The 65,303-nt window shown below is 35.8% G+C and overlaps 1 pseudogene; it reads right to left on the bottom strand.

Moving 5' to 3' along the window:
• Nucleotides 1–10,956: 10,956 nt before the first annotated feature.
• On the bottom strand, nucleotides 10,957–18,830 carry LOC142185247 (cytochrome P450 2G1-like; annotated as a pseudogene).
• Between the last annotated feature and the right edge of the window lie 46,473 nt (nucleotides 18,831–65,303).

Here is a 65,303-nt window from a genome sequence, read left to right as displayed (position 1 = left end):
AAGGAATGCGCCGAGGACAGATATAGTGTCGTCTACACAATTTGCCTCTCGAAATCGAGTAGGGGCCCTGAGAAGAGCAACCTGTCCACCACTTCAATGCACCGTCATTTGGAATCCAAGCAATGGAATCAGTGGCAGGCAGCAACGGCAGGACAAACGTCGCCCGCCGTTCATGCCACTGCCTCTGCTCACAGTGCTGGCGATGCACTCCAGAGGACGAGCCAGGACATCACTTCATCTGCCTCAGCCACTTTGTTGACTTCTCCCTCATCCTCCCCTGTTTCTGTCTTATCTCCTTCTCCTGCACCATCAAAGGCACCATCAGGCGCTTCTTTACAACAACCCACCATCTCTCAGACATTGGAGCGCCGGCAGAAATACACCGCTAACCACCCACCCACGCAAGCCTAGAACGCCAACATCGCTAAACTGCTGGCCCAGGAGAGGTTGGCGTTCCGGCTTGTTGAAACTCCCGCCTTCCCGGACCTGATGGCAACTGTGGCACCTCACTATGCCGTCCCTAGCCGTCTCAACTTCTCCCGGTGTGGCGTCCCCGCCTTGCACCAGCACGTGTCACTCAACATCAGGTGGGCCCTTAGTTCCGCGCTTTGCTGCAAGGTCCACTTGACCACCGACACTTGGACAAGCGCCTGTGGTCAGGGATGCTGCAGTGCTTATCTTTAATGACAGGCAGGGTGAATGTGGTGGAGTCTGTTCCCCGGGTGCAAACTGGGGTGGCCTATCTCCTCTCCCAGGCCAAAATTCATGGCAGGAGTAGACTGAAACCCTACGACGCTGCAACCTCCACCACAGCTACTAGCGGCAAACGCTAAAACACTGGTGTGGGGAGACGTCAGCAGGCCGTGCTGAAGCTCATCAGCTTGGGGGACAGACAGCACAGTGCCTCCGAGGTCAGGGATGCCATCCTGGCTGAGATGGCATTTTTTTTTCCCTGCTACACCTGGGGCCTGGCATTTTTACGCCTGTGATAATGGCTGGAACCTGGTAGCGGCTCTGGAGCTTGCCAGCCTCCAACACGTTCCATGTTTGGCCCACGTCTAACCTAGTGGTGCAAAGTTTTTTAAAAACATACCCAAATGTACCGAAGCTACTGTTGAAAATGCGGCGCTTGTGCGCCCACTTTTGCAAGTGCACAGGAGTCGCTGCTAGCCTAAAAACACTCTAGCAAGGCCTACATCTGTCCAAACACAGGCTGTTGTCCGTCATTCACACACGCTGAAACCCTACAATACCATATCTTGAGCAGGGTGTGTGAGCTGCACAGACCTTTGATGGAGTTCCATCTACAAAACCCAAGGGTTCCTCAAAGTCAGCAACCAAAGTTTCTGCACCATGAGTTTCCAGGGGTGGCAGAGTTATGGCTAGGGGAAGAGGCATGGATAGGGATGATGTCTAGGGGCAAAAGCAGTGTGGATGTGGAGGCAAGCTAAGCAGGAAAAACTGGGGGTACAAGCTAAGGCATGGACTGGGGTGATGTCTAGGGGCAAAAGCAGTGTGGATGTGGAGGCAAGCTAAGCAGGAAAAACTGGGGGTACAAGCTAAGGCATGGACTGGGGTGATGTCTAGGGGCAAAAGCAGTGTGGATGTGGAGGCAAGCTAAGCAGGAAAAACTGGGGGTACAAGCTAAGGCATGGACTGGGGTGATGTCTAGGGGCAAAAGCAGTGTGGATGTGGAGGCAAGCAAAGCAGGGAAAATGGTGGCTAGAGGCAAAGGGATGTCCATAGGCAGCAAGGGCAAAGATGCAAAACTCTCCCGTTTCAAGAATTTTCCTGACTTGTTTCCCCACAAAACATTCCTGGGAGGAGGGCTGAAACACCACCCTCCTCCTCCTCCGCTGTTAGATTGACCCCAGCTACGAGCTGAAAACGCTGCAACACTGGTGTGGGGAGACGTCAGCAGGCTGGGCTGAAGCTCATCAGCTTGGGAGACGGACAGCACACTGCCTCTGAGGTCAGGGATGCCATCCTGGATGAGATGGCAATTTGTTTATCCCCGCTGCCCCTGGGGCCAGGTTTTTTAGCTTGTTGGAGGGCTCTGGAGCTTGCCAGCCTCCAACACGTTCCATGCCTGGCCCACATGTTCAATGTAGTGGTGCAATGATTTTTAAAAACATACCCCAAATTAGCTGAGCTAAGGGTGAAAGTGCGGCACTTGGACACCCACTTTCCCAAGTCTACAGTACCTGGAGCTAGCCGCAATACACTCCAGCAAGGCCTACATCTGCCTGAAGCACCTACTGTTGTGCGAGGTCACCACACGCTCTAACCCTAGATACCGTATGTTCAGCAGGGTGTGTGAGCAGCAGAGACCTTTGATGGAGTACCAGCTACAAAACCCAAGGGTTCCTCAGAGTCAGCTCCCTCACTTTCTGCACCATGAGTTTCCATGGGTGGCAGACTTATGGCTAGAGGCACAGGCATGGATAGGGGTGATGTGTAGGGGCAAAAGCAGTGTGGATGTGGAGGCAAGCTAAGCAGCAAAAACTGGGGGTACAAGCAGCCGGTGACATCATCACTGACAAGCACAGCTGTCTGTCAGCTGACAGGCTGACTTTCACCAAAATGAACAGACAATGGATAGACTCATCATATACATGTCAGTTACATGACAAATTTAGTGCAATTTGCAAGTCCAAGATGGTTTGGAGATCTGCGGAGAGGAATCTCACCACCTCTTGTGGGTGCCATCATTTGGAAGGCAAGCCCTGGGCTCAGTGGGTGAGAGCAAGCGCAGGATAATCGTCGTTTGGCCTGGCGGCCACTGCCTCTTCCACTGTTGACAGGGCTGGCGCTGCAGTCCAGACCAGGAGCCAGGACACCTCCACATCTGCCTCTGACACTTTGGGGAGTTCACCCTTATCCTCACCTTTTCCTGCCATTTCTCCTTTTGCCCGCGCCATCATGCGCCTCTTCCCAGCAACTCCCCATCTCCCAAGCCTTTCATTTCATGCTAAAGTACAGCGCAACCCACCCACATGCCCAAGGCTTCAACGGCCTCATCTCAAGAAATCTGGCCCAGGAGATGTTGGAATCCCGGCTGGGGGACACTCTGCCCTTTTTGGGCAGAGTGTCTACTGCGCCACCGCACTGTGCCGTCCACACCAGCACTTTCCCCCAAACATGAGGCGGTCCCTAAATTCAGCGCTTAGCCCTAAAGTTCCATGTGACCAGTTACGAATGGACAAGTGCATGCGGACAGGGACGCTACCTTTCAATTTGGGCACAGTGGTTGAATGTAGTTGAGGCGTGGACCGGGTCGCAAAATGTGGTGGCCTGACTTGTCTCCCCACACAACATTCCTGGGAGGAGGGCTGAAACACCACCCTCCTCCGCTGTTAAATTGACCCCAGCTACGAGCTGGAAACGCTGCAACACTGGTGTGGGGAGACGTCAGCGGGCCGTGCTGAAGCTCATCAGCTTGGGGGCCAGACAGCACACTGCCTACAAAGTGAGTCATGCCATCCTCGATGAGACGGCAATGTGGTTTTTGCCACTGCACCTGGGCCCAGGCATGTTGTCATGTGTGATAATGGCCGTAACCTGGGATTGGCTCTGTAGCTTGGCAGCCTGCAACATATTCCATGCATGGGCAACGTTTTTAACTCATTGCTGCTAATCTTTTGAAAAAGGTACCCCAATGTTCCTGAGCTACTGGTGAAAGTGTGGCGCTTGTGCGGATAGTTTTTAAAGTGTATAGTTGCCGCTGCTAGCCTCTATGCACTCCTACAACGCCTGTACCTGCTGGAACAACGGCTGTTGTGCGACGTCTCCACACTGCTGGCACTAAACATATCATGTGTTGAGCAGAGTGTGTGAGCAGCACAGACCTTTGATGTAGTTCCAACTCCAAAACCCTCGGGTTCGTCAAAGTCAACTCCCTCAGTTGCTCAACCATGAGTGGCCATGGGTGGCAGACTTATGTGAAATCCCATCCCATCCATTGCACTGGACACGAAACATTAGCATGCGCTCAGCACAACTTCGGATATGGCAGATGCGTTAAGCAGGGTGCAGGGTACAACACAGACCAGGCCCGAGCACCAGGAACAGGTGTTAGAAATACTGCAGCATCTGCCATTTCCTTCCAATTTTGGGGTTTTGGACCCGCCACCGACTTGTCTGGACCTAAGTGGGGATCATGAGACACAGTTGCCATCAAGGCAAGCTGTGGTCATGTGCGGTTTGCAGTAAGGGGGCAGTGCGCAATTGGAAGAGGAGTTGGTGGATGACGAGGCCACCGACCCCACATGGACAGGGGTGATGTCTAGGGGCTAAAGCAGTGTAGATGTAGAGGGAAGCTAAATCAACAAAAAACCTGGGTAGAAGCAAAGGCATAAACTGGGGTGATGTTTAGGGGTGAAAGCAGAGTAGATGTGGAGGGAAGCTAAGCAGCAAAAACAGTGGGTAGAAGCAAAGGCATGCAAAACTCTACCCTGTTGGAAGACTTATTCCTAGGTCTGGAACACGTTAATGGCCCCCCTGGACAAATTACTGCCACTCAGGGGCCTAGTGTCACCAGGAGGGACAAGTATAGGCGCATGTTGTGGGAATACCTGGCCGACACCAGCTCTGTCCTCTCCGATCCCTCTGTGCTCTACAGCCTAAACTTATTTTCTCATCTTTTTTTCTGAACTGCACATCTCTTGCCTGCTTCCTTTGGGATCTTAGAAATGGTGGTCCACTTCCACAGATGGTAACTTCAATAGACAGTGTAACGGGAGTAGCTGAGGGATCGCTGTCTTAACCACTTTTTGGCACAAAATTAACTTCCAAAGCCAAATATGGTGCAAGTATATGATGCAAGGACACCTACACACCTATCTCTGACACATTGGGGAGTTCACCCTCATGCGCCCTTTTGGCCTGCACCATCATGCGCCTCTTCCCAGCCACTCCACATTTCCCAAGCTTTTCATTGCAGGCAGAAGTACAATACAACCCACCCCCATGCCCAAGCCTGTAACAGCCTCATCGATAAACTGCTGGCCCTGGAGATGTTGGTGTTTGTTTATGCTTCTGGAGACCCAGGCCTTCCGTCAGCAGATGGCAGCTGGGGCACCTCCCTATGCTGGGCCTAGCCGTTACTACTTCTCTTGGTGTGCTGTCTCTGCCTTGCGCCTGCATGTGTCCCATAACATCAGTCGGGCCCAGAGCTCTGCGCTTTGCTGCAAGGTCCACTTGACCACCGACACATGGACAAGCGCCTGTGGTCAGGGATGCTGCAGTGCTTATCTTTAATGACAGGCAGGGTGAATGTGGTGGAGTCTGTTCCCCGGGTGCAAACTGGGGTGGCCTATCTCCTCTCCCAGGCCAAAATTCATGGCAGGAGTAGACTGAAACCCTACGAAGCTGCAACCTCCACCCCAGCTACTAGCGGAAAACACTGTAACACTGGCATGGGGAGATGTCAGCAGGCCGTGCTGAAACTGATCAGCTTGGGGGACAGACAGCACAGTGCCTCCGAGGTCAGGGATGCCATCCTGGCTGAGATGGCATTTTTTTTTCCCTGCTACACCTGGGGCCTGGCATTTTTGCGCCTGTGATAATGGCTGGAACCTGGTAGCAGATCTGGAGCTTGCCAGACTCAAACACGGTCCACGCATGGCCCACGTTTTCCAACTTGTTGGTGCCATGTTTCTTTGAAACCTACACCATTGTGCCTGATATACAGGTCAAAGTGGGGCCATTTTCGTAAGTGAGAACTAGCCTCTGCTAGGCAGAAAACATTCAGAGCACACTCCTCTCATCTTCGCACCGTTGGCTGGCGGAGGAAGACGAGGGGGTTGGAGTGGCATCTGATGTCCCTATCCCACACGAGGCTAGAGGGTGCACTTCAGTGCATCCCATTGCTTCACCACAAATGGTGTGAAGGGGAGTGGAAAATGGAGGAAATGGAGAGTGACCCTTACAGTTGGGGCCAGCAAAGGCATGCCAAGTAACACACTGGCACACATGGCTGACTTCATCTTGGGTTGCTTTTCAACACATATTTCACATCATGAAGAACAAATAATACTGGATTTTTTCAAGCCTCGAACCCCGGTCTAGGTCTAATGTCTGTTCCTTTCTTATATTAGGGGAGAGGGAAAAAAAATTACTTCAGTGATACGTTTAGCGTACATAGACTGACTATTAATGTGTGTCCCACTTAGTGTTGTTAGGGTTACACACCGTCACAACCTGGCTAAAGCTTCTATAGCTGTTAATAAAGTCAACATAACTTTACGGTATCCAAAAAGACAGCTGGTACCGACAGAGAGCAAGACAAATGTCACCCAAAGCTGTGAGCTCTGAACACCCACAGTGACTTTGGCGTCATCATCATTATAAGGGAGCGGGTGGTAATAAATAACTTGGCAGTGCCTAAAACCCAAAAAGCTTATACAACTATATTTACATTAAGATACACAAATTAAACTTTTCAGTAGCATGTCATGAGACAAGCTGATAAGCTCTTCCTTTGTGCAGTGCTATTTGAAAGTTAAACGCTGCCTTTATTTTAATTCTGGAGAAGGTGCAGACATTAGATTTAGAACATGTTGTCTTCATTGTCCAAATCCTCTATATAGGTAACGTGTTTTTCGGGACGAGCTGTCTGGGAACGAGCTGGTGCAGCACTGACAACCTGGGTGAATATGGCAAGAGCCTGAGATGTAGGGTGAATGAATCCCCAAATTATTCTTTGAATTCCCAGTGAGACAATGGCACTGTATACCAGTATTAAAAATTGTGGGTGCACATAACCCCCATATATTCTTTGAATTCCCAGTCAGACAATGGCACTGTATACCAGTAGTAAAAATTGTGGGTGCACATAACCCCAATATATTCTTTGAATTCCCAGTCAGACAATGGCACTGTATACCAGTATTAAAAATTGTGGGTGCACATAACCCCCATATATTCTTTGAATTCCCAGTCAGACAATGGCACTAAATACCAGTAGTAAAAATTGTGGGTGCACATAACCCCCATATATTCTTTGAATTCCCAGTCAGACAATGGCACTGTATACCAGTATTAAAAATTGTGGGTGCACGTAACCCCCATATATTCTTTGAATTCCCAGTGAGACAATGGAACTGTATAGCAGTAGCAAAAATTGTGGGTGCACGTAACCCCCATATATTCTTTGAATTCCCAGTCAGGCAATGGCACTGTATACCAGTAGTAAAAATTGTGGGTGCACATAACCCCAATATATTCTTTGAATTCCCAGTCAGACAATGGCACTGTATACCAGTATTAAAAATTGTGGGTGCACATAACCCCCATATATTCTTTGAATTCCCAGTCAGACAATGGCACTGTATACCAGTAGTAAAAATTGTGGGTGCACATAACCCCAATATATTCTTTGAATTCCCAGTGAGACAATGGCACTGTATACCAGTAGTAAAAATTGTGGGTGCACATAACCCCAATATATTCTTTGAATTCCCAGTCAGACAATGGCACTGTATACCAGTATTAAAAATTGTGGGTGCACATAACCTCCATATATTCTTTGAATTCCCAGTGAGACAATGGAACTGTATAGCAGTAGCAAAAATTGTGGGTGCACGTAACCCCCATATATTCTTTGAATTCCCAGTCAAACAATGGCACTGTATACCAGTAGTAAAAATTGTGGGTGCACATAACCCCAATATATTCTTTGAATTCCCAGTCAGACAATGGCACTATATACCAGTAGCAAAAATTGTGGGTGTATATAGCCCCAATTCTATTGCTAGGGGACTTGCAGGGTATTTCTGAGGTGAAGGTGGGGGGGCACACCGTTGGAACGGGGATTTGGGGTGTATATATGGGGTATACGGGAATACACTGTCAGTGTGTTCCATTCAGGATCCTGGGAAAGCTGGGTTGCGGCGATTGAGCCCGTCAGTGCCACGTTACACTGACAAGCTTCTCCCTGGAATTGAAGTTATATGTAAGCCCAATATATTCTTTGAATTCCCAGTCAGACAATGGCACTATATGGCAGTAGCAAAAATAGTGGGTGTATATAGCCCCAATCCTATTGCTAGGGGACTTGCAGGGTATTTCTGGGGTGAAGGTGGGGGGGCACACCGTTGGAACGGGTATCGGGGGTATATATCGGGTATACGGGAATACACTGACAGTGTATTCCATTCAGGATCCTGGGAAAGCTGGGTTGCGGCGATTGAGCCCGTCAGTGCCACGTTACACTGACAAGCTTCTCCCTGGAATTTAGCTCTTATAAGAGCTGTTGGTTGTCTTCTCCTTCCTATCCTAGCCTGTCCCTGCCTACCCAGAATCTAAGCCCTAGCTAGCTGGACGGAAACCTCCGTCCTCGGTGAATTGCAAGCTCAGAATGACGCGAAGCTGGGCGTCGCTGTTCTTTTAAATTAGAGGTCACATGTTTTCGGCAGCCAATGGGTTTTGCCTACTTTTTTCAACGTCACCGGTGTCGTAGTTCCTGTCCCACCTACCCTGCGCTGTTATTGGAGCAAAAAAGGCGCCAGGGAAGGTGGGAGGGGAATCGAGTAATGGCGCACTTTACCACGCGGTGTTCGATTCGATTCGAACATGCCGAACAGCCTAATATCCGATCGAACATGAGTTCGATAGAACACTGTTCGCTCATCTCTAGTTATTATGTATGTAACATATCTACCATTATACATTATATGTTATTATATATGTGATATATCTACCATTATACATTATATGTTATTATATATGTAACATATTATCTACCATTATACATTATATGTTATTATTAGAGATGAGCGAACAGTGTTCTATCGAACACATGTTCGATCGGATATCAGGGTGTTCGCCATGTTCGAATCGAATCGAACACCGCGTGGTAAAGTGCGCCAAAATTCGATTCCCCTCCCACCTTCCCTGGCGCCTTTTTTGCACCAATAACAGCGCAGGGGAGGTGGGACAGGAACTACGACACCGGGGGCATTGAAAAAAATTGGAAAAAGTCATTGGCTGCCGAAATCAGGTGACCTCCATTTTAGACGAATAGTGGATTTCAAATCCGGGTCATATGAGAATGTGAACTTTGTGACTATGAGACAGGGATAGCTGTACAGGCAGGGATAGCTAGGGAGAACCTTTATTTAGGGGGGAATGTTATTAAAAATAACTTTTTGGGGCTCTATCGGGTGTGTAATTGTGATTTTTGTGAGATAAACTTTTTCCCATAGGGATGCATTGGCCAGCGCTGATTGGCCGAATTCCGTACTCTGGCCAATCAGCGCTGGCCAATGCATTCTATTAGCTTGATGAAGCAGAGTGTGCACAAGGGTTCAAGCGCACCCTCGGCTCTGATGTAGGAGAGCCGAGGGTGCACTTGAACCCTTGTGCACCCTCGGCTCTGCTACATCAGAGCCGAGGGTGCACTTGAACCCTTGTGCACACTCTGCTTCATCAAGCTAATAGAATGCATTGGCCAGCGCTGATTGGCCAATGCATTCTATTAGCCCGATGAAGTAGAGCTGAATGTGTGTGCTAAGCACACACATTCAGCACTGCTTCATCACGCCAATACAATGCATTAGCCAGTGCTGATTGGCCAGAGTACGGAATTCGGCCAATCAGCGCTGGCTCTGCTGGAGGAGGCGGAGTCTAAGGTCGGACCTGAATGGAGACTGGTGTGGAGCGATCTTAGACTCCGCCTCCTCCAGCAGAGCCAGCGCTGATTGGCCGAATTCCGTACTCTGGCCAATCAGCACTGGCTAATGCATTGTATTGGCGTGATGAAGCAGTGCTGAATGAGTGTGCTTAGCACACACATTCAGCTCTACTTCATCGGGCTAATAGAATGCATTGGCCAGCGCTGATTGGCCGAATTCCGTACTCTGGCCAATCAGCACTGGCTAATGCATTCTATTAGCGTGAACTGAGTTTGCACAGGGGTTCTAGTGCACCCTCGGCTCTGCTACATCAGATTGCTACATCTGATGTAGCAGTGCCGAGTGTGCATCAGATGTGTAGTTGAGCAAAACTGACTCAGCACTGCTAAGTCTCTGCATTCGCATAGGAATGCATTGGCCAGCCTTCGGCCAATCAGCGCTGGCTCTGCCGGAGGAGGCGGAGTCTAAGGTCGGACCTGAATGGAGACTGGTGTGGAGCGATCTTAGACTCCACCTCCTCCAGCAGAGCCAGCGCTGATTGGTCGAGTTCCGTACTCTGGCCAATCAGCACTGGCCAATGCATTTCTATGGGGAAAAGTTAGCTTGCGAAAATCGCAAACTGACAGGGATTTCCATGAAATAAAGTGACTTTTATGCCCCCAGACATGCTTCCCCTGCTGTCCCAGTGTCATTCCAGGGTGTTGGTATCATTTCCTGGGGTGTCATAGTGGACTTGGTGACCCTCCAGACACGAATTTGGGTTTCCCCCTTAACGAGTTTATGTTCCCCATAGACTATAATGGGGTTCGAAACCCATTCGAACACTCGAACAGTGAGCGGCTGTTCGAATCGAATTTCGAACCTTTTAGTGTTCGCTCATCTCTAGTTATTATATATGTAACATATTATCTACCATTATACATTATATGTTATTATATATGTAACATATCTACCATTACACATTATATGTTATTATATATGTGACATATCTACCATTATACATTATATGTTATTATATATGTAACATATCTACCATTATACATTATATGTTATTATATATGTAACATATCTACCATTATACATTATATGTTATTATATATGTGACATATCTACCATTATACATTATATGTTATTATATATGTAACATATCTACCATTATACATTATATGTTCTCCACAGGATATTACACATGTGATACACTGAACAATCTGTGACTTTTGGTTATTCCATTACTCCATCCATGTGACCCATCTCTCTACTCCACAGATCACATGACTGAAGCTTATTCGCTGCATCTGACGCACATCCTCTCCATCCAACATCACATTCGGGGGATGAAGGACATTCAGTAAAATTTAGGAACATTTGCAAAGCCAGTCATAAAGGGTTTAATGTCGTTGTCTGTGAACTCTCTCTCTGGACGTAATCTGAAGCGCTGTAAGATGGTTGTTAGGAAAAGAAACAGCTCCATCTTGGCCAAACCTTCTCCAAGACATACCCGCTTCCCTAATGAGAGAGAAACCCATTAGCTACAAATTACATTGGGCTGATTTAATATCACCAAAATTGTGTATACTGTCTCCACGTACCCCATGATATTACCCAGCATGCTTTTCTTTCTCCTAGTCCTTGCTACAATGATCAAACACCCATTTAGATATATATAAATATAAAGACCCCAGCGTATAATAAGTGGAGGCCCAGGGGAGGTGAGAATGTATGACAGACACTTATGGCTGCATTACCTCAACTCTCCTGGACATCTGGCACTTCCTTGGCCTCCTCTTCTAGCCTTTTCCTGCCTCCGACTGACATCAAATGCCCTGAGGTCACATCTGAGACTTGTGATTGGGCCTCATTGGTCACATAGGGTGTGCCAACATCTTGTTGCTTTGCCCCGGTCCCATGTGTTGCCATGCCCCACTGGTGATCCATGGAAGTTTGATGTCAGCCTGAGCCCAGAAGAGGATGCTGAAAGTGAGCATGTCATGTGTGAGCATCCATCTTGGGCAGGGTGACCTCCATGTAATAGAGACCATTGGTTTTTACCCCTGGATCTGCATAATGTTCCACCTGGGGTTCACCTACTGCAAGCTGAGAAATGTTGATATCAAATGAATGTGGCTTCTCCTGGAGGCTGCACCTTCAATATAATGGCTTGTTGAAGCCTGGGAGAAGTTCAACAAGGGAAGGACTCTATACAGTAACTCTGGTCCGCGGTGTAAACTTTCAGATGAACTCATATAAAACTGTGACAAGATGGTAGAGAACAAACAACATGTTCATCCCCCTACTAGGAATCAGTGGCAAGGAATCGCCAAGTGTATAGAATGGAGGAACTGGTATAATGGGGCACTAAGAACAGAGCCCAGCTTCTCCACACATGGGAACCAGGGTTATCCATCCATAAGACCACAGACCTTAAATCTGCCCTCAGAATCTAGTGGATGCAGTTCCCCCCTCCCGATACACACTCATATTTATTACCCCCCCCCCCCTGACCTTTCCTACACTCATGTTCTATCTTAGACTTCTTGACCTCTTTGCTCATTCTCACATATTTGGCTATTCAGATGACGCTCTCCATACCCACCACCCGGTGCCTTTCGGATCTCATGTTGTATATGTTACTTTATAGACTGCAAAGCTCTTTTCTTACTTTACCTTCTAGCTTCAGACTTCATTATACCCTATGTCACTATATCTAGGGCCTTGCAATATGTTACCAGTTTAGGTGGACCATAAGTTTGGTCCAACAAGCCCCTGAGGACTTTACCTCAATTATACAAGATTTCCCTCTTCTCTCCCTTTCCTATATCACGGCCTCTTTTACTTGGATTGTTTGATGCAATACTCCCATCCTAGGGTTGTGGAATAAGCTGGAGATCTGTGAGATTCCTGTCTACGTCTCAAGGTCCACAGGTTGGTGTGTACGTTCTCACCCCTATTTTATGAGGCTGTTCACACACCATACTTTTTGTTTCTTCCTACATTTTATATTCTATATTTTCATTGTTTGGATTTTACTATTTTTTTTAGTAAGAGAAAAATACATAAAAATTATCAGGAGTGAACAAATCCACCTTAACTAGACTGCAGAAGATTAAAAAGACATGGCTACTTTCTTTATGAAATAATCACATTCAAGCCAATGGGTTGTGTCTCATATTGCAGCATAGCCCACTTGTACCCTATCCATAGTGTTCAATGTCAAGTCCCCCATGATCAGAAGGATGGCAGAGGCCAAAATTCCCTTTAAACCCTCCTTGATACCGCAGCCACTGTATTAGTTTGGCCTTTGTTACCTTTCTTCCTTTGGTCCATTCAATATCCTTGAACTTCCTCCCAATCTCCCAGAACTCCATTAGCCGTCAGTGTCTTAGAAACCATCCATTGGCTTATGTAGACAAAGTGATTTACATTCTGTTAATACCTGCAGAAAACGGCATGTAGGACTCGTTCTTCTTAAAACATCCCTTGTTGTCTAAGAAATTGTTGGGGTCAAACTTGTCAGGGTGGGAAAGCTTTGTGGGGTCTTGATGAACCGTACACAGCAATGGATAGATGTCTGTACCCTAGACACATGAGGGATGGAAAATACTCTTATGGTAAAATGACTTCTATTGTATCATCTGTAACCCAGGTTAGTGCAGATGATGGATTCCCCAGGTCACCGACTAAGGGGCTGCTCAATGGATGACCCACCACAATATGAGGACACATCATATCTAATAAACTAAAGGTGCTCATACACATTACACTGATCATAATGACAATTTATCCAAGAGTCAGGCAAAAAGATTTCTCATCATTGTCAAAAAAGAAAATTCCAAAAAAGATAATTTGTTCTTTCCAGTGACACTGGAAAAGTATGGCCATTCTGCATGACTATAAATGCCAATATTCAGTGGTTGTTGTCCAATAATCCACCACTGCTACCTAATGTGTTGGCCGCCATTATAAGCATACACATGTAGGGGGTGTCCAGGAGTTTTTAGTTTATGGTTTATCCTTAGTGAAGGCTATAAATATCTGATGGGTGTAGTGCACAGATGCTGGTGACCATGTTCTGAGGCTTATACTATACACAGTAACGGGCACAGAGCCAGAAACAGATGGCCAGACCCCAATACTTCAGCTTAGCCTCCACTGAAGTCATTACCTTCAACCAGCCACTATACAGGGACCGGCCATTAGCTTCTAGCCCCGGGGTGCGTATAGTGCTGGCATTGGAAGTGGCCTCATACAACTGATCTGCCCTTCCCCCTAATGATCAGATATTTATGGCCTAAGATGCGCTATAAATAAAAAATTCCTGGAGAACCCTGTTAAAGAGGTTGTAAGAAATAAGAAATGGTCTCCATTTATACAGAAGCAGGGCCAGTTGTTCATGGTTTGTATCTGGCTTTGCAGGTTGGCCGCCTTTATATGAAAGAGACAGCTCTGCGACACCAGACACATCTCTTGTGCAAGGGAGTTGTGAGTTTATAGAGCGGTTTCCCTGGTTTTCCAGTTTTTCCTTCTCCTACCTTAGGAATAGTGTATCCCTTGAAGGTAACATCTCTGGTGGTTGTGTGAGGAACATTCATGGGGAGCAGATCAGCAAATCTCTGGATCTCATGGATTACAGCATCTGTATATGGCATTTGGCTGCGGTCCTCGATGTTTGGGATGCGGCCGTCACCAATCACACGGTCTATTTCCTCATGCACTTTAGCTGGGAAAGAAATATTGGGGGAAATAATAAACAATTATTAAACTCTAATTAGAGGGCAGTTCCAGTTCCTTTTTTCACCCCAGAGCAAGACTTAAAATAATAAACACTGTATACTCACCTCTCCGTTCAGCCCGAGCTCCAGTGCAGTCTCCATTTAGGTTCTTTATTTACCTTGTACTTGCCCACAAGTGCGTCAGCCAATCAGATTTTAACAACATAAGTTTTATAAGAAGTAAAATGGAGGAATGTGGAGGGGAAGAGAAGTGGGGAGGGTAGGAGACTGTCATCATTCCAGCTCTTTCCACTGTCCCAATTTGAAAAACTATATTATTAGGTCAAAAGTAACTTACTGTAGGGGCCACACGGTGGCTCAGTGGTTAGCACTGCAGCCTTGCAGCTCTGGAGTCCTGGTGTTCAAATCCCACCAAGGGCAGAAAACCATCTGCAAGGAGTTTGTATGTTCTCCCCGTGTTTGCATGGATTTCCATCCCATATTCCAAAAAAAAAAAAAAAAAAACATACTGATAGGGAAAATGTACATTGTGAGCTCTATGTGGGGCTCACAATCTACATTAAAAAAAAAAAATAAATAACTTACTGTATCTGACAAGATAGAAGCAAATTGTTACATGGACAGGCTGATAAAATGAATACAATCTATGTAACACGTCATGTTATTTGTGCTCGTGCGGCAGATAAAGTCATCTCTTACTGACTAGACCCTTCTAACAAGAGGTTATTACCAGGGGTGCATTTCTGGTTTCTTACTGACCTTGTATATCGGGGTATTTCATAAGTAACATAAATCCATGTCTTAGAGTGCTGCTGACTGTTTCCGTCCCGGCAAAAAATATATTGAGTATAGTCATTATCATGTTTCTCTTGTTAAAGTTAGTATTGTCTTGTTCCTGTAGACACAATGTATAGGATTATGATTTAAAGGGATGTTCCATTTGGGGGTGAAAGTTTTAAGATGTATCTGACCAAGTTAAAGACACGAGTAAATAATAAATTTCTAAAGTAGCTCCCAAATATCCCACCCCTATAATGACTTACAACAATAGGACATGGACACAATTTCTTTTATGGACTTGGCTTTAGATTTAACAAATTGTATCCTGGTAATAACACCAACTACTGGACCACAAGTATTTTATTTTGCATTACCCAATAATATGTTGACCCGCATTGGCAAAAACCCTTCTGTACCACTTTGTACCCATTGGATTTGTGAATCAGATGGACTTTAAGAAGGCCGAGCCTACAGCCAGCTATTGTATTGGGATAGGCCATTGGATTCTAACTAGAGATGAGCGAACACTGTTCGGAACAGCCGTTCCGAACAGCACACTCCCATAGAAATGAATGGACGTAGCCGGCACGCGGGGGGTTAAGCGACCGGCCGCCGGCAAAGTGTACGTGCCAGCTGCTTCCATTCATTTCTATGGGAGCGTGCTGTTCGGAATGGCTGATCTGAACAGTGTTCGCTTATCTCTAATTCTAACCCAACCATATACAGGTGGCCCCCGACCACTTACATTTATTACCCCTCTCCTAATCCTCATTCACTTACCTGCTGCTGTTTTATAAGAAAGCAGTCAATGTAATCTCTGGGTGAGTTTGGATCAAATGACTCCTCATTCATCTTGATTCGCGTCTCAATGAAATCTGTGACTTTACGCAAGTTTTTGTTGATTCTCTGGTGGGGTCCTGGTACATAGTGCATGACTGAGGGCAGCATATCCTTCATCTGGAATAAGAGATACACATTACTCATTGTAAGTAATAGTAGTAATACTAACCTAGTAACTAATATACTGGGAAAGCAAAAGATCCATGTCTGACATATGGGCAGGACCGAAGGACCAATCACTCAGGTGTTGTCACTGCCAAACTACCTCCAATGTCTTCCAGACACTTACAGGACCAAGACATGGGAGATATAAAGAGGCAAAGTACCTTATAAACCAATAGGAAAGCTTTATTAGTGCGTGTCAGAGGTCATAACGTGACTCTTAGCCGGAGGCTTATAAAATATTTTGTGACTAGGGAGTTTGTGACCCTTCTTACTTATTAATTACATTTGAAGTGGACACAATAATGAACATATACAGTCATGGGCGTTTTGGCACTTCTGAAATTTTTCCAAAAAATAAACTTTTTCTCCTGGAAAATTATTCCAATAACACATGTTTACGCATTAAAAAAATATGTATAAAAAACCCCAAAGAAATTAAAGCCAAAAAGTATATAATTTCATGCAGAACTCCAAAAATGGTTCAGGGAAAATGACTGGAGCCATCAGCTTAATATTTTGTTGCTCATCCTTTGGAAATAAAAATAACTGAAATCAATGGCTTCCTAGAGCCCCCAAGAAGCTCCTTACACCTCTGAACTGGAGTTTTGGACCCCTCTTCTTTAGCAGACCGCTCCAGGTCTCTCATATTTCGGAGTTGCCTTCTCATCTCCCAATAGAAATATCAAGATCTCTCCCCAGGTGTTCAATGGGATTTAGCCACTTGTGGCCACTTCAGAACTCCCCATCGCTCTGTTTCCATTCAATTCCGGGGGCTTTTTGAAGAATGTTTGGGGTCATTGTCCTGCTGGAAGACCCATGACTTAGGAAGCAAACCCAGCTTTCTGACCCTGAGTCCTACATTGCTATCCAAAATCCTTTGCTAATCTTCAGTTTTCATGAATCCTTGCACACAGTCTAGGCACACAGTGCAGCAAAACAACCCAAAACATCGTTGACCCTCCCTCATCTATCACTGTTGGTCCTGTGCTGTTTTCTGAACAGGTCTTATTCTGTTTTCGGTAAACAGTAAAGTGATGGGCTTTTCTAAAAAAAACTCTGTCTTGGTCTCATCTATACACAAGACATTTTCTCAGTAGGATTTTGGCTTACTCATGTACATTTTGGCTGTAAACTGCAGTCTAGCTTTTTTATGTCTATGTGTCAGTGGGGTCTCCTGGCATATAGTTGGCGCTGACACTGATGCCCACTGAGCCTGCAGGACATGGAACATGAGTGGGGCTGTTTATCCACCATGCAGACTATCCTGCGTTACAACCTTTCAGCAATTTCTCTCTTCCGTCCACATAGATTAGCTACAATGCCATGGGGTGTAAACTTCTGGATTATGTTGTGCACTGTGGACAAAGACTGGAACCATGGAAAAAGCTCTTCTCTCCACTCCCTTCCTCTCCCCCTTCTGCCCTCCTCTGTCTTCCTCTGCCCTCCTTTCTCCTCTTCTCCCCTCCTCTGCCCTCCTCTCGCCTGCTCTGTGCCACTCTTCCCTCCTCTTCCTTCGTCTCCCCTCCTCTGCATCATTAAATGTGACCCCGTCAAACACATTAGTATGACTGATACCTTGGCATCTGCTATTGTTACTCATGCCCTATTCTCATTTAGTGGGTGCTAAATCTGATGCAGGTGATTTGCAACTCCCTGCACTAAAAATTTGGTTGGGTCAAAGAATTGTTCTGTAGAAACAACATAGAAAAAAAATCATTGTTAACTGGAGAAGATTTTATTTTTTCCAATAAGCAAAAAGGGGTGAAAGGACAGAAGAGATATAAAGGGAAGGAGGTGTAAGTAGGAGAGGTGATCTTAGGAGGGTGACTTAGAGGACCATATACAGTGTCCCAAGACAGATTAGTATCCCCCGAGACACGGAGTTCATTCATCAGTTACATTGTAGCTGCCAGCAGACAGTCTGTATAACAGATGGTGATGGACATTGTATAGTGTTGTATTTCCTCTGCAGGTAGTGTGTGACGGTAGAAGGTCGGTCACATCCAGCTGTAGTACCATGGATGGTTGAGTTCGGCATGTCCTATGGAATGATTCCATACTAGCTATGATGTGACCTTTGGGTAACAAGAGGGTGAAGGTGCGCTGTATAAGGGCAGATTTCACGCCATCCTGGGTGAGCCAATATGAAGAGTTTGTCCATATGCTGAGTCCATTGGGTTGGTCGGTCCATGTCATTCCGAAAAACAACTACCACGTCATGAGAAGCCGGAGGAGACCTAGTCTATGAGTGTGTCAGGGAGAGTCTACTGTGGGAAAAGGATTGATGGCCACCAACTCATGTGTGTAACTCTGGAGGTCGGAAGTCATTTACTAAGTGCATATACTTGTGTGTATTGGTCGGCCATCAAGACTGGAAGATTCTGGTCCTGGGATTAAAGAGCATTTGGTGATTTTCCTTCTGACCTGACTACACTGTACAACCAGGACTGAGGAAGGAAGGGAAGGGAAGGAAAGAAGGAAGGGAAGGAAGGGAAGGAAGGGGAGGGAGGAAGGAAGGGGATCAGTATATAATTAATATACTTGAGCATACAGTAATGCTGTATAATATATACCATGTAATGTAGTAATACAATGACCTCTACACTCTGTAATTTGTGTTGGTAAATGGTTTTGTACCTTTGTGTGATCTTATCTCTTCTATAAGAAATTGCGCCTCTTCTTGGATTCTTTCTTCAATGGTTTTCTTTCCCATGCCAAAATTCCTTAGAATTGTAAGGGAAAATCTGCGAAGATCCCTCCATCTTTCTCCGTTGCTAAAACTTGCCCCTGAAACAAAAATCATGATATATTGTGTATTGTACTCCAGTGTGAACCTCTCCATACATCGCTGTACATGTACAGAATACTGACAAACTTACCATATCCTTTAAAAAAATCATCAAAAGTAGGAATCCTCCCCCGACCACCAAATTCTTCTGCTCGATCAAGTAACGCTTCTTTGACAGTGTCGTAACCACACAGGACAACTACTGGATAGTGTCCAAAATACACAGTGTACACTGAGCCATATTTCTTACTGAACTGAAAGACCAAAATATTCCTTAGTATATATTACAGCATAGAGGATACATTATCATACATCTTATACATGAAGCATTGCAGTATAAGGGATTCCTTTGGTGATATAATACAATGGTCAGACCAGGTTTCCTCCTCCATCCAACAAATACCGAACTTTTTTTGTTTATTGGACCTGCCACCGATCACCAGATACATAACTCAGATTTAATTGCCTCCCATGACCTCTGAGAAGTCCCATTGACTTGGATGCACAGATATCTGGAAAACCAGTACAAGGTGCAAGAAACATCAAAACATCCATTTTATATCCCCATTTATGCACCAAGGCAGCCGGTCTACATGGTCCAGACTTGTATCTGTAATAGTCATCTGTGCAGTGTATATACAGTCTGATGAAACATAATTTCACTTTGCTTAGTAACTGCTGATCTTTCCCAGATGTGCAATTGTATAAGGTCTAAGACAAATGTCCTGTGTGTATGTAGATTAAAGGGGTTGTCCCGTCACAAGGATCCTATCTATACTGCTTGATATTGTGCATGTAAGACTTTTCCTAAATACATTGCTTCAGCAAAACTGCTTTGTTTCTCCACTATCTTACTTTATTCATCTCTCTGTTGACACAGTCCTGGACTTATCTGGTCAAAAGTCAAGTGATGTATCTGCTGCTCTGAGGGGGGAGGGAGGATGGGCTAAGTGCACGGGAGCGAGCCTGGGGAGGGGGGGGAGGGCCACCAATACAGACCCGGCATCCGCTGTAATAGAGAGGCGGATGCTGGGGAGTGTTAGACGCCGGCACAGATGCCTGCAACATCGCTACGCTCCAGCCCTGCATGAAGCCAGCAGCGGCAGGAGCGATGCTGCTATTCCGGAGGGGAGGGGAGGGCAGAGGAGCGGAATAGCAGCATCGCTCCTGCCGCTGCTGGCTTCATGCAGGGCTGGAGCGTAGCGATGTTGCAGGCATCTGTGCCGGCGTCTAACCCTCCCCAGCATCCGCCTCTCTATTACAGCGGATGCCGGGTCTGTATTGCATTGTGAAGGCTGTACATTCGATGCCTAGCTGCATCAGGTGAGCACACGCAGGGCCAGCGGCATAGAAGCGGCGTCTTATCGCCACAGGCTTTTCATATGTAACCCTGCCCACCAATGACACAACAAAGCCGGAAGAAAGAAGAATTTACAGCATTGAAGACTGGTGAGTATGCGACGTGAGAATACCCCTTTAAGATAATTCTTTGTATGAAATGTTCTGTTTGGGTATAAATACATAATAAACTGTTAGCGGTTCTGGTTGGAAGTGAAGCCCGAAAGGCACCATTCTCATTGGATGAAATATGTAAGAGATTTGTTCCCTTTTTGAGTATTAAAATAATCATGTTAGAAAAGGCTAACCCTGCACTTTTATGGTATGTAGAAATATCACCATCCTCAGCATTAGACATAACTACTGCTCTGTGCAAAAGTTATAGGCATGTGTGGAAAATACTGCCAAATAAGAATACTCAGACATAGAAGGGTTAATAATATGGGTTTGTTGCACCAGAATATGGTAGACATCGGCTGAATTAGGGATCAGGTCATATCTCAGCTTCTTTATGTGTAGGATTAAGTATATGCTGAGATTATACTGGCCACTGTGTGTATAGCTTACAGAGATGCCGCTAGTAATGTACAGGGGGATCAGATGGATTCCTGTTGTGTAAACCTACAATAAATAAGGATCACTGAAATAAAGCGCCCAATGCCAGTCTTCTGCTCCAAAAGCTAACAAGTCACTGCAAGCCGTACAGTAATGTAGAAAACACATTCTTCTAAAGACAAACATAAACCTCTGATGTGACTGAGCCTGGAAGATATTGTCCAGTTTATGGCGCCATCCCTTAAAAAAGAGCTGGAGAACCTTCGAAGAAGGGAAACCAAAGTGATAAGAGGCAAAGAATAGAAGATCTAATGTCTCAAAGATGGTTCTACATAATATTAGCAATGAATCTATACTTTAGAGGTTTCCCTTCAGAACTGATTCAGAAATGCCAACGTGTTGGGGTGTGTTGACGAGAAGTGTTTTGGCAGCTAAGGGACAGGGCTTTAACAAGGGGGCATGGTATCTGTCACTTGACGAAAAGTGTAGATGCTTTACTACTATCCAAAGCTGCAGTTGGCATCACACAGCCAGAGAACAGACTGCCCAGCAAGACCCTGTAGATATTTCAACTTTTCATGACAACTCAGATCCCCTTTAGTGTTTGCTTTATTCTCCTCACTTGCCTTGGGAATGGTGAATCCGCTGAATGTGGAGTTTCTGATGACAGAATAAGGGTGCATTCACAAGGAGTAACGTGCCACGTGATGTGGCACGTATAAGGCGTGTGAGTGTTTGCGCGCCGTAAACGCTCCCATTGATTTCAATGAGAGTTAGCATCTTATACACCGCGTTATTTTGCGGCCGATATTTTGCGGCTGCAAAATCACGGCCGCAAAATAACGCGGCGTATACAATCCAGGCTCCCATTGAAATCAATGGCAGCATATATATTGCGCTCAAAATCTCACACGGCATATACGTGCCAGGTCACACGGCATGTTACTCTGTGTGAATGCACCCTAATAGAAGTTCAATGGGATAAAATAGAATAATTTCTCATGAAAGCCTTACCCAGCCAAGCACTCCACCCCAGTGTTATGGTGATTCTCTTACGTACCCATCACTATATATATTTATGTTGTTTGTGTTATAGTTATGGTAATGAAATTATTTTATTACTGGTTTTTGGTCATAATTTGATTCTTTTGGATATTTTCACATGACTAACTGTTTGTTAGTTGCTTTGTTAGCCCAATTTTTTTTTTTTTTTACATCTGATCTAAGGTAAAGATGATCTGTATGTGCAGTGTGAGGGGATCAACTGCTGGAAGAACCTGCCGAGTATTGTATGAACAGCTTGTACGGAATCAGAGTAACCACTGGACACGTGATAGCGCCATCTAGAAGGATTTACTTAGCTTTACAGGGAAATGTTTTTGGATAATGAAAACCAGACCATTATACATTATATGTTATTATATATGTGACATATCTACCATTATACATTATATGTTATTATATATGTGACATATCTACCATTATACATTATATGTTATTATATATGTAACATATCTACCATTATACATTATATGTTATTATATATGTGACATATCTACCATTATACATTATATGTTATTATATATGTGACATATCTACTAGAGATGAGCGAACACTAAAATGTTCGAGGTTCGAAATTCGATTCGAACAGCCGCTCACTGTTCGTGTGTTCGAACGGGTTTCGAACCCCATTATAGTCTATGGGGAACATATACTTGTTAAGGGGGAAACCCAAATCCGTGTCTGGAGGGTCACCAAGTCCACTATGACACCCCAGGAAATGATGCCAACACCTCTGGAATGACACTGGGACAGAAGGGGGCGCATGTCTGGGGGCATCTAACACACCAAAGACCCTCCATTACCCCAACATCACAGCCTAACAACTACACACTTTACACACTCAATACCACCTCTCAGACAGTAGGAAAACACCTTGAAACATGTGTATTTGGCACTTGGAGTGAGGAGAGCTTGTCACCAGCAGTGAATTTGGCCCTTGTAGTAAGTTGAGGTTGGCACCAACATTTGTTTTGAAAATCAGGGTGGATTGAGCCTCTAACCAGCAGAGTTTGGGCAAATTCATGGTGGAGGGAGCCTCTAAACACCCCAGTTTGGGAAAATTCATGGTGGAGGGAGCCTCTAAAAACCCCAGTTTGGACCAATTCATGGTGGAGGGAGCCTCTAATCAGCCAAGCTATGGGAAGTTCATGGTGGAGGGAGCCTCTAACCAGCCCAGTTTGGACCAATTCATGGTGGAGGGAGCCTCTAAAAACCCCAGTTTGGCCAAATTCATGGTGGAGGGAGCCTCTAACCAGCCCAGTTTGGACCAATTCATGGTGGAGGGAGCCTCTAAAAACCCCAGTTTGGACCAATTCATGGTGGAGGGAGCCTCTAACCAGCCCAGTTTGGACCAATTCATGGTGGAGGGAGCCTCTAACCAGCCCAGTTTGGACCAATTCATGGTGGAGGGAGCCTCTAACCAGCCCAGTTTGGACCAATTCATGGTGGAGGGAGCCTTTAAACAGCCAAGTTTTGGGAAATTCATGGTGGAGGGAGCCTCTAACCAGCCCAGTTTGGACCAATTCATGGTGGAGGGAGCCTCTAAACAGCCAAGTTTTGGGAAATTCATGGTGGAGGGAGCCTCTAACCAGCCCAGTTTGGACCAATTCATGGTGGAGGGAGCCTCTAACCAGCCCAGTTTGGACCAATTCATGGTGGAGGGAGCCTCTAAAAACCCCAGTTTGGACCAATTCATGGTGGAGGGAGCCTCTAACCAGCCCAGTTTGGACCAATTCATGGTGGAGGGAGCCTCTAACCAGCCCAGTTTGGACCAATTCATGGTGGAGGGAGCCTCTAAAAACCCCAGTTTGGACCAATTCATGGTGGAGGGAGCCTCTAACGAGCCCAGTTTAGACCAATTCATGGTGGAGGGAGCCTCTAAACAGCCAAGCTATGGGAAGTTCATGGTGGAGGGAGCCTCTAACCAGCCCAGTTTGGACCAATTCATGGTGGAGGGAGCCTCTAACCAGCCCAGTTTGGACCAATTCATGGTGGAGGGAGCCTCTAAACAACCAAGCTATGGGAAGTTCATGGTGGAGGGAGCCTCTAACCAGCCCAGTTTGGACCAATTCATGGTGGAGGGAGCCTCTAACCAGCCCAGTTTGGACCAATTCATGGTGGAGGGAGCCTCTAAAAACCCCAGTTTGGCCAAATTCATGGTGGAGGGAGCCTCTAACCAGCAGAGTTGTGGGAAATCAGGGTGGAGGGAGCCTCTAACCAGCAGAGTTGTGGGAAATCAGGGTGGAGGGAGCCTCTAACCAGCAGAGTTGGGGGAAATCAGGGTGGAGGGAGCCTCTAACCAGCAGAGTTGTGGGAAATCAGGGTGGAGGGAGCCTAGTATTAGCAGAATTGTGCAACGCTTATGATGGATGAGTATGAGGATGCGGAGGAATTGGAGAGGTTGAGCACAGACATGGAGTTTCATGTTGGGGTGCTTTACACAGGTGGGCACGATAATGAAGGCTCTATCCAGTGGTGGTTCATTTTTATCAAAGTGAGCCGGTCGGCACTCTCAGCTGACAGACGGGTGCGCTTGTCAGTGATAATGCCACCGGCTGCACTGAACACCCTCTCAGATAGGACGCTGGCGGCAGGACAGGACAGCACCTCCAAGGCATATAGGGCAAGTTCAAGCCACAGGTCCAACTTCGACACCCAATACGTGTAGGGCGCAGAGGGGTCGGAGAGGACAGGGCTGTGGTCGGAAAGGTATTCCCGCAACATGCGCCTATACTTCTCACGCCTGGTGACACTAGGACCCTCCGTGGCGGCAGTTTGGCGAGGGGGTGCCATCAAGGTGTCCCAGACCTTAGACAGTGTGCCCCTTGTTTGTGTAGACCGGTGAGAACTTGTTTGCCTACTGGAGGAACTGCCCTCCCTGCCGCCAATGTCACATGCTGGAAACATCTCCATCATATTCTGCACCAATTGCTTGTGGCAAGCATTGATGCGATTGGCCCTCCCCTCTACCGGAATAAAAGAGGAGATGTTGTTTTTATACCGGGGGTCAAGGATAGCAAAGATCCAGTACTGGTTGTCCTCCATGATTTTGACAATACACTTGTCGGTTATAAAGCACCCCAACATGAACTCAGCCATGTCTGCCACAGTGTTAGTTGGCATGACTCCTCTGGCCCCACCGGAAAGTTCAATCTCCATTTCCTCCTCATCGTCCATGTCTACCCATCCGCGCTGCAACAATGGGACGATTCGAAGTTGCCCGGAAGCCTCCTGTATCACCATCACATCATCGGACAACTCTTCTTCCTCCTCCTCCTCCTCCTCCTCCTCCATTAAACGTGATGAAGCGGACAGATGTGTGGACCTACTCTCCAGCTGTGATGGATCGGATGCTATCCCTGACTCCTCTGTGTGATCTGAGTTATCCCTGATGTCAATCAAGGATTCTCTCAGAACACACAAGAGCGGGATTGTAAGGCTCACCATCGCATCCTCAGAGCTCACCCTCCTTGTGGACTCCTCAAACACCCGTAGGATGTCACAAAGGTCTCTCATCCATGGCCACTCATGGATGAGAAACTGAGGCAGCTGACTTTGTGGCACCCTAGGGTTTTGTAGCTGGTATTCCATCAAAGGTCTCTGCTGCTCAACCACTCTATTCAACATCTGAAACGTTGAGTTCCAGCGTGTGGCGACGTCGCACAAAAGCCGGTGTTGTGGCACATGCAGGCGTTGCTGGAGAGATTTTAAGCTAGCAGCGGCTACTGTCGACTTGCGAAAGTGGGCGCACATGCGCCGCACTTTCACCAGTAGCTCTGGAACATTGGGGTAGCTCTTTAGGAAACGTTGCACCACTAGGTTGAAGACGTGGGCCAGGCATGGAACATGTTGGAGTCCGGCAAGCTCCAGAGCTGCAACCAGGTTCCGGCCGTTATCACAAACGACCATGCCTGGGCCCAGGTGCAGCGGCTCAAACCATATTGCCGTCTCATTGAGGAGGGCATCCCTCACCTCGGAGGCAGTGTGCTGTCTGTCCCCCAAGCTGATCAGCTTCAGCACAGCCTGCTGACGTCTACCAACGCCAGTGCTGCAACGTTTCCAACTCGTAGCTGGGGTCAATCTAACAGCGGAGGAGGAGACGGTGGCGGAGGAGGAGGCGGTGGCGGAGGAGGAGGCGGTGGAGAAGGAGGAGGAGGGGGGTGTTCTTCTCATGTCCCTGCCAGGAATGTTAGGCGGGGAGACGAGGTACACCGGGCCAGTTTGGGAAGCAGTCTCAGCCTCAACTACATTCACCCAGTGTGCCGTCAGTGAAATGTAGCGTCCCTGTCCGCATGCACTTGTCCACGCGTCGGTGGTCAAGTGGACCTTTGTGCAAAGCGCGGAACTAAGGGCCCGCCTGATGTTGAGTGACACGTGCTGGTGCAAGGCAGGGACGGCACACCGGGAGAAGTAGTGACGGCTAGGGACGGCATAGCGAGGTGCCGCAGTTGCCATCAGGTCCAAGAAGGCGGGAGTTTCAACAAGCCGGAACGCCAACATCTCCTGGGCCAGCAGTTTAGCGATGTTGGCGTTCAAGGCTTGCGCGTGTGGGTGGTTAGCGGTGTATTTCTGCCGCCGCTCCAATGTCTGAGAGATGGTGGGTTGTTGTAAAGAAGCGCCTGATGGTGCCTTTGATGGTGCAGGAGAAGGAGATAAGACAGGAACAGGGGAGGATGAGGAAGAAGACAACAAAGTGGCGGAGGCAGATGAAGTGGTGTCCTGGCTCATCCTCTGGAGTGCATCGCCAGCACAGTGAGCAGTGGCAGTGGCAGAGGCAGAGGCAGTGGCGTGAACGGCAGGTGGCCTTTGTCCTGCCGTTGCTGCCTGCCACTGATTCCAGTGCTTGGATTCCAAATGACGGCGCATTGAAGTGGTGGACAGGTTGCTCTTCTCAGAGCCCCTAATCAATTTCGAGAGGCAAATTGTGCAGACAACACTATATCTGTCCTCGGCGCATTCCTTGAAAAAACTCCACACCTTCGAGAAACGTGCCCTCGAGGTGGGAGTTTTTCGGGGCTGGGTACGAACTGGAACATCTTGGGAGATTCCGGGTGTGGCCTGGCTTCGCCTAAGCTGCTGACCTCTGCCTCTGCCTCTAGCTACCCTTTTTGGTGCTGCACCTGCCTCAACATCCACACTACTTTCCCAGCTTGACATCCCCCCTGTCCAGGTCGGGTCAGTGTCCTCATCATCCACCACTTCCTCTTCCAACTCCTGTCTCATCTCCTCCTCCCGCACAATGCGCAGGTCAACTGGATGCCCTGACGGCAACTGCGTCACATCGTCGTCGATGAGGGTGGGTTGCTGGTCATCCACCACCAAATCGAACGGAGATGGAGGAGACTCTAGTGTTTGAGCATCTGGATACAGATGCTCCTCTGTTAGGTCCGTGGAATCGCGACATGGAGGGGCAGGTTGAGGGACAATGAAAGGAGCGGAGAACAGCTCTGGGGAGCAGGGACAGTTGGGGTTATTGTTCTGTGAAGCTTGGGAATTTTGGGAGGAAGGAGGACAAGACTGTTGGGTAATAGGAGGAGAGGAGGCAGAGCCTGACTGGCTGCTGGACAATGTGCTGTAAGCGTTATCCGACAGCCATTGCAAGACCTGTTCCTGGTTCTCGGGCCTACTAAGGTTTGTACCCTGCAGTTTAGTTAATGTGGCAAGCAACCCTGGCACTGTGGAGTGGCGCAATGCTTGCTGCCCCACAGGAGTAGACACGGGAAGCCCTGTGGCTTCACTGCTACCTTGCTCCCCAGAACCATTCCCCCGACCTCGCCCACGGCCTCGTCCACGTCCCTTTCCGGGAGCCTTGCGCATTTTGAATTCCCAGTCAGAAACTGGCACTATATGGCAGTAGCAAGAAATGAGGGTATTTGTAACCACAATATATTCCTTGAATTCCCAGTCAGAAACTGGCACTATATGGCAGTGGCAGAACTTGAAGGTATTTGTAACCCCAATATATTCTTTGAATTCCCAGTCAGAAACTGGCACTATATGTCAGTGGCAGGACTTGAAGGTATTTGTAACCCCAATATATTCTTTGAATACCCAGTCAGACAATAGCACTATATGGCAGTAGCAAGAAATGAGGGTATTTGTAACCCCAATATATTCTTTGAATTCCCAGTCAGAAACTGGCACTATATGGCAGTAGCAAGAAATGAGGGTATTTGTAACCCCAATATATTCTTTGAATTCCCAGTCAGACAATGGCACTATATGGCAGTGGCAGGACTTGAAGGTATTTGTAACCCCAATATATTCTTTGAATTCCCAGTCAGAAACTGGCACTATATGGCAGTAGCAAGAAATGAGGGTATTTGTAACCCCAAAATATTCTTTGAATTCCAAGTCAGACAATGACACTATATGGCAGTAGCAAGAAATGAGGGTATTTGTAACCCCAATATATTCTTTGCATTCCCAGTCAGACAATGGCACTATATGGCAGTAGCAAGAAATGAGGGTATTTGTAACCCCAATATATTCTTTGAATTCCCAGTCAGAAACTGGCACTATATGGCAGTAGCAAGAAATGAGGGTATTTGTAACCCCAATATATTCTTTGAATTCCCAGTCAGACAATGGCACTATATGGCAGTAGCAAGAAATGAGGGTATTTGTAACCCCAATATATTCTTTGAATTCCCAGTCAGAAACTGGCACTATATGGCAGTAGCAAGAAATGAGGGTATTTGTAACCCCAATATATTCTTGGAATTCCCAGTCAGAAACTGGCACTATATGGCAGTAGCAAGAAATGAGGGTATTTGTAACCCCAATATATTCTTTGAATTCCCAGTCAGAAACTGGCACTATATGGCAGTAGCAAGAAATGAGGGTATTTGTAACCCCAATATATTCTTGGAATTCCCAGTCAGACAATGGCACTATATGGCAAACTCACAAACATCCAAACATCCAAACACACAAACTTTCACACTTATAATATTAGAAGGATGTGCACTGGATATATATAATATATATGCACTGGATATTTATAATACATGTGCACTGGATATTTAATATATGTGCACTGGATATATTTAATATATGTGCACTGGATATATAAAATATGTGCACTGGATATCTAATATATGTGCACTGGATATATATATATATATATATATATATATATATATATATATATATATATGTATATATATATGTGCACTGGGTCTATTATATATCTGCACTGGATATATATAATATATCTGCATTGGATATATAATATATGTGCACTGAATATTTAATATATGTGCACTGGATATATAATATATGTGCACTGGATATATATAATATATGTGCACTGGATATTTCACATATGTGCACTGGATATAAATAATATATGTGCACTGGATCTATAATATATGTGCACTTGATATATATAATATAAGTGCACTGGATATATTTAATATATGTGCACTGGATACATAATATATGTGCACTGGATATATATATATATATATATATATATATAATATATGTGCACTGGATATATATAATATATGTGCACTGGATATTTAATATATGTGCACTGGATATATTTAATATATGTGCACTGGATATTTATTATATGTGCACAGGAAATATATAATATATGTGCACTGGATATTTAATATATGTGAACTGGATATAAATAATGTATGTGCACTGGATATTTAATATATGTGCACTGGATATATATATATATAATATATGTACACTGGATATATATAATATATGTGCACTGGATATATAATATATGTGCACTGGATATATATAATATATGTGCACTGGATATTTAATATATGTGCAATGGATATATATAATATATGTGCACTGGATATTTAATATATGTGCACTGGATATATATAATATTTGTGCACTGGATATTTAATATATGTGCACTGGATATAAATAATATATGTGCACTGGATCTATTATATATGTGCACTGGATCTATAATATATGTGCACTGGATATATATAATATATGTGCACTGGATATATTTAATATATGTGCACTGGAGATAAAATATATGTGCACTGGATATTTAATATATGTGCACTGGATATTTATAATATATGTGCACTGGATATTTGATATATGTGCACTGGATATAAATAATATATGTGCACTGGATCTATAATATATGTGCACTGGATAAATATATTATATGTGCACTGGATATTTAATATATGTGCACTGGATATTTATTATATGTGCACTGGAAATATATAATATATGTGAACTGGATATTTAATATATGTGCAATGGATATATATAATATATGTGCACTGGATATTTAATATATGTGCAATGGATATGAATAATATATGTGCACTGGATCTATAATATATGTGCACTGGATATATACAATATATGTGCACTTGATATATATAAAATATGTGCACTGGATATATTTAATATATGTGCACTGGATATATAATATATGTGCACTGGATATGTAATATATTTGCACTGGATATATATAATATATGTGCACTGGATATTTAATATATGTGCACTGGATATAAATAATATATGTGCACTGGACCTACAATATATGTGCACTGGATATATATAATATATGTGCACTGGATATATAATATATGTGCACTGAATATTTAATATATGTGCACTGGATATATATATAATATATGTGCACTGGATATATAATATATGTGCACTGGATCTATATAATATATGTGCACTGGATATATAATATATGTGCACTGGATCTAAAAAATATATGTGCACTGGATATATATATATAATATATGTGCACTGTATATCTAATATATGTGCACTGGATATATATAATATATGTGCACTGGATATGTAATATGTGCACTGGATATTTAATATATGTGCACTGGATATTAAATATATGTGCACTGGGTATTTAATATATGTGCACTGGATATATATAATATATGTGCACTGGATATATATATATAATATATATGCACTGGATATTTATAATACATGTGCACTGGATATTTAATATATGTGCACTGGATATATTTAATATATGTGCACTGGATATATAAAATATGTGCACTGGATATCTAATATATGTGCACTGGATATATATATATATATATATATATATATATATATATATATATGTATATATATATGTGCACTGGGTCTATTATATATCTGCACTGGATATATATAATATATCTGCATTGGATATATAATATATGTGCACTGAATATTTAATATATGTGCACTGGATATATAATATATGTGCACTGGATATATATAATATATGTGCACTGGATATTTCACATATGTGCACTGGATATAAATAATATATGTGCACTGGATCTATAATTTATGTGCACTTGATATATATAATATAAGTGCACTGGATATATTTAATATATGTGCACTGGATACATAATATATGTGCACTGGATATATATATATATATATATATATATATATATATATAAAATATATGTGCACTGGATATATATAATATATGTGCACTGGATATTTAATATATGTGCACTGGATATATTTAATATATGTGCACTGGATATTTATTATATGTGCACAGGAAATATATAATATATGTGCACTGGATATTTAATATATGTGAACTGGATATAAATAATGTATGTGCACTGGATATTTAATATATGTGCACTGGATATATATATATATATAATATATGTACACTGGATATATATAATATATGTGCACTGGATATATAATATATGTGCACTGGATATATATAATATATGTGCACTGGATATTTAATATATGTGCAATGGATATATATAATATATGTGCACTGGATATTTAATATATGTGCACTGGATATATATAATATTTGTGCACTGGATATTTAATATATGTGCACTGGATATAAATAATATATGTGCACTGGATCTATTATATATGTGCACTGGATCTATAATATATGTGCACTGGATATATATAATATATGTGCACTGGATATATTTAATATATGTGCACTGGAGATAAAATATATGTGCACTGGATATTTAATATATGTGCACTGGATATTTATAATATATGTGCACTGGATATTTGATATATGTGCACTGGATATAAATAATATATGTGCACTGGATCTATAATATATGTGCACTGGATAAATATATTATATGTGCACTGGATATTTAATATATGTGCACTGGATATTTATTATATGTGCACTGGAAATATATAATATATGTGAACTGGATATTTAATATATGTGCAATGGATATATATAATATATGTGCACTGGATATTTAATATATGTGCAATGGATATGAATAATATATGTGCACTGGATCTATAATATATGTGCACTGGATATATACAATATATGTGCACTTGATATATATAAAATATGTGCACTGGATATATTTAATATATGTGCACTGGATATATAATATATGTGCACTGGATATGTAATATATTTGCACTGGATATATATAATATATGTGCACTGGATATTTAATATATGTGCACTGGATATAAATAATATATGTGCACTGGACCTACAATATATGTGCACTGGATATATATAATATATGTGCACTGGATATATAATATATGTGCACTGAATATTTAATATATGTGCACTGGATATATATATAATATATGTGCACTGGATATATAATATATGTGCACTGGATCTATATAATATATGTGCACTGGATATATAATATATGTGCACTGGATCTAAAAAATATATGTGCACTGGATATATATATATATAATATATGTGCACTGTATATCTAATATATGTGCACTGGATATATATAATATATGTGCACTGGATATGTAATATGTGCACTGGATATTTAATATATGTGCACTGGATATTAAATATAAGTGCACTGGGTATTTAATATATGTGCACTGGATATATATAATATATGTGCACTGGATATATATAATATATATGCACTGGATATTTATAATACATGTGCACTGGATATTTAATATATGTGCACTGGATATATTTAATATATGTGCACTGGATATATAAAATATGTGCACTGGATATCTAATATATGTGCACTGGATATATATATATATATATATATATATATATGTATATATATATGTGCACTGGGTCTATTATATATCTGCACTGGATATATATAATATATCTGCATTGGATATATAATATATGTGCACTGAATATTTAATATATGTGCACTGGATATATAATATATGTGCACTGGATATATATAATATATGTGCACTGGATATTTCACATATGTGCACTGGATATAAATAATATATGTGCACTGGATCTATAATTTATGTGCACTTGATATATATAATATAAGTGCACTGGATATATTTAATATATGTGCACTGGATATATTTAATAAATGTGCACTGGATACATAATATATGTGCACTGGATATATATATATATATAATATATGTGCACTGGATATATATAATATATGTGCACTGGATATTTAATATATGTGCACTGGATATATTTAATATATGTGCACTGGATATTTATTATATGTGCACTGGAAATATATAATATATGTGCACTGGATATTTAATATATGTGAACTGGATATAAATAATGTATGTGCACTGGATATTTAATATATGTGCACTGGATATATATATAATATATGTACACTGGATATATATAATATATGTGCACTGGATATATAATATATGTGCACTGGATATATATAATATATGTGCACTGGATATTTAATATATGTGCAATGGATATATATAATATATGTGCACTGGATATTTAATATATGTGCACTGGATATATATAATATTTGTGCACTGGATATTTAATATATGTGCACTGGATATAAATAATATATGTGCACTGGATCTATTATATATGTGCACTGGATCTATAATATATGTGCACTGGATATATATAATATATGTGCACTGGATATATTTAATATATGTGCACTGGAGATAAAATATATGTGAACTGGATATTTAATATATGTGCACTGGATATTTATAATATATGTGCACTGGATATTTGATATATGTGCACTGGATATAAATAATATATGTGCACTGGATCTATAATATATGTGCACTGGATAAATATATTATATGTGCACTGGATATTTAATATATGTGCACTGGATATTTATTATATGTGCACTGGAAATATATAATATATGTGAACTGGATATTTAATATATGTGCAATGGATATATATAATATATGTGCACTGGATATTTAATATATGTGCAATGGATATGAATAATATATGTGCACTGGATCTATAATATATGTGCACTGGATATATACAATATATGTGCACTTGATATATATAAAATATGTGCACTGGATATATTTAATATATGTGCACTGGATATATAATATATGTGCACTGGATATGTAATATATTTGCACTGGATATATATAATATATGTGCACTGGATATTTAATATATGTGCACTGGATATAAATAATATATGTGCACTGGACCTACAATATATGTGCACTGGATATATATAATATATGTGCACTGGATATATAATATATGTGCACTGAATATTTAATATATGTGCACTGGATATATATATATAATATATGTGCACTGGATATATAATATATGTGCACTGGATCTATATAATATATGTGCACTGGATATATAATATATGTGCACTGGATCTAAAAAATATATGTGCACTGGATCTATAATATATGTGCACTGGATATTTATAATATATGTGCACTGGATATATTTAATATCTGTGCACTGGATATATAATATATGTGCACTGAATATTTAATATATGTGCACTGGATATATAAAATGTGTGCACTGGATATCTAATATATGTACACTGGATATAAATAATATATGTGCACTGGATATATAATATATGTGCATCCTAAACCATGACTAAGAGGCTAGATCCTCGAAACGCGTCGGTTTCTGTCTAATCCATCCAACCTGTCTGCGTTTGTGCATGTTGTACTTATGGATTTTAAAGGGAGTACGGCTCCAAAATAAATGTCATTTTTTTAACTGAGAGAAAGTCAAGGAGTGCTGGATATTCTTGTACATCGCCACTGGATATATGTAATATATGTGCACTGGATCTATAATATATGTGCACTGGATATATATAATATATGTGTACTGGATATATAATATATGTGCACTGGATATATATATATATATAATATATGTGCACTGGCTATATTTAATATATGTGCACTGGATATATATAATATATGTGCACTGGATATTAAATATATGTGCACTGGATATAAATAATATATGTGCACTGGATCTATTATATATGTGCACTGGATATATATATATACATATATATATATATATATATATATATATATATAATGTATGTACACTGGATATTTAATATATGTGCAATGGATATAAATAATATATGTGCACTGGATCTATAATATATGTGCACTGGATATATATAATATATGTGCACTGGATATATTTAATATATGTGCACTGGATATATATATAATATATATGCACTGGATATTTAATATATGTGCAATGGATATAAATAATATATGTGCACTGGATCTATAATATATGTGCAATGGATATATATAATATATGTGCACTGGATATATTTAATATATGTGCACTGGATATATTTAATATATGTGCACTGGATATATTTAATATATGTGCACTGGATATATAATATATGTGCACTGGATATATAATATATGTGCACTGAATATCTAATATATGTGCACTGGATATATACAATATATGTGCACTGGATATATAATATATGTGCACTGGATATATATAATATATGTGCCCTGGATATTTATTATATATGTGCACTGGATATTTAATATATGTGCACTGGATATATATAATATATGTGCACTGGATATTTATTATATATGTGCACTGGATATATATAATATGTGTGCACTGGATATATAATATATCTGCACTGGATGTTTAATATATGTGCACTGGATATATATAATATATGTGCACTGGATATTTAATATATGTGCACTGGATATATATAATATATGTGCACTGGATATTTAATATACGTGCACTGGATATTTAATATATGTGCACTGGATATATATAATATATGTGCACTGGATATGTATAATATATGTGCACTGGATATTTAATATATGTGCACTGGATATTTAATATATGTGCTTTGGATATATATAATATGTGTGCACTGGATATATAATATATGTGCACTGGATATTTAATATATGTGCACTGGATATATATAATATATGTGCACTGGATATATAATATATCTGCACTGGAAATTTAATATATGTGCACTGGAAATATAATATATGTGCACTGGATATTTAATATATGTGCACTGGATATATATAATATATGTGCACTGGATATTTATTATATGTGCACTGGATAATTAATATATGTGCACTGGATATATATAATATATGTGCACTGGATATTTATTATATGTGCACTGGATATTTAATATATCTGCACTGGATATATATAATATATGTGCACTGGGTATTTAATATATGTGCACTGGATATTTAATATATGTGCACTGGATATATATAATATGTGTGCACTGGATATATAATATATGTGCACTGGATATATATAATATTTGTGCACTAGATATATATAATATATGTGCACTGGATTTTTAATATATGTGCACTGGATATATATAATATATGTGCACTGGATATATATAATATATGTGCACTGGATATTTAATATATGTGCACTGGATATATATAATATATGTGCACTGGATATTTAATATATTTGCACTGGATATATATAATATATGTGCACTGGGTATTTAATATATGTGCACTGGATATTTAATATATGTGCACTGGATATATATAATATGTGTGCACTGGATATATAATATATGTGCACTGGATATATATAATATTTGTGCACTAGATATATATAATATATGTGCACTGGATTTTTAATATATGTGCACTGGATATATATAATATATGTGCACTGGATATATATAATATATGTGCACTGGATATTTAATATATGTGCACTGGATATATATAATATATGTGCACTGGATATTTTATATATTTGCACTGGATATATATAATATATGTGCACTGGGTATTTAATATATGTGCACTGGATATTTAATATATGTGCACTGGATATATATAATATGTGTGCACTGGATATATAATATATGTGCACTGGATATATATAATATTTGTGCACTAGATATATATAATATATGTGCACTGGATATTTAATATATGTGCACTGGAAATATGATATATGTGCAATGGATATTTAATATATGTGCACTGGATATATATAATATATGTGCACTGGATATATATAATATTCTAGCTGGTACCCGCGACTTCGTCTGCGGTGATTGTAGCAGTGGTTATATACAGGCACGGGTAAGGTTTTCGTACTGTGTATAAGGTATGGGATATAAGATGTAACTGTGTATCTTGTTGTTGCTGTAATTCTGAGAGCACATGAGACTTTTGTGTTGAATGTAATTTGTATTTCAGCCGCTATACGGTGTTGGTATAAACTGTACGTAGTGACTTTGGGACAGAGGTATTTCAGGTTAATATACTTCGATATACGACATTGTATGATTTGTTATTTTCCGCCAGTACATGTAAGTTTTGGGCACAGGATACTCTTGAGCAAGCAACATAAAGTCTGGCCCTGTGCATGACAGTTTAGTAACTCCATGCGCCTCTTATTAATAACAATTAACCCCATCATGTCCCTCACATTAACCCCAGTGTAAGATTTAGTGATAGAGATGAGCGAGTACTGTTGGGATCAGCCGATCCGAACAGCACGCTCGCATAGAAATGAATGGACGTAGCCGGCACGCGGGGGGTTAAGCGCGCTGGCTACGTCCAAGCGGAAGTACAAGGTGCATCCATTCATTTCTATGGAGTGTGCTGTTCAGATCGGCTGATCCCCACAGTACTCGCTCATCTCTAGTTACTGATATGTGAGAGACTTGGAGGTAATAATTAAGTATCTTCATTACTGAGGTCTTTTATTAGTACCTCCATATGTCTCACATATTAGTAACCTTTATATGGGGCACACAGGGGTTAATATGAGGGACATGATGGGGTTTATTCCTATTAATGTGAGGCACATGGAGTTACTAACACTAAACTAATAACCCCATGCCTGACATTAATGAGAATAGGAAGTAAAGGAAGGGAGCTGTGTGTTTCTTACTTTCAGTTTGCTAGCAGCTTGGGCAGGAGCTATCACTATAGCAGGCAGAGACTTGAGCGACTAAGCTCCACCCCCTGGGTTTCCTGCACCCCTCTCAAAGAGGAGTGTCCTTATGCCTCAGCTCTAGCACAGACTTTATTTAACTCTTGCAGGTCCTGTGCTGCTGGTGTGCCAGTGAAATATGGCAGGATTGCCACTCTTGGCATGTGTGCCAGGGGTTGCTGACCTCTGCTGTAGGGGGTAATATGAATTTTGTGGCTTGCTATGGTCCAAAGTGTGTGAGATTGCAGAGATAGTGATGTGAGTTTGGGTTTTGTGGGGGTCCTGGGAAAAACGTATGTGCGCTATTGTGACAAAAAGTAGCCTATTGCGCAATCGAGTGTAGGGACTATGTTTGTGGAAAATTTCAGCCAAATCGGTGGAGCGGTTTTTGCGTGATTGACCGCCAAAGATCCGAACATCCAAAGGGGCCTGGGAAAAACGTATGTGCGCTATTGTGACGAAAAGTAGCCTATTGCGCAAACGAGTGTAGGGACTATGTTTGTGGAAAATTTCAGCCAAATCGGGGTCCAAAGTGTGTGAGATTGCAGAGATAGTGATGTGAGTTTGGGGTTTGTGGGGGTCCTGGGAAAAACGTATGTGCGCTATTGTGACGAAAAGTAGCCTATTGCGCAATGGGGTGTATTAACTATGATTGTGGAAAATTTCAGCCAAATCGGTCAAGCGGGTTTTGCGTGATTGACTAACAAACATCCGAAAAGTCAAAGCCACAAACATCCAAACTCACAAACTTTCACATTTATAATATTAATAGGATGTGCACTGGATATTTAATATATGTGCACTGGATATATATACTATATGTGCACTGGATATATATAATATGTGTGCACTGGATATATAATATATGTGCACTGGATATTTAATATATGTGCACTGGATATTTAATATATGTGCACTGGATATATATAATATATGTGCACTGGATATATATAATATATGTGCACTGGATATTTAATATATGTGCACTGGATATTTAATATATGTGCACTGGATATTTAATATATGTGCACTGGATATATATAATGTAAATGCACTGGATATTTAATATAAGTGCTCTGGATGTTTAATATATGTGCACTGGATATATATAATATAAGTGCACTGGATATATATAATATATGTGCACTGGATATTTAATATATATGCACTGGATATATAATATATCTGCACTGGATATTTAATATATGTGCACTGGAAATATAATATATGTGCACTGGATATTTAATATATGTGCACTGGATATATATAATATATGTGCACTGGATATTTAATATATGTGCACTGGATATTTAATATATGTGCACTGGATATTTAATATATGTGCACTGGATATATATAATGTAAATGCACTGGATATTTAATATAAGTGCTCTGGATGTTTAATATATGTGCACTGGATATATATAATATAAGTGCACTGGATATATATAATATATGTGCACTGGATATTTAATATATATGCACTGGATATATAATATATCTGCACTGGATATTTATTATATGTGCACTGGATATTTAATATATGTGCACTGGATATATATAATATGTGTGCACTGGATATATAATATATGTGCACTGGATATATATAATATTTGTGCACTGGATATTTAATATATGTGCACTGGATTTTTAATATATGTGCACTGGATATATATAATATATGTGCACTGGATATATAATATATCTGCACTGGATATTTAATAAATGTGCACTGGAAATATGATATATGTGCACTGGATATTTAATATATGTGCACTGGATATATATAATATATGTGCACTGGATATATATAATATATGTGCACTGGATATATATAATATATGTGCACTGGATATTTAATATATGTGCACTGGATATTTAATATATGTGCACTGGATTTTTAATATATGTGCACTGGATGTATATAATATATGTGCACTGGATATATAATATATCTGCACTGGATATTTAATATATGTGCACTGGAAATATGATATATGTGCACTGGATATTTAATATATGCACACTGGATATATATATAATATATGTGCACTGGATATTTAATATATGTGCACTGGATATTTAATATATGTGCACTAGATATATATAATATATGTCCACTGGATATATATAATATATGTGCACTGGATATTTAATATATGTGCACTGGATATATATACTATATGTGCACTGGATATATATAATATGTGTGCACTGGATATATAATATATGTGCACTGGATATTTAATATATGTGCACTGGATATTTAATATATGTGCACTGGATATATATAATATATGTGCACTGGATATTTAATATATGTGCACTGGATATTTAATATATGTGCACTGGATTTTTAATATATGTGCACTGGATATATACAATATATGTGCACTGGATATATAATATATCTGCACTGGATATTTAATATATGTGCACTGGAAATATGATATATGTGCACTGGATATTTAATATATGTGCACTGGATATATATAATATATGTGCACTGGATATTTAATATATGTGCACTGGATATTTAATATATGTGCACTGGATATTTAATATATGTGCACTGGATATATATAATGTAAATGCACTGGATATTTAATATAAGTGCACTGAATATTTAATATATGTGCACTGGATATATATAATATAAGTGCACTGGAAATATATAATATATGTGCACTGGATATTTAATATATATGCACTGGATATATAATATATCTGCACTGGATATTTAATATATGTGCACTGGAAATATAATATATTTGCACTGGATATTTAATATATGTGCACTGGATATATATAATATATGTGCACTGGATATTTAATATATGTGCACTGGATATATATAATATATGTGCACTGGATATTTAATATATGTGCACTGGATATATATAATATGTGTGCACTGGATATATAATATATGTGCACTGGATATATATAATATATGTGCACTGGATATATATAATATATGTGCACTGGATATTTAATATATGTGCACTGGATATATATAATATATGTGCACTGGATATTTAATATATGTGCACTGTATATATATAATATATGTGCACTGGATATATATAATATATGTGCACTGGATATTTAATATATGTGCACTGGATATATATACTATATGTGCACTGGATATATATAATATGTGTGCACTGGATATATAATATATGTGCACTGGATATTTAATATATGTGCACTGGATATTTAATATATGTGCACTGGATATATATAATATATGTGCACTGAATATATATAATATATGTGCACTGGATATTTAATATATGTGCACTGGATATTTAATATATGTGGACTGGATATTTAATATATGTGCACTGGATATATATAATGTAGATGCACTGGATATTTAATATAAGTGCACTGGATATTTAATATATGTGCACTGGATATATATAATATAAGTGCACTGGATATATATAATATATGTGCACTGGATATTTAATATATATGCACTGGATATATAATATATCTGCACTGGATATTTAATATATGTGCACTGGAAATATAATATATTTACACTGGATATTTAATATATGTGCACTGGATATATATAATATATGTGCACTGGATATTTAATATATGTGCACTGGATATATATAATATATGTGCACTGGATATTTAATATATGTGCACTGGATATTTAATATATGTGCACTGGATATTTAATATATGTGCACTGGATATATATAATATATTTGCACTGGATATTTAATATATGTGCACTGGATATTTAATGTATGTGCCCTGGATATTTAATATATGTGAACTGGATATATATAATATATGTGCACTGGATATATAATACATGTGCACTGGATATTTAATATATGTGCACTGGAAATATAATATATGTGCTCTGGATATTTAATATATGTGCACTGAATATATGTAATATATGTGCACTGGATATTTAATATATGTGCACTGGATATTTAATATATGTGCTCTGGATATTTAATATATGTGCACTGGATATATATAATATATGTGCACTGGATATATATAATATATGTGCACTGGATATATATAATATATGTGCACTGGATATTTAATATATGTGCACTGGATATATATATTATATGTGCACTGGATATATATAATATGTGTGCACTGGATATATAATATATGTGCACTGGATATTTAATATATGTGCACTGGATATTTAATATATGTGCACTGGATTTATATAATATATGTGCACTGGATATATATATATATAATATATGTGCACTGGATATTTAATATATGTGCACTGGATATTTAATATATGTGCACTGGATATTTAATATATGTGCACTGGATATATATAATGTAAATGCACTGGATATTTAATATAAGTGCACTGGATATATATAATATAAGTGCACTGGATATATATAATATATGTGCACTGGATATTTAATATATATATTCACTGGATATATAATATATCTGCACTGGATATTTAATATATGTGCACTGGAAATATAATATATTTGCACTGGATATTTAATATATGTGCACTGGATATATATAATATATGTGCACTGGAAATATAATATATGTGCACTGGATATTTAATATATGTGCACTGGATATATATAATATATGTGCACTGGATATTTAATATATGTGCACTGGATATTTAATATATGTGCACTGGATATTTAATATATGTGCACTGGATATTTAATATATGTGCACTGGATATTTAATATATGTGCACTGGATATATATAATATATGTGCACTGGACATTTATTATATATGTGCACTGGGTATATATAATATGTGTGCACTGGATATATGATATATATGCACTGGATATTTAATATATGTGCACTGGATATATATAATATATGTGCACTGGATATTTAATGTATGTACCCTGGATATTTAATATATGTGAACTGAATATATATAATATATGTGCACTGGATATTAAATATATGTGCAATGGATATAAATAATATATGTGCACTGGATCTATAATATATGTGCAATGGATATATATATAATATATGTGCACTGGATATATTTAATATATGTGCACTGGATATATTTAATATATGTACACTGGATATATTTAATATATGTGCACTGGATATATAATATATGTGCACTGGATATATAATATATGTGCACTGAATATCTAATATATGTGCACTGGATATATACAATATATGTGCACTGGATATATAATATATGTGCACTGGATATATATAATATATGTGCCCTGGATATTTAATATACGTGCACTGGATATTTAATATATGTGCACTTGATATATATAATATATGTGCACTGGATATATATAATATATGTGCACTGGATATTTAATATATGTGCACTGGATATATATAATATATGTGCACTGGATATATATAATATATGTGCACTGGATATTTAATATATGTGCACTGGATATATATGATATATGTGCACTGGATATTTAATATATGTGCACTGGATATATATAATATATGTGCACTGGATATTTAATATATGTGCACTGGATATATATAATATGTGTGCACTGGATATTTAATATATGTGCACTGGATATTTAATATATGTGCACTGGATATTTAATATATGTGCACTGGATATATATAATGTAAATGCACTGGATATTTAATATAAGTGCTCTGGATGTTTAATATATGTGCACTGGATATATATAATATAAGTGCACTGGATATATATAATATATGTGCACTGGATATTTAATATATGTGCACTGGATATATATAATATATGTGCACTGGATATATACATTATATGTGCACTGGATATTTAATATATGTGCACTGGATATATATAATATATGTGCACTGGATATATAATATATGTGAACTGGATATTTAATATATGTGCACTGGATATATATAATATGTGTGCACTGGATATATAATATATGTGCACTGGAAATTTAATATATGTGCACTGGATATTTAATATATGTGCTTTGGATATATATAATATGTGTGCACTGGATATATAATATATGTGAACTGGATATTTAATATATGTGCGCTGCATATATATAATATATGTGCACTGGATATATAATATATGTGCACTGGATATTTAATATATGTGCACTAGATATATATAATATATGTGCACTGGATATTTATTATGTGTGCACTGGATAATTAATATATGTGCACTGGATATATATAATATATGTGCACTGGATATTTATTATATGTGCACTGGATATTTAATATATGTGCACAGGATATATGTAATATATGTGCACTGGATATTTATTATATATGTGCACTGGATATATATAATATTTGTGCACTGGATATATAATATATCTGCACTGGATATTTAATATATGTGCACTGGATATATATAATATATGTGCACTGGATATTTAATATATCTGCACTGGATATATATAATATATGTGCACTGGATATTTAATATATGTGCACTGGATATTTAATATATCTGCACTGGATATATATATAATATATGTGCACTGGATATTTAATATATGTGCACTGGATATTTAATATATGTGCACTGGATATATATAATATATGTGCACTGGATATTTAATATATTTGCACTGGATATATATAATATATGTGCACTGGATATTTAATATATGTGCACTGGATATTTAATATATGTGCACTGGATATATATAATATGTGTGCACTGGATATATAATATATGTGCACTGGATATATATAATATTTGTGCACTAGATATATCTAATATATGTGCACTGGATTTTTAATATATGTGCACTGGATATATATAATATATGTGCACTGGATATATAATATATCTGCACCGGATAATTAATATATGTGCACTGGAAATATGATATATGTGCACTGGATATTTAATATATGTGCACTGGATATTTAATATATGTGCACTGGATATTTAATATATCTGCACTGGATATATATAATATATGTGCACTGGATATTTAATATATGTGCACTGGATATTTAATATATGTGCACTGGATATATATAATATATGTGCACTGGATATTTAATATATTTGCACTGGATATATATAATATATGTGCGCTGGATATTTAATATATGTGCACTGGATATTTAATATATGTGCACTGGATATATATAATATGTGTGCACTGGATATATAATATATGTGCACTGGATATATATAATATTTGTGCACTAGATATATCTAATATATGTGCACTGGATTTTTAATATATGTGCACTGGATATATATAATATATGTGCACTGGATATATAATATATCTGCACTGGATATTTAATATATGTGCACTGGAAATATGATATATGTGCACTGGATATTTAATATATGTGCACTGGATATATATATAATATATGTGCACTGGATATATATAATATATGTGCACTGGATATATATAATATATGTGCACTGGATATTTAATATATGTGCACTGGATATTTAATATATGTGCACTGGATTTTTAATATATGTGCACTGGATGTATATAATATATGTGCACTGGATATATAATATATCTGCACTGGATATTTAATATATGTGCACTGGAAATATGATATATGTGCACTGGATATTTAATATATGCACACTGGATATATATATAATATATGTGCACTGGATATTTAATATATGTGCACTGGATATTTAATATATGTGCACTAGATATATATAATATATGTCCACTGGATATATATAATATATGTGCACTGGATATTTAATATATGTGCACTGGATATATATACTATATGTGCACTGGAAATATATAATATGTGTGCACTGGATATATAATATATGTGCACTGGATATTTAATATATGTGCACTGGATATTTATTATATGTGCACTGGATATATATAATATATGTGCACTGGATATTTAATATATGTGCACTGGATATTTAATATATGTGCACTGGATTTTTAATATATGTGCACTGGATATATACAATATATGTGCACTGGATATATAATATATCTGCACTGGATATTTAATATATGTGCACTGGAAATATGATATATGTGCACTGGATATTTAATATATGTGCACTGGATATATATAATATATGTGCACTGGATATTTAATATATGTGCACTGGATATTTAATATATGTGCACTGGATATTTAATATATGTGCACTGGATATATATAATGTAAATGCACTGGATATTTAATATAAGTGCACTGAATATTTAATATATGTGCACTGGATATATATAATATAAGTGCACTGGATATATATAATATATGTGCACTGGATATTTAATATATATGCACTGGATATATAATATATCTGCACTGGATATTTAATATATGTGCACTGGAAATATAATATATTTGCACTGGATATTTAATATATGTGCACTGGATATATATAATATATGTGCACTGGATATTTAATATATGTGCACTGGATATATATAATATATGTGCACTGGATATTTAATATATGTGCACTGGATATATATAATATGTGTGCACTGGATATATAATATATGTGCACTGGATATATATAATATATGTGCACTGGATATATATAATATATGTGCACTGGATATTTAATATATGTGCACTGGATATATATAATATATGTGCACTGGATATTTAATATATGTGCACTGTATATATATAATATATGTGCACTGGATATATATAATATATGTGCACTGGATATTTAATATATGTGCACTGGATATATATACTATATGTGCACTGGATATATATAATATGTGTGCACTGGATATATAATATATGTGCACTGGATATTTAATATATGTGCACTGGATATTTAATATATGTGCACTGGATATATATAATATATGTGCACTGAATATATATAATATATGTGCACTGGATATTTAATATATGTGCACTGGATATTTAATATATGTGGACTGGATATTTAATATATGTGCACTGGATATATATAATGTAGATGCACTGGATATTTAATATAAGTGCACTGGATATTTAATATATGTGCACTGGATATATATAATATAAGTGCACTGGATATATATAATATATGTGCACTGGATATTTAATATATATGCACTGGATATATAATATATCTGCACTGGATATTTAATATATGTGCACTGGAAATATAATATATTTGCACTGGATATTTAATATATGTGCACTGGATATATATAATATATGTGCACTGGATATTTAATATATGTGCACTGGATATATATAATATATGTGCACTGGATATTTAATATATGTGCACTGGATATTTAATGTATGTGCCCTGGATATTTAATATATGTGAACTGGATATATATAATATATGTGCACTGGATATATAATACATGTGCACTGGATATTTAATATATGTGCACTGGAAATATAATATATGTGCTCTGGATATTTAATATATGTGCACTGAATATATGTAATATATGTGCACTGGATATTTAATATATGTGCACTGGATATTTAATATATGTGCTCTGGATATTTAATATATTTGCACTGGATATATATAATATATGTGCACTGGATATATATAATATATGTGCACTGGATATTTAATATATGTGCACTGGATATATATATTATATGTGCACTGGATATATATAATATGTGTGCACTGGATATATAATATATGTGCACTGGATATTTAATATATGTGCACTGGATATTTAATATATGTGCACTGGATTTATATAATATATGTGCACTGGATATATATATATAATATATGTGCACTGGATATTTAATATATGTGCACTGGATATTTAATATATGTGCACTGGATATTTAATATATGTGCACTGGATATATATAATGTAAATGCACTGGATATTTAATATAAGTGCACTGGATATATATAATATAAGTGCACTGGATATATATTATATATGTGCACTGGATATTTAATATATATATTCACTGGATATATAATATATCTGCACTGGATATTTAATATATGTGCACTGGAAATATAATATATTTGCACTGGATATTTAATATATGTGCACTGGATATATATATAATATATGTGCACTGGAAATATAATATATGTGCACTGGATATTTAATATATGTGCACTGGATATATATAATATATGTGCACTGGATATTTAATATATGTGCACTGGATATATATAATATATGTGCACTGGATATTTAATATATGTGCACTGGATATTTAATATATGTGCACTAGATATTTAATATATGTGCACTGGATATATATAATATATGTGCACTGGACATTTATTATATATGTGCACTGGGTATATATTATATGTGTGCACTGGATATATGATATATATGCACTGGATATTTAATATATGTGCACTGGATATATATAATATATGTGCACTGGATATTTAATGTATGTGCCCTGGATATTTAATATATGTGAACTGAATATATATAATATTTGTGCACTGGATATTAAATATATGTGCAATGGATATAAATAATATATGTGCACTGGATCTATAATATATGTGCAATGGATATATATATAATATATGTGCACTGGATATATTTAATATATGTGCACTGGATATATTTAATATATGTACACTGGATATATTTAATATATGTGCACTGGATATATAATATATGTGCACTGGATATATAATATATGTGCACTGAATATCTAATATATGTGCACTGGATATATACAATATATGTGCACTGGATATATAATATATGTGCACTGGATATATATAATATATGTGCCCTGGATATTTAATATACGTGCACTGGATATTTAATATATGTGCACTTGATATATTTAATATATGTGCACTGGATATATATAATATATGTGCACTGGATACATATAATATATGTGCACTGGATATATATAATATATGTGCACTGGATATTTAATATATGTGCACTGGATATATATAATATATGTGCACTGGATATTTAATATATGTGCACTGGATATATATAATATATGTGCACTGGATATATAATATATGTGCACTGGATATTTAATATATGTGCACTGGATATATATAATATATGTGCACTGGATAATTAATATATGTGCACTGGATATATATAATATTTGTGCACTGGATATATAATATATGTGCACTGGATATTTAATATATGTGCACTGGATATTTAATATATGTGCTTTGGATATATATAATATGTGTGCACTGGATATATAATATATGTGAACTGGATATTTAATATATGTGCGCTGCATATATATAATATATGTGCACTGGATATATAATATATCTGCACTGGAAATTTAATATATGTGCACTGGAAATATAATATATGTGCACTGGATATTTAATATATGTGCACTGGATATATATAATATATGTGCACTGGATATTTATTATGTGTGCACTGGATAATTAATATATGTGCACTGGATATATATAATATATGTGCACTGGATATTTATTATATGTGCACTGGATATTTAATATATGTGCACAGGATATATGTAATATATGTGCACTGGATATTTATTATATATGTGCACTGGATATATATAATATTTGTGCACTGGATATATAATATATCTGCACTGGATATTTAATATATGTGCACTGGATATATATAATATATGTGCACTGGATATTTAATATATCTGCACTGGATATATATAATATATGTGCACTGGATATTTAATATATGTGCACTGGATATTTAATATATCTGCACTGGATATATATATAATATATGTGCACTGGATATTTAATATATGTGCACTGGATATATATAATATATGTGCACTGGATATTTAATATATGTGCACTGGATATTTAATATATGTGCACTGGATATATATAATATATGTGCACTGGATATTTAATATATTTGCACTGGATATATATAATATATGTGCACTGGATATTTAATATATGTGCACTGGATATTTAATATATGTGCACTGGATATATATAATATGTGTGCACTGGATATATAATATATGTGCACTGGATATATATAATATTTGTGCACTAGATATATCTAATATATGTGCACTGGATTTTTAATATATGTGCACTGGATATATATAATATATGTGCACTGGATATATAATATATCTGCACTGGATAATTAATATATGTGCACTGGAAATATGATATATGTGCACTGGATATTTAATATATGTGCACTGGATATTTAATATATGTGCACTGGATATTTAATATATCTGCACTGGATATATATAATATATGTGCACTGGATATTTAATATATGTGCACTGGATATTTAATATATGTGCACTGGATATATATAATATATGTGCACTGGATATTTAATATATTTGCACTGGATATATATAATATATGTGCGCTGGATATTTAATATATGTGCACTGGATATTTAATATATGTGCACTGGATATATATAATATGTGTGCACTGGATATATAATATATGTGCACTGGATATATATAATATTTGTGCACTAGATATATCTAATATATGTGCACTGGATTTTTAATATATGTGCACTGGATATATATAATATATGTGCACTGGATATATAATATATCTGCACTGGATATATAATATATCTGCACTGGAAATATGATATATGTGCACTGGATATTTAATATATGTGCACTGGATATATATAATATATGTGCACTGGATATATATAATATATGTGCACTGGATATATATAATATATGTGCACTGGATATTTAATATATGTGCACTGGATATTTAATATATGTGCACTGGATTTTTAATATATGTGCACTGGATGTATATAATATATGTGCACTGGATATATAATATATCTGCACTGGATATTTAATATATGTGCACTGGAAATATGATATATGTGCACTGGATATTTAATATATGCACACTGGATATATATATAATATATGTGCACTGGATATTTAATATATGTGCACTGGATATTTAATATATGTGCACTAGATATATATAATATATGTCCACTGGATATATATAATATATGTGCACTGGATATTTAATATATGTGCACTGGATATATATACTATATGTGCACTGGATATATATAATATGTGTGCACTGGATATATAATATATGTGCACTGGATATTTAATATATGTGCACTGGATATTTAATATATGTGCACTGGATATATATAATATATGTGCACTGGATATTTAATATATGTGCACTGGATATTTAATATATGTGCACTGGATTTTTAATATATGTGCACTGGATATATACAATATATGTGCACTGGATATATAATATATCTGCACTGGATATTTAATATATGTGCACTGGAAATATGATATATGTGCACTGGATATTTAATATATGTGCACTGGATATAAATAATATATGTGCACTGGATATTTAATATATGTGCACTGGATATTTAATATATGTGCACTAGATATTTAATATATGTGCACTGGATATATATAATGTAAATGCACTGGATATTTAATATAAGTGCACTGAATATTTAATATATGTGCACTGGATATATATAATATAAGTGCACTGGATATATATAATATATGTGCACTGGATATTTAATATATATGCACTGGATGTATAATATATCTGCACTGGATATTTAATATATGTACACTGGAAATATAATATATTTGCACTGGATATTTAATATATGTGCACTGGATATATATAATATATGTGCACTGGATATTTAATATATGTGCACTGGATATATATAATATATGTGCACTGGATATTTAATATATGTGCACTGGATATATATAATATGTGTGCACTGGATATATAATATATGTGCACTGGATATATATAATATATGTGCACTGGATATATATAATATATGTGCACTGGATATTTAATATATGTGCACTGGATATATATAATATATGTGCACTGGATATTTAATATATGTGCACTGTATATATATAATATATGTGCACTGGATATATATAATATATGTGCACTGGATATTTAATATATGTGCACTGGATATATATACTATATGTGCACTGGATATATATAATATGTGTGCACTGGATATATAATATATGTGCACTGGATATTTAATATGTGTGCACTGGATATTTATTATATGTGCACTGGATATATATAATATATGTGCACTGAATATATATAATATATGTGCACTGGATATTTAATATATGTGCACTGGATATTTAATATATGTGGACTGGATATTTAATATATGTGCACTGGATATATATAATGTAGATGCACTGGATATTTAATATAAGTGCACTGGATATTTAATATATGTGCACTGGATATATATAATATAAGTGCACTGGATATATATAATATATGTGCACTGGATATTTAATATATATGCACTGGATATATAATATATCTGCACTGGATATTTAATATATGTGCACTGGAAATATAATATATTTGCACTGGATATTTAATATATGTGCACTGGATATATATAATATATGTGCACTGGATATTTAATATATGTGCACTGGATATATATAATATATGTGCACTGGATATTTAATATATGTGCACTGGATATTTAATATATGTGCACTGGATATTTAATATATGTGCACTGGATATATATAATATATTTGCACTGGATATTTAATATATGTGCACTGGATATTTAATGTATGTGCCCTGGATATTTAATATATGTGAACTGGATATATAAAATATATGTGCACTGGATATTTAATATATGTGCACTGGATATTTAATGTATGTGCCCTGGATATTTAATATATGTGAACTGGATATATATAATATATGTGCACTGGATATATAATACATGTGCACTGGATATTTAATATATGTGCACTGGAAATATAATATATGTGCTCTGGATATTTAATATATGTGCACTGAATATATGTAATATATGTGCACTGGATATTTAATATATGTGCACTGGATATTTAATATATGTGCTCTGGATATTTAATATATTTGCACTGGATATATATAATATATGTGCACTGGATATATATAATATATGTGCACTGGATATTTAATATATGTGCACTGGATATATATATTATATGTGCACTGGATATATATAATATGTGTGCACTGGATATATAATATATGTGCACTGGATATTTAATATATGTGCACTGGATATTTAATATATGTGCACTGGATTTATATAATATATGTGCACTGGATATATATATATAATATATGTGCACTGGATATTTAATATATGTGCACTGGATATTTAATATATGTGCACTGGATATTTAATATATGTGCACTGGATATATATAATGTAAATGCACTGGATATTTAATATAAGTGCACTGGATATATATAATATAAGTGCACTGGATATATATTATATATGTGCACTGGATATTTAATATATATATTCACTGGATATATAATATATCTGCACTGGATATTTAATATATGTGCACTGGAAATATAATATATTTGCACTGGATATTTAATATATGTGCACTGGATATATATATAATATATGTGCACTGGAAATATAATATATGTGCACTGGATATTTAATATATGTGCACTGGATATATATAATATATGTGCACTGGATATTTAATATATGTGCACTGGATATATATAATATATGTGCACTGGATATTTAATATATGTGCACTGGATATTTAATATATGTGCACTGAATATTTAATATATGTGCACTGGATATATATAATATATGTGCACTGGACATTTATTATATATGTGCACTGGGTATATATTATATGTGTGCACTGGATATATGATATATATGCACTGGATATTTAATATATGTGCACTGGATATATATAATATATGTGCACTGGATATTTAATGTATGTGCCCTGGATATTTAATATATGTGAACTGAATATATATAATATATGTGCACTGGATATTAAATATATGTGCAATGGATATAAATAATATATGTGCACTGGATCTATAATATATGTGCAATGGATATATATATAATATATGTGCACTAGATATATTTAATATATGTGCACTGGATATATTTAATATATGTACACTGGATATATTTAATATATGTGCACTGGATATATAATATATGTGCACTGGATATATAATATATGTGCACTGGATATATAATATATGTGCACTGAATATCTAATATATGTGCACTGGATATATACAATATATGTGCACTGGATATATAATATATGTGCACTGGATATATATAATATATGTGCCCTGGATATTTAATATACGTGCACTGGATATTTAATATATGTGCACTTGATATATTTAATATATGTGCACTGGATATATATAATATATGTGCACTGGATACATATAATATATGTGCACTGGATATATATAATATATGTGCACTGGATATTTAATATATGTGCACTGGATATATATAATATATGTGCACTGGATATTTAATATATGTGCACTGGATATATATAATATATGTGCACTGGATATATATAATATATGTGCACTGGATATTTAATATATGTGCACTGGATATATATAATATATGTGCACTGGATAATTAATATATGTGCACTGGATATATATAATATTTGTGCACTGGATATATAATATATGTGCACTGGATATTTAATATATGTGCACTGGATATTTAATATATGTGCTTTGGATATATATAATATGTGTGCACTGGATATATAATATATGTGAACTGGATATTTAATATATGTGCGCTGCATATATATAATATATGTGCACTGGATATATAATATATCTGCACTGGAAATTTAATATATGTGCACTGGAAATATAATATATGTGCACTGGATATTTAATATATGTGCACTGGATATATATAATATATGTGCACTGGATATTTATTATGTGTGCACTGGATAATTAATATATGTGCACTGGATATATATAATATATGTGCACTGGATATTTATTATATGTGCACTGGATATTTAATATATGTGCACAGGATATATGTAATATATGTGCACTGGATATTTATTATATATGTGCACTGGATATATATAATATTTGTGCACTGGATATATAATATATCTGCACTGGATATTTAATATATGTGCACTGGATATATATAATATATGTGCACTGGATATTTAATATATCTGCACTGGATATATATAATATATGTGCACTGGATATTTAATATATGTGCACTGGATATTTAATATATCTGCACTGGATATATATATAATATATGTGCACTGGATATTTAATATATGTGCACTGGATATATATAATATATGTGCACTGGATATTTAATATATGTGCACTGGATATTTAATATATGTGCACTGGATATATATAATATATGTGCACTGGATATTTAATATATTTGCACTGGATATATATAATATATGTGCACTGGATATTTAATATATGTGCACTGGATATTTAATATATGTGCACTGGATATATATAATATGTGTGCACTGGATATATAATATATGTGCACTGGATATATATAATATTTGTGCACTAGATATATCTAATATATGTGCACTGGATTTTTAATATATGTGCACTGGATATATATAATATATGTGCACTGGATATTTAATATATGTGCACTGGATATTTAATATATCTGCACTGGATATATATATAATATATGTGCACTGGATATTTAATATATGTGCACTGGATATATATAATATATGTGCACTGGATATTTAATATATGTGCACTGGATATTTAATATATGTGCACTGGAAATATAATATATTTGCACTGGATATTTAATATATGTGCACTGGATATATATAATATATGTGCACTGGATATTTAATATATGTGCACTGGATATATATAATATATGTGCACTGGATATTTAATATATGTGCACTGGATATTTAATATATGTGCACTGGATATTTAATATATGTGCACTGGATATATATAATATATTTGCACTGGATATTTAATATATGTGCACTGGATATTTAATGTATGTGCCCTGGATATTTAATATATGTGAACTGGATATATATAATATATGTGCACTGGATATTTAATATATGTGCACTGGATATTTAATGTATGTGCCCTGGATATTTAATATATGTGAACTGGATATATATAATATATGTGCACTGGATATATAATACATGTGCACTGGATATTTAATATATGTGCACTGGAAATATAATATATGTGCTCTGGATATTTAATATATGTGCACTGAATATATGTAATATATGTGCACTGGATATTTAATATATGTGCACTGGATATTTAATATATGTGCTCTGGATATTTAATATATTTGCACTGGATATATATAATATATGTGCACTGGATATATATAATATATGTGCACTGGATATTTAATATATGTGCACTGGATATATATATTATATGTGCACTGGATATATATAATATGTGTGCACTGGATATATAATATATGTGCACTGGATATTTAATATATGTGCACTGGATATTTAATATATGTGCACTGGATTTATATAATATATGTGCACTGGATATATATATATAATATATGTGCACTGGATATTTAATATATGTGCACTGGATATTTAATATATGTGCACTGGATATTTAATATATGTGCACTGGATATATATAATGTAAATGCACTGGATATTTAATATAAGTGCACTGGATATATATAATATAAGTGCACTGGATATATATTATATATGTGCACTGGATATTTAATATATATATTCACTGGATATATAATATATCTGCACTGGATATTTAATATATGTGCACTGGAAATATAATATATTTGCACTGGATATTTAATATATGTGCACTGGATATATATATAACATATGTGCACTGGAAATATAATATATGTGCACTGGATATTTAATATATGTGCACTGGATATATATAATATATGTGCACTGGATATTTAATATATGTGCACTGGATATATATAATATATGTGCACTGGATATTTAATATATGTGCACTGGATATTTAATATATGTGCACTGGATATTTAATATATGTGCACTGGATATATATAATATATGTGCACTGGACATTTATTATATATGTGCACTGGGTATATATTATATGTGTGCACTGGATATATGATATATATGCACTGGATATTTAATATATGTGCACTGGATATATATAATATATGTGCACTGGATATTTAATGTATGTGCCCTGGATATTTAATATATGTGAACTGAATATATATAATATATGTGCACTGGATATATTTAATATATGTACACTGGATATATTTAATATATGTGCACTGGATATATAATATATGTGCACTGGATATATAATATATGTGCACTGAATATCTAATATATGTGCACTGGATATATACAATATATGTGCACTGGATATATAATATATGTGCACTGGATATATATAATATATGTGCCCTGGATATTTAATATACGTGCACTGGATATTTAATATATGTGCACTTGATATATTTAATATATGTGCACTGGATATATATAATATATGTGCACTGGATACATATAATATATGTGCACTGGATATATATAATATATGTGCACTGGATATTTAATATATGTGCACTGGATATATATAATATATGTGCACTGGATATTTAATATATGTGCACTGGATATATATAATATATGTGCACTGGATATATATAATATATGTGCACTGGATATTTAATATATGTGCACTGGATATATATAATATATGTGCACTGGATAATTAATATATGTGCACTGGATATATATAATATTTGTGCACTGGATATATAATATATGTGCACTGGATATTTAATATATGTGCACTGGATATTTAATATATGTGCTTTGGATATATATAATATGTGTGCACTGGATATATAATATATGTGAACTGGATATTTAATATATGTGCGCTGCATATATATAATATATGTGCACTGGATATATAATATATCTGCACTGGAAATTTAATATATGTGCACTGGAAATATAATATATGTGCACTGGATATTTAATATATGTGCACTGGATATATATAATATATGTGCACTGGATATTTATTATGTGTGCACTGGATAATTAATATATGTGCACTGGATATATATAATATATGTGCACTGGATATTTATTATATGTGCACTGGATATTTAATATATGTGCACAGGATATATGTAATATATGTGCACTGGATATTTATTATATATGTGCACTGGATATATATAATATTTGTGCACTGGATATATAATATATCTGCACTGGATATTTAATATATGTGCACTGGATATATATAATATATGTGCACTGGATATTTAATATATCTGCACTGGATATATATAATATATGTGCACTGGATATTTAATATATGTGCACTGGATATTTAATATATCTGCACTGGATATATATATAATATATGTGAACTGGATATTTAATATATGTGCACTGGATATATATAATATATGTGCACTGGATATTTAATATATGTGCACTGGATATTTAATATATGTGCACTGGATATATATAATATATGTGCACTGGATATTTAATATATTTGCACTGGATATATATAATATATGTGCACTGGATATTTAATATATGTGCACTGGATATTTAATATATGTGCACTGGATATATATAATATGTGTGCACTGGATATATAATATATGTGCACTGGATATATATAATATTTGTGCACTAGATATATCTAATATATGTGCACTGGATTTTTAATATATGTGCACTGGATATATATAATATATGTGCACTGGATATTTAATATATCTGCACTGGATATATATATAATATATGTGCACTGGATATTTAATATATGTGCACTGGATATATATAATATATGTGCACTGGATATTTAATATATGTGCACTGGATATTTAATATATGTGCACTGGAAATATAATATATTTGCACTGGATATTTAATATATGTGCACTGGATATATATAATATATGTGCACTGGATATTTAATATATGTGCACTGGATATATATAATATATGTGCACTGGATATTTAATATATGTGCACTGGATATTTAATATATGTGCACTGGATATTTAATATATGTGCACTGGATATATATAATATATTTGCACTGGATATTTAATATATGTGCACTGGATATTTAATGTATGTGCCCTGGATATTTAATATATGTGAACTGGATATATATAATATATGTGCACTGGATATTTAATATATGTGCACTGGATATTTAATGTATGTGCCCTGGATATTTAATATATGTGAACTGGATATATATAATATCTGTGCACTGGATATATAATACATGTGCACTGGATATTTAATATATGTGCACTGGAAATATAATATATGTGCTCTGGATATTTAATATATGTGCACTGAATATATGTAATATATGTGCACTGGATATTTAATATATGTGCACTGGATATTTAATATATGTGCTCTGGATATTTAATATATTTGCACTGGATATATATAATATATGTGCACTGGATATATATAATATATGTGCACTGGATATTTAATATATGTGCACTGGATATATATATTATATGTGCACTGGATATATATAATATGTGTGCACTGGATATATAATATATGTGCACTGGATATTTAATATATGTGCACTGGATATTTAATATATGTGCACTGGATTTATATAATATATGTGCACTGGATATATATATATAATATATGTGCACTGGATATTTAATATATGTGCACTGGATATTTAATATATGTGCACTGGATATTTAATATATGTGCACTGGATATATATAATGTAAATGCACTGGATATTTAATATAAGTGCACTGGATATATATAATATAAGTGCACTGGATATATATTATATATGTGCACTGGATATTTAATATATATATTCACTGGATATATAATATATCTGCACTGGATATTTAATATATGTGCACTGGACATATAATATATTTGCACTGGATATTTAATATATGTGCACTGGATATATATATAACATATGTGCACTGGAAATATAATATATGTGCACTGGATATTTAATATATGTGCACTGGATATATATAATATATGTGCACTGGATATTTAATATATGTGCACTGGATATATATAATATATGTGCACTGGATATTTAATATATGTGCACTGGATATTTAATATATGTGCACTGGATATTTAATATATGTGCACTGGATATATATAATATATGTGCACTGGACATTTATTATATATGTGCACTGGGTATATATTATATGTGTGCACTGGATATATGATATATATGCACTGGATATTTAATATATGTGCACTGGATATATATAATATATGTGCACTGGATATTTAATGTATGTGCCCTGGATATTTAATATATGTGAACTGAATATATATAATATATGTGCACTGGATATTAAATATATGTGCAATGGATATAAATAATATATGTGCACTGGATCTATAATATATGTGCAATGGATATATATAATATATGTGCACTGGATATATTTAATATATGTACACTGGATATATTTAATATATGTGCACTGGATATATAATATATGTGCACTGGATATATAATATATGTGCACTGAATATCTAATATATGTGCACTGGATATATACAATATATGTGCACTGGATATATAATATATGTGCACTGGATATATATAATATATGTGCCCTGGATATTTAATATACGTGCACTGGATATTTAATATATGTGCACTTGATATATTTAATATATGTGCACTGGATATATATAATATATGTGCACTGGATACATATAATATATGTGCACTGGATATATATAATATATGTGCACTGGATATTTAATATATGTGCACTGGATATATATAATATATGTGCACTGGATATTTAATATATGTGCACTGGATATATATAATATATGTGCACTGGATATATATAATATATGTGCACTGGATATTTAATATATGTGCACTGGATATATATAATATATGTGCACTGGATAATTAATATATGTGCACTGGATATATATAATATTTGTGCACTGGATATATAATATATGTGCACTGGATATTTAATATATGTGCACTGGATATTTAATATATGTGCTTTGGATATATATAATATGTGTGCACTGGATATATAATATATGTGAACTGGATATTTAATATATGTGCACTGGATATTTAATATATCTGCACTGGATATATATAATATATGTGCACTGGATATTTAATATATGTGCACTGGATATTTAATATATGTGCACTGGATATATATAATATATGTGCACTGGATATTTAATATATTTGCACTGGATATATATAATATATGTGCGCTGGATATTTAATATATGTGCACTGGATATTTAATATATGTGCACTGGATATATATAATATGTGTGCACTGGATATATAATATATGTGCACTGGATATATATAATATTTGTGCACTAGATATATCTAATATATGTGCACTGGATTTTTAATATATGTGCACTGGATATATATAATATATGTGCACTGGATATATAATATATCTGCACTGGATATATAATATATCTGCACTGGAAATATGATATATGTGCACTGGATATTTAATATATGTGCACTGGATATATATAATATATGTGCACTGGATATATATAATATATGTGCACTGGATATATATAATATATGTGCACTGGATATTTAATATATGTGCACTGGATATTTAATATATGTGCACTGGATTTTTAATATATGTGCACTGGATGTATATAATATATGTGCACTGGATATATAATATATCTGCACTGGATATTTAATATATGTGCACTGGAAATATGATATATGTGCACTGGATATTTAATATATGCACACTGGATATATATATAATATATGTGCACTGGATATTTAATATATGTGCACTGGATATTTAATATATGTGCACTAGATATATATAATATATGTCCACTGGATATATATAATATATGTGCACTGGATATTTAATATATGTGCACTGGATATATATACTATATGTGCACTGGATATATATAATATGTGTGCACTGGATATATAATATATGTGCACTGGATATTTAATATATGTGCACTGGATATTTAATATATGTGCACTGGATATATATAATATATGTGCACTGGATATTTAATATATGTGCACTGGATATTTAATATATGTGCACTGGATTTTTAATATATGTGCACTGGATATATACAATATATGTGCACTGGATATATAATATATCTGCACTGGATATTTAATATATGTGCACTGGAAATATGATATATGTGCACTGGATATTTAATATATGTGCACTGGATATATATAATATATGTGCACTGGATATTTAATATATGTGCACTGGATATTTAATATATGTGCACTAGATATTTAATATATGTGCACTGGATATATATAATGTAAATGCACTGGATATTTAATATAAGTGCACTGAATATTTAATATATGTGCACTGGATATATATAATATAAGTGCACTGGATATATATAATATATGTGCACTGGATATTTAATATATATGCACTGGATGTATAATATATCTGCACTGGATATTTAATATATGTGCACTGGAAATATAATATATTTGCACTGGATATTTAATATATGTGCACTGGATATATATAATATATGTGCACTGGATATTTAATATATGTGCACTGGATATATATAATATATGTGCACTGGATATTTAATATATGTGCACTGGATATATATAATATGTGTGCACTGGATATATAATATATGTGCACTGGATATATATAATATATGTGCACTGGATATATATAATATATGTGCACTGGATATTTAATATATGTGCACTGGATATATATAATATATGTGCACTGGATATTTAATATATGTGCACTGTATATATATAATATATGTGCACTGGATATATATAATATATGTGCACTGGATATTTAATATATGTGCACTGGATATATATACTATATGTGCACTGGATATATATAATATGTGTGCACTGGATATATAATATATGTGCACTGGATATTTAATATGTGTGCACTGGATATTTATTATATGTGCACTGGATATATATAATATATGTGCACTGAATATATATAATATATGTGCACTGGATATTTAATATATGTGCACTGGATATTTAATATATGTGGACTGGATATTTAATATATGTGCACTGGATATATATAATGTAGATGCACTGGATATTTAATATAAGTGCACTGGATATTTAATATATGTGCACTGGATATATATAATATAAGTGCACTGGATATATATAATATATGTGCACTGGATATTTAATATATATGCACTGGATATATAATATATCTGCACTGGATATTTAATATATGTGCACTGGAAATATAATATATTTGCACTGGATATTTAATATATGTGCACTGGATATATATAATATATGTGCACTGGATATTTAATATATGTGCACTGGATATATATAATATATGTGCACTGGATATTTAATATATGTGCACTGGATATTTAATATATGTGCACTGAATATTTAATATATGTGCACTGGATATATATAATATATTTGCACTGGATATTTAATATATGTGCACTGGATATTTAATGTATGTGCCCTGGATATTTAATATATGTGAACTGGATATATATAATATATGTGCACTGGATATATAATACATGTGCACTGGATATTTAATATATGTGCACTGGAAATATAATATATGTGCTCTGGATATTTAATATATGTGCACTGAATATATGTAATATATGTGCACTGGATATTTAATATATGTGCACTGGATATTTAACATATGTGCTCTGGATATTTAATATATGTGCACTGGATATATATAATATATGTGCACTGGATATATGTAATATATGTGCACTGGATATATATAATATATGTGCACTGGATATTTAATATATGTGCACTGGATATATATATTATATGTGCACTGGATATATATAATATGTGTGCACTGGATATATAATATATGTGCACTGGATATTTAATATATGTGCACTGGATATTTAATATATGTGCACTGGATTTATATAATATATGTGCACTGGATATATATATATAGTATATGTGCACTGGATATTTAATATATGTGCACTGGATATTTAATATATGTGCACTGGATATTTAATATATGTGCACTGGATATATATAATGTAAATGCACTGGATATTTAATATAAGTGCACTGGATATATATAATATAAGTGCACTGGATATATATAATATATGTGCACTGGAAATATAATATATGTGCTCTGGATATTTAATATATGTGCACTGAATATATGTAATATATGTGCACTGGATATTTAATATATGTGCACTGGATATTTAATATATGTGCTCTAGATATTTAATATATGTGCACTGGATATATATAATATATGTGCACTGGATATATATAATATATGTGCACTGGATATATATAATATATGTGCACTGGATATTTAATATATGTGCACTGGATATATATATTATATGTGCACTGGATATATATAATATGTGTGCACTGGATATATAATATATGTGCACTGGATATTTAATATATGTGCACTGGATATTTAATATATGTGCACTGGATTTATATAATATATGTGCACTGGATATATATATATAGTATATGTGCACTGGATATTTAATATATGTGCACTGGATATTTAATATATGTGCACTGGATATTTAATATATGTGCACTGGATATATATAATATGTGTGCACTGGATATATAATATATGTGCACTGGATATATATAATATTTGTGCACTAGATATATCTAATATATGTGCACTGGATTTTTAATATATGTGCACTGGATATATATAATATATGTGCACTGGATATATAATATATCTGCACTGGATAATTAATATATGTGCACTGGAAATATGATATATGTGCACTGGATATTTAATATATGTGCACTGGATATTTAATATATGTGCACTGGATATTTAATATATCTGCACTGGATATATATAATATATGTGCACTGGATATTTAATATATGTGCACTGGATATTTAATATATGTGCACTGGATATATATAATATATGTGCACTGGATATTTAATATATTTGCACTGGATATATATAATATATGTGCGCTGGATATTTAATATATGTGCACTGGATATTTAATATATGTGCACTGGATATATATAATATGTGTGCACTGGATATATAATATATGTGCACTGGATATATATAATATTTGTGCACTAGATATATCTAATATATGTGCACTGGATTTTTAATATATGTGCACTGGATATATATAA

This window comes from Leptodactylus fuscus, chromosome 11, assembly GCF_031893055.1.
Source record: "Leptodactylus fuscus isolate aLepFus1 chromosome 11, aLepFus1.hap2, whole genome shotgun sequence".
In the NCBI taxonomy this organism is placed as follows: domain Eukaryota; kingdom Metazoa; phylum Chordata; class Amphibia; order Anura; family Leptodactylidae; genus Leptodactylus; species Leptodactylus fuscus.
Note: the sequence above shows the minus strand (reverse complement) of the source record. Positions and strands in the feature narration are given on the sequence as shown.